The sequence below is a fragment of the Brachypodium distachyon genome, chromosome 3 (assembly GCF_000005505.3).
Source record: "Brachypodium distachyon strain Bd21 chromosome 3, Brachypodium_distachyon_v3.0, whole genome shotgun sequence".
NCBI lineage: Eukaryota > Viridiplantae > Streptophyta > Magnoliopsida > Poales > Poaceae > Brachypodium > Brachypodium distachyon.
In genome coordinates, this window is record NC_016133.3 from 6,137,034 (window position 1) to 6,193,785 (window position 56,752).

Below are 56,752 nucleotides of genomic sequence, written 5' to 3' on the forward strand. Positions count from 1 at the left end.
TGCTGGTATGATTCTCAGGGATGAGCTTGGTGCAGTCATTTTCTCGGCCTGCCGCTCGCTGGATCATTGCATTGATCCACTTGAAGCTGAACTGTGTGCATGCATGGAGGGCATTGCTCTGGCACTCCAATGGTCGCAGCTTCCAGTTCTTGTCGAAACTGACTGCCAGGCAGTTGTGGCTGCTGGCACAGGCAAGGGGAAAGACTGGTCTAGTTTTGCCTTTTTAATCGATGAAATTAGGTTATTGGTGTCACAAGGGCGGCCGTTTTCTTTTGTGAAAGGGGATAGAAGTCAGAATCGTGCTAGTCATGCGCTTGCGAATATCGCTCGCAGGGAGAGGCGCACGGTCGTGTGGCAGGGTTCCGGTCCATCGTCTGTGATGGACGTGGTTCTCCAAGATTGTACTTCTTAATTCTTAATATATCCCTTTTCACCCAGAATTTTTTTTGTTGTAATAACCCAAAATATTATGGCGTGTGTTAAAGACCTTGATGGTCATCATGTCACGCAATGCATATCTTCTCATGCATTAGTTGCACAAGTAAGCATCTCCAATTCTGCAACTTGAGAAAAATGCTGAATCTGAACTTCTTTCAACTTTGCACTACAAATATTTTTGGAAACTTACTTTTATATTTTCCTGGGGTCTCTGATAGTATACATGAGTCCCTTAAAAAGTTTCAGAGCCTGTTTGGTACTTTAATTGAGTGTTTTTCCACTATTTTCATGAATGGACAAACTGAAAATTATTCATGACCTGAAGCTAACTTTAGCAAAACCTTATGAAAACTTATATCAGGGTCTTATATATCCATATTTACCTCCACCTAAATTTTCATAAAATTACGACTTATATTTCAACTGCCTATAGTCCAAACATATATTTGGACCATATTCAAATTTGACTTTCAAAGACATTTTATAAAGATCCGAGAAAATTCACAGTGGTTAGTATTGGCCTGTATGTGGTCTGTGAATATTCATAGATTTTTTTGACATAGCTTAAAACCCCAAAAGACCACATAGTGGCTCAGCTGGAACAAAATATAAAAGAAAGCCCTTTTCCTTCTCTGGCAATAGGGGCCCAGCTGCCAGACCTTTCTTCTTCACGAAGTAGACCACGCGTCGAGCAGCTTCTGTGCACTGCGAGTGACTCACCCTTCTCCGTTTCTTCCTCCGTTTGGCCGGCCGTTTTTGCAGTAGGCTTGGTGGACATGCAGAAGGGCCACGCCTCCAACGCCGTTGCTGGCTTGCTGCAGATCAACCGACTATTGAAGTTCTCTCCTCTCTTCTTTATATTGCCGAGTTCATCCTCCTGTTTTCCCCTTTCTCTGTCCTGAAGCCACCCAAGATCTTTTCTGACCACACTTTCAATCCCTCCCAAATCTGAGAGCACTTCATCGAGTATTTCGCCGGGAACGCGAGCGGCGTCCAAGCATTGGCAACCATGCCCGACGCGGCTTCGGCGAGCTTTCTTTTCTTCTCCGGTGGGATTCGGTAGCCTAGATCTTTCCCTATGAGTTCGCATCGTATTCCCGAGTTCATTCCTCCGTTCCCCGTTCGTTTTGGCGCAGGTTCGTGAAGCCAAGGCCGTCATCTTCCCCAACACCGGCAAGAACTCCGGCGAGCCTCCCTTCCACCGATTCCGGACACCATTACTCCAGCTGACCACTGCAAGAGCTTCAGGGTGAGCTTCAGAGTTAGAGTCTCTCCTTTTCCCTCTCTCTCCCGCGCTGTAGATTCCCCACCGCGCCCGCCTGTCCCGGCCGTCGCCGGCGAGCGGCGCGACACCTTCTGTGGCACCCATGGTGTCAACCTCCTGCACCGATGGTCTCGACGCACTTCTGCGATGCTAACCCCCCTAGTTCCCATGGCTCCGGCGGCCGGAACCGCTGTTCCGGCGAGACTCCGCTGGAGCCCAGCCGCACGGGTCCAACCATCCACTGCACAGAGTGTTCAGTTTAATCAGAAAATTCCATAAATTAGTTTAGAACTGCTGAACTTGCAAAAATCGTAGAGAAATCATTGTAACTCCAAATTGAATGAAATGTTTATGCAAATTTAGGTTTGTGAGTGTGTGATTTTATGAAATTACTCTCATTATCTTATCTGTACAGTAAATGATTGAATTATTGCCATGGCTAAATGTGATTAAAATTTGACATGCAACACTTAAAAATTCATATCTTGCATTCTAGGACTCCAAATGAATTGATTCCAGTTGCATTAGTTTTGTATTTCAATTCCTAACATTGCAGAATGCATTTCATATCATGGCATCATGTTTGAGTTCCTGGTTATTGATTTTTCTCTTTCATTGTCGTTTTCGGGTGTTTCTTGCCTCTTATCGGTAGAGTCCGGCAACGAGGGTTATTCGGAAGGTGATAAGCAGCAGTACCAGGAGCTTGAACAGCAAGGCAAACATCAGCTTGTTGAATCTCTGAACCCTCTTTAATTTATGTTATGTTTACTCCAATGGTTTAATTATTGCTGTCTATGTCTATCATGTTGATATCATGCTCGTACTTTCATTCTTGCAAATGTTGTGCTGGGATTACTAGCATGTGTAGGAGTTGCTTGCCGTTCATGACCAGAGGGTTATGACATTAATTTTGATTAATAACTATGGAACTTAATAAGTGAGATGTGAGAGCCGGGGGCTGATACCAACAGATGGGTCGCAGGGTGAGGCTATATCCTTGTCGATACCGGTGTCGTTGGATCTTTCCCTTCACCCCGCGGGGAGTGTTACGAAGGCATGGGAGACATGGTCGGGCCAGATCCTCTGAGCTACCCACCCAACGTAACACTTCCGTTGGAATTGGGTGGTTAGCCCAATCCCGACAAGTGATAACATGAACCTTCAGGTGTGGTGACCTAAGGTTGAATTGAAATATCAAGTGGGAAGCTTGATTTAAAATGGTGTCATGTGATTGTTTTCACTAGAATGACATCTTGGTATATGTTACCATGTTGATGACATGATCTATGTTAATTGAGCTACACATGAGTAAGTCTTGCGAGTACGAAAGTACTCACTGGAAATTCCACTCCTTATATTGTTGCAGGTGAGCCTAGTATAGGCGAGTTCTTCGATGTTGAGTGTGACGTCTAGTTTGCTGGGTTTTCTTTGGTCAGCTTGGCCTGCGGGTTATGTGGCTTTTGTGAGATGGCGGTGGTAACCATCTCAAGGGTTTTACTTATGTTTCCGCTGCTGTTGGTGTTGGCTTTTAGGCCACTTGATGTATCTACTATCTATTTTCTCTTGTATGAGATGTGAACTATGTATCTATAACTCCCTTTTTTAGTGTTCATGTTGTGATACCATATTTGTTTAAGCACGTCATGCACAATGTGTGTATGATCCTGGAGTGCATGACGTGTATTTGAGTGTTTGGACTTCTCTTGTATGTGCAAAGTCGGAACTGCTAGTTATCGCCTCCACTTGTGGTATTCTTATACCGAGTGGATGGTCGGATCCCAAGGCAGTGGCTTGTTCAAAGACTCATCTTGTACCTACAATAGAAGGTCATTCTCTCGAACAAAGGGACTTGAGACTTATTTCAACTCTTGGGAGATTACAACCCCTTATTTCGGTTTTACTCCAACTGTGAGTCATACTAGTTGCGTATGTAGAGTTGGGTAAGTGAGAGTCATGGACCGTTGTGAGTCATACGTCGTTGGCGTATGTGGAACGGGTTTTACTTGCACTTAACGACATACGAGCGGCGTCTCGGTGTAGGTCATCGAACTCGGTTCATTGCATCTCTCAGTTGTTGGTTTAAGTTCCAGGACCTGACAATTGTGGCCTTGCCGAGGTGCGTGGTTGGACACGGGGTACTGGTCTCTGCATTAAGGATGGCGTGGGCACGATGCTACTGCACGTCCCATTAAATTGAGATGTCACCAATTTATATACTTGCTTGCCAGGAATATATATTTACTAATCGTTGCCACAGCCCACAACATTGCTGCTAAGTTGCCGGTTTTTATGACACACTACTAAATCATTTTTGTATGTGTACTGACTGACATGGAACAATAACTTTGTTTTCAGACAGTAGAGAGAGAGGGTGCTGAGTTGATGTTGGTTTTTTGACCGGCTGAGTTGATGTTGGTGTGTGGCTGCTGATGGGAAGCCATGCAATTTTTGGGTTGGGAGCAAAGCACTGCCTTACCTATCATGTATATCCAGTATTCAGAAGCTTGTTTGTTGATCCTACATTTTTCTAGTTTTTGATGCGCAACTCTTGTGTTGAGTGATCCCTGTGTTTGACTGATAGTAGCACAGTCCGTGATTGTTTGGTTTCTGGTTCTAGTACTAGAAGTACCTAACTGATGTGCGTATTTTCACTATGTTGGCTGCTAATCAGATTTTCTATAGAGTTCTGTTTTTTTTTTATGATTCCCTAGTTCATTGGACATCGTTGTATGCAAACAACCTGGACAACCTTTTAGAGTGAAATGAACTGCACAGCCCAGCTATTTCGGCCGACACTGTCTAAAGCAAAGGATTAAACGAAAGACTAAACGAAAAGGTCGGCTTGGCCCAAACCAGCTTGCTTGTGCTCGTGCGGAAAATAGCCTCGTGCGAAGCCGCCATACGGTAAGCTTAGGTGGGGAACTCCGCCGCCTAGTTCCCTCCTAATTTAAATGTGTAAAAGCGTAAAAATACAGAACACAGAAAAGATCAAACATTGCAGGTAATTTATTTCCAGAACTTTTACATTTACATAAAAGATATGTTAATTACATGTCTGAAGAGAAAACGCCTGATTAAGAAATTCCAACGTACATAACAATACATGATATTACACCACATGGATATCTAAAACTATGAAAATAAAAGTCCTCTCGCTGCCGTCAGTGACGACGTGTTCGCGGAAGTCTTGAAATTTGTTTATGCTAACATATAAGTAGCATGATAATCACATTTTGATTTGTTTGCGGATATGACATATTTAGTAGTTATATTCTCATGGATTGTTGGGAACGTCTTCTATATTCGAAATATGCCTTTCTAGAAGCATTACGATCTGCAGCTCAAATGGTCCCTTATGAAGTCTCTATTGGTCTTATTCTTATTGTGTGCCTTGTGAGCACGTTTGGATCCGGGAAGTCAATCGCTCGGATCTTCCCTAACCCAACCCGGGAACGGACTGGAGGGAACCGCAGCATGAGGAATGTACGCGTCTCGTCGCAAGGCTCATTTTGAGTTTTGGGTCGTAGGGTGGGCAGTGCAGTCTGCACAAGGGTCCTCGTACTACCCAGGTGCGAAGAACCCGGGAGGCGACTGCAATGAACGTAACTCACCGGCCTAAACGGTGAGCAAACACTCGAACGTGAGAGCAAGGGATCACCCAACGAATGGACGAGCAAACACTACTAATATCCATTTATACTAATATTTGTAGTACATAGTATTTATGCATGATGCCCATATCTTGGATGATCTCATCTAGTTAATTAACCATTGGGATTGTAGTAGTAAGTAGCATTTGTCCTTTTGGTCATATATGAATATTATGTAATGGTTAACTAGCTGGATAAAGAGCACGCTTTCATATGATATGATATAATTCTTTTCATGAGTCCACTCTAACATGCATGTTATTTTTCTATATGCATGCATGAACTAGAGGGAATATTATAGTGTCAAGGAAACATACGTAGATGCTATGTGAGATTTGACGAGAAAACATTTAAATGCACTATGTTATGTTTAGTGCAAGTGGCATAGGATATGCACTACTAGAAACCACAGTTTTTCCCTTCCCAAATACTCTAGGTGAAAGAAAAAAGATCTTAGGTGTGACTGCTCTTGGGGAAAACCCTATTTAAAGTATGGTTAAGTCTTTACCTAGTGGAAAGTCACAATCCCTTGGGTCAATTTAGCTCCGGGGAAAAGCATGGGACCAAAATTTGAATAAGATATGCCACATATTTTTTTTACCTAAATGACTCTAAAATACACTCTAGGGAACCATATTGAAATTTGTGTTGACCATTTTTTAATTCAAAATTACCATTGTTCAAATATAAATATATTTAAATGGAGCCAAAATTAATAACCAATAGAAACTGCACAGAACATGTTTCAGTCATTCTCAATCGTCATTCAAATAACATGTCTATGATCAGTGACAAGCAGAAAGTGTTGTTGCTACACCAAGAAAACTTCGTTTACACCCGTAACAGATCTGGCTAGAGTTAGCTATAGGCAGAGTTTGCTACACCAAAAAACTACATATGCAAGACCTATTCAGTTGCTGGCATTTGGCAGCTCATGAGAACGATGAGAAAGCAAGTGCGCCTTCTCCAGACTCATTAAAGAACCTCCAAAAAACCCATCTTGATCTGCAACAGGTTCGTTGACAGAAACATTTGACCTGACATTGTGCTCCTGAAAATAAGATGACGATCATGTGATAGCATCAATGTATGCAGTGGTAGTAATTAACTCCCAGTGATTCATTGCATGTGCAGAATTGAAGCATGGTTATACAAAACATATGTTCAGATGCATTGTAGTAATTATTCTAAAAGGGTGCAATCTCTCAAGCTGTACACTGTCAATCTGACATCCTAAGAAAGCAATAGTATTTCTCTACCGTGAGAAGAAAACACAGAAAGGCGTGTCAGTGTATTGAAATTGCTTGCAAGTACAAAGCTAGAAGAGATTGTTAACAACTTTAGAACTACTAAATAGCTTAATTAGTTCAGTTGGACTTGGAGCTACAGCTAAAAGAGCTTTATCACACTGAATTTTAAGCTGCTTACTTGGCCAAATTTACTAAGGCATCTAGTTCCAAAATTTCCACTTTCAGATGTCTCTCTAAATTCAACATTAAAAATATGTTTAGACTGATTAATTCACTGCCTTGTTTGTAGATACTAGCTTCGTTTCCATGCGCAGTTTTATGTCCCCTACAATGCACTTTTATCAAAGATCAAATCTGTACAGAGCTATTTACAAGAGAAAAACTACTTACTTACCAGTTAAAACAAATACAATGTGTACAGCAGCTTAAGGCAGACTCTAGCGATTGAACAATAGATTCAGCTACAGTGGGTTTGACCCTATGCAATAAGTTGGGCGAGAGAGTTAATTCTACGAATGGACAGAGATGTGAAACAAAAACATCCAAGACCAAGGACAAATACAGTGAAGCGGAAAGAATAATTAGAAGAAATCAACATTGTAACAGCATGACACCAATAATCAATGTTACGAAAGATCATCTACTATTGGGATCCTGTAAGCAAATTAGAAGAAATCAACATTGTAACAGCATGACACCAACAAAATTTGGACAGCATATCGACTATAAATATGACAATTTGGAAATCAGAGAAGATCATATATCCCCACTCCCCACACATATAGCCACCCATGCACATAACAGAATTACAAGGCATCCATGCACATCACAGAATAGCCATCTCAAACATGGAGGCACTCATGCAGCAAACAAAGTAACCATCTCAAGTTCAGGTTTTATTTCAAATGACACTGGGTTTTATTTCAGAAGACATACCTGAACAAAGGAATGATTTGCGTGTTCTTGAGCACATAGGACTGGAGAATTTTGGTTGTCATTCAAACTGACACATGCAAACAAACTTGCAAAGAGATTGAAAAGGCGCATTTGTTATGTCTCATAGCGATCTGAACGGAGGGGGCGATAAGCTAAGATATGCAAATAACAAGGATTTGCAGACGTCAGACTTAATGTATAAGTCAGCCAAACAAACTAACCGGCAAAAAAAAACAGTTAAAGAAAATATGCCAGGACACCCTCTTTTAGTAATAGGCCTTATATCAGAAAGTCGCCACTCTCATGTCCCAACTAACACATAAATTATGTGCAAAACGACAAAGGTAAAAGCCCGTCATACTATTTTAAGCTGAGCATCTACATGTTCTTGTGACTGGAAACACGTGAATGAAATATGGTGTAGAAAATCTGAAGCCCTCCATGTCTATATCAGCATATCTACATCAAAATAAAAAAAATATATATCAAAATATGGACTTCAGTTTTATTGGCATGGCGCAGAACAAAAGAAAAAACTCCTCATGCTTAAACGTGCTTAACCGTTTAACTAAGTAAAACAGTACCCAGACTTTCCTTACAATTATAAACCTGTAATATTTTACTCCCTCCGTCCCATAGTAAGTGCCGAAATATGATCTAGACGTTATTTAATATATGGATACGTCCATATTTAAACACATTTGAGTCACTTAATATGTGACGGAGGGAGTAACTTGCAACTATAACTGAATGCAGATATATCCAAAATCCTCGTGTATGAACTTCCAGAAAGGAATATATTGCTTACCTCCAAACTATTTGCTTTCCCTCATTGTGTTTTTTTGTCCTCGACTCCTTGGGCCTCTTTTAGGATTAACACTAAGAAGTGGGGAAAGAAAGGTCTCATTTAAAGAGTCCATGCCGATTATCAACTGTCATACACGGAAACCATAAAAGCTTATGGAGGAAAATATTACTAAATCATATTATCTAGAGAAATCAACAATGTGAAAAAAATAGATATTGCCACCACACTTTTCTCAAAGGTCTGGGTACCTAACTCGCCATTAACATCTGGTATCAAAGTAGCTTTGATTGTGTTTCATTAATTGGCAACTCTACCATATGCCTGGAGTGAATGATATGATGACATCAATTAAGCAAGTAACTGATAGAAACAAGGGTGTACTTTCGTAAAACAAAGGGAAGAGAACATACTTCTATTTCATGGGCTCCTTTTGGTCCAAATCCAATGACAGAGCAACCACACAGTACTAAATCCAGAAGAGCGCCAGACAGGGCACGACCGCACGATGATAGCCCCCCATGGTTGAGGAACTGACACCACAAAGTTGATCAAATATTAAAAATAAGACCACTCCTAGTCCCAGCAAAAATACAGTGGAGAGATGTGCAGTTCAGTAAGTATAACAACATCTGGTTGAAATTTCATTTCTATACTTTACAACCTCTGTTTGAAGAGAATATCAACAATTTTCTGTTGTTAATTAGCAAGGCTATGCATGCTGGGCTGGTACGAAGTGGAATCTGGAAATAGAGGCATGGACTGATCCAAATTATATTGTGTTATAGCAGGAGGCCAGGAAACATTAACTATTAGATGCATACCTCATTGCACGGTAGAGAGGCCTATACCGCATCAAGTACGACAAAGGAATTCCAAGGATTCCATATATAGTAGCGAGGAAAAAAGAGTCTGTAAGCATAAGAAAATCCAAAAATTTAGTGGCCTGCTGCACTAAAGACAGGGCTAGAATTGTGCCATAAAATTAGCACTGGGTGGTAACTGAACTGCAAATAAACAAATTACCGGATACTCCAACACTTTGATCATCAGGGAAAAACTGGATATCCTCTTCTCATGTATCAAGATTAAGTGATCATGTAGTTCCTATGAAAAAAAACATAAATAAGTTTCAATAGCAATCTAATCCTAGGAGCTAAAAACCTGTAATGTTCTAGCTTGCAACTATAATTGAATGCAGATATATCCAAAATCCTCGTGTATGAACTTCTGAAAAGAGATATATTGCTTACCTCCAAACTATTTGATTCCCCTCATTGTGTTTTAGTCCTCGACTCCTCAGGCCTTTTTTAGGATTAACACTAAGAAGTCTGAAAAGGAAGGTCTCATTTAAAGTCCAAGCTGATTATCAAGTCTCAGGCATCAAGGAAACCATAAAAGCTTATGGAGGAAAATATTACTAAATCATATTATCTAGAGAAATCAGCAAAGCGCAAAAACAGAATATTGCCACTACAATTTTCTCAAAGGTTTGAGTACCCAACTCGCTATTATGGTCTGAAGCCACCCTCCCCTAGAAGGCAATCGGCTCTGAACTTGCTCGTGGCTGCCGTGAGTTCCCTAAAGGTCAAGGTCTGCTCCTCAATCAGTTGTAGGTCCTAATTTTCAGACTGAATTCCTGATGGTGCTAGAGCTCAGGACAATTTATCCGGTAATGGTGGAGCTGAAGCTGTAGTGCCACAAGCTCTTGAACTGCTTCCAAGAACCAATATAATTTTCTGCAACCAGGTAGCAGTTTAGTCAGGATAAAGGAAATCATTATGGAAATACGAACCATGTGGCTCCTTTAACTGCTAAAAAACATGCAGTTGTCCAAATTCAATGCTTGTGCTTGGTCCCCTATCAGTTCTTTTACATGGTTTTCTGGCCCGATACTTTTTCACCTCAATTTCATGCAGTTCAGTCTGTGTATTATCCTTCTGGCAAGCAGACAATAGACACGATTCTTTGCTATTTCCAGTGGATACCAAAGTAAATATCAAGATACATCCATTCGTGAAACCAAGAATCTGACAATGCCCTTCATTCTGCCCTGGTAGACAAGAGGAGTACCTGATCATGATTCTCAGCTGGTGGATCAGGGCAGACAATTTTGACGTCTTCCTTGTCTTCTTCTTCGGCCATTGGCAAAGCTCTCGGACTCCTATCACACTAACATTAAAGCAAAATGTCCCCGAGAATCAAAGTATTTGCAGGCAACAAAAATATATAAAGTAAATCAAACAAGGAGTCAGGAAGGCTGTTGGTACTCGGTATCTCCGAAACTCCCGATGGAGGCCATCGCCTTCTCGACCTTACTGGCGCATCCCACGCATCGGCACTGCATCTGCATGCACCAAATGCCACTAAAAAGAGTCACGAAGGAAATCACCCGATCGGGAGCCTAGATCGAGGAGGGATCTTACGGATCGCAGGGGACGGCCCGGCCATGGAAGGCAGGCTCGAGGTCGGTGGCGTTAGGCTTCGGCGTCCCTGCGTAATCGGCGGCGTGGGGCCGCGGAGGCAGGGTGACAGGTGGTGAGAGCGAAGGAGGCAGATCGCCCGGGAGGGTCGAGAGATGGGGCTAGGGCAGAAAGGAAGACGGCGGACTGGACCGAATAAGAACAAAGGCTCCGACGGTCGCAAGCCGTCAACGTTATTAGAATACTAGAGCATGACGCGCGTTGTCGATAGGAATGTTTGTAAATACTAGTAGAGTGTCCGTGCGTTCCTACGGATTGACAACTCATGTGCCATTTTGTGAGAGGACCAGACGGAGCCACATGTGCTTCCAACTCGTAGCCGCCGGACCGTTCTTCTCCAACTTTGAACGGCGGACGCCATGTACGATGTCCTTCTCCGGCCAACCCCATGCCTCGGCGCCGCCTCCCAAAGATCCGTGAGAGGACCAGACAAACCCACATGTGCTTCCATTCGACGTTGCGACCCCCGTCGTGCTTCTCCGGGCACGGTCAGGGATCCTGTCGCACCAGTGGCCCACGAGGTCCCACTGGCAGGACGCGTGGGTCGCCATGAACGAGGTCCCGCAAGGCCTGCTTCCCGGGAAGGGCGAACCCGGGAAGTCTGAAAGATCGGTATGGTCGACTAGAGGGGGGGGGGTGAATAGGCGACTAACAAATTTTACTTTTTCTTTTCACTTTTATGGGATACAAGCATCAATACATATGGGTTCACTAAAACATCTAAATGATGAACACCCCTAGTATGATGCAATAGCCGAAGCACGAGCACAAGCAATAGATAATAAATTGAAACTTGCTTGATAGCCGAAGCACAAGATAAACAATTAAGCTTTGCAAATAAAGGGGCAAGAATGATACCACACGGGGAGACGAAGATTTCACCGGAGTTCCACCTATTGGGGTCGGTGTACGTCTCCGTTTGGCGGAGTGCTCTACCACAAAGGTAGAGGCGCCACAAAGGCTCACTCTATTCTCCAACTCACCACACCACAAAGGTGGGATGAGCTCTCACAACACCACAAAGGTGAGGTTAGTTCCACTAAGTGGCTTCCTTGAGGGCGAATGCCAACCCTTACAAACTTGACCGGGGCTCTCTCCACAACTTAATTGGAAGCTCCCAATCCGAGGAGAAGGGCACGTCTCCACAACTTAATTGGAGGCTCCTTCCCGAATCCACAAGCACCACCTCACAAGATTAGTGGCCTTGAGGAGACACCTTCCGGCTAGGGATCCCAAAATCCCAAGAGTAACAAAATCTACAAAGGAAACAAGGGGAATCAACTTTTTGCTTTGGTGAAACCCTAGATCTAGATCTCCTCCTCCAATCCTCAAAGAATCAACAAGGGGGGAGCTCTATGGAGGGAGATATAGCACTTTGAAGCTTTAGAAATGGTGTGGAGAGAGTTGGGCTTCGGATGAGTTCATCCCGAGGTAGGGGATGACTATTTATGGGGGTTCCGAAATCTAACCGTTATGCACTAAGTCTGCCAGGGGAGGAAGTTCTTCCGGGGTATGACCGGGGTATGTTCCGGTCCAACCTCCGCCAAACACAAATGAATTCCAGTAGCATCACGGAGGTAGGCCGGACGTTGGGTGGAAGTTCCGCCCTACCGGAGGTAGGCCGGAAGTTCCGGGCCTGGAACAGACCTAGCAACACAGTTAGACTTTGGGTGGCTCTCTCTCGCACAGGTAGGCTTTATGTGGGTGCAAATATGGTAATTTGTGTACGTGAAGTTGATTCACACATTACCTTCCCATGTGGACTCCCTCTTAATAGTACGGAGTTCCTACGACTCAATATAAATAAAAAGCCGCTAAACACCGCTACGCTTCTTTCCTTTTTGAGGGCAACGAACCGTCTTGTGCCATATGATCTCAAATCTGAAACACTCGAGCACACGGTTAGTCCACGAGTCATGTTGTCATTAACACCAAACACTTAAGGATCGAAATGCCCTTTCAAAGTCCACCCCCAAGATAGTAGTTAACGGGGTTACGAGAAGACACTCACTGGCAAGACCATCACATTAGAGGTTGAAAGCTCCGACACCATTGACAACGTCAGGACCAAGATCCAGAATAGGAAGATATCCACCACAACGGCTACCCGGGAAGTTTGGCCCCGGCAAGGTAACAACATGCTGCCCCCGCAACGTCTCAGGCACCGGTACTGGGGTGCTTCTCGGCTACCCGTGCTCGGGCCTACAAGTGGGGTCGGCAGAACAGTGAAGGCAACAGAGGGATCTGTACGCCCTCGCGCACAAATGCGCGATGGCCGAGGAAGGGCGTTTGGCGCCTGAGCTTGCCGCAGCAAACCTACCCGAGGGCTCCGGGAAGGACTCGCGGAAACGCGGCGGAAAGCAAGTGCTTGCCGCGGAACCGGGGGCTCCCCAGAGGCCCACGAAGAAGGCTGCGTTGGCCGGCGCATCGGGTAGCAAGCCGGCAACGGCCACTTGCTGCCCCATCCACGCCAACGCCACGCATGACGCGCAGGACCGCCGCACTCTCCAAACCATCAAGGAGAAGCGTGAACAGCGCCACGAGGAGCGCCGCGCCGCTAGAGCCTGCTTCAACTGCGGGGATATCGGGCACCTCTCCCGCGACTGCCCGAACAACCCCCGCAACGAAGCGGGCCGCGGCGGGGCCAACAGCGGCGACAAGGGAGAACCCGCAAGGGGTCGCAGTCAAGGCCGTGGCGGCAAAGACCGGCCTCGCCGGGGACGCGACAAGTCTCGTGCTGCCGATCAGCGCGAGGACGACTGCAGTGACGACGTCGACGAGCCCGGCTTCCAAGAGCCTCGCGACGTTGCCTATCCACGAGGGAGCATACGCTCTCACGTCTCACGCCGCCGTGAAGCGGCTCACCCATGAGGTGTGCACCCTCCCACCCCAGTGTGGCGGCACAACAGCCGTTGAGGTGGTCGCATGTGTCGATCACCTTCAACTCGGACGATCACCCCACCCGTCCTTTGGGGTCAGGGGTTTTACCTCTCGTGGTGTCACCGATCATCAACAACGTGACGATGACCAAGGGTCTGGTGGACAATGAAGCGAGCCTCAACCTCCTGTTCGCCAAGTTGGTGGAGAAGCTTCAGCTGCCCCTGGAGCAGATGAAGCCCACCGACCCGTTCCGGGGGATTAACCCCCGAGTGGTGCAGCCCATGGGGAGAATCACGCTCCCGGTGACCTTCGGGTCCCGGGAAGCGTTCCGGACTGAGCACATCGTTTTTGACGTGGCTCACACCCCGTTGCCGTACAACGGGATTGTCGGAGCACGGAACTCCGGCACCGGGGATGTTGGACACCCCCTTTTTGGTTCGGTGGAGGGCGAGGGGATCGCTCTGGCGATCGCCGGCGTGACGAAAGACACGAAGTGTCGACGCGTGAGTTTACCCAGGTTCGGGCCACCTGGAGGTGTAACACCCTACGTCCTGCTTGGTGATGTATTCACGAATATTGATGTGTACAGGTTGCCGGGGAGTACCCGGGCTTGCTACTTGTCCCTCTAAGGAACTTCGCTACTTGGGTGAATGCTAAGCTACGTTCTATTTCCCACTGGGACTGCAACCCTTTGACCGGTGGCATTGGTCCTTCTTTTATAGACAAGGGGATACCACAGGTGCCAATGCATGCAGCGTGACACGTTAGCCACCCACGTGTCCTTGCCACAAAGCTTATACTACTGTTGATCCTCGCTGGGCTTCGTGCAACGCCCGGGCCACTGTACACGGTAAATAAAATGAACCGTAGGGTAGCCGCTCTAGCCTTGCTAAGCAAGCCTAGCTCTGCCGATGTGACTCTTGTGCCCACCGCCCCCTTTAGACGTCGACCTGAGACTCGTGACACCGTTTATGGGGAAATCACAACAGCAGTCAGGGGGCAGGACGACTATGCCTCGCCCGTGCCTGTAGTCTTATGTAACCCAGCGGGCTCTTATGTAACCCAGCAGGGCTCTTATGTAACCCAGCGGGGCCCTTATGTAACCCAGGCTGCTTATCACCTCACAGGCAACTTTTCTCCACGCTCGCGATTGTGAAAAGGAGGGCGATAGTGCCGTCGTCCGACGACTTAATGGGTAAGGAGTTGATTTTGGTTTGGTGCCAAGACTTACACTCTCAAGGATAACTGCATTAGCATGTTCTTCTTTAGAGCAGATCATCTCCTCAAGCTGTTCAGGATCCACCGTTTCATCTAAAGGGACCCAACTATCCCCTAAGCGTTCTTCTGCAACCTGCTATAACAGGACAAAGAACATGGCATATTCACATTGACAGGACATCATATGGCACACATTGACCTCTCCTAAAGGGCTAAAAGACTGAAAAGCTTGACATCTTACAGAAATGAACACAACAATATTACTCAAATTACACCATCATATGGCTTTCCTAGCGGAGTATTATCAGGAATAAGTTCAGCAAGTTGAGGAGGATCATCACCAAGATATATGTATGATCGATCCTGTCTATTAAGATTTAAGGAAGAGTTCAGTAGAAAGAAACAAGTAAATTAGTGCTGGAAACTAAATAGGAGTTTTTGGTGTTTGCCCAAATGTAGCGCGTAAGAACCAAACCGAATTTGCAGACCACACTGGCTGCTCAGCTTTTGGGCAAATTTGGCTGAAGGCAGAGTGGGGAATTTTGGCCTCTCAAGGGCATGAAACCAAATAGCATCATTCTTTGGCAAATATGTCCTAATTATGCAGTTTACCATAGGTGTAAAACAATATTGCACCTCATGTCCTTAAATGGTCTTCCTTTGTCATCAACATATGCTTCATATTACTCGCCAAAAAAACATATGCTTCATTTATATTTGTCAGTGTTTCAAAACCTTCAGCAATTGTCCCGAACACCTATGATTGACAGAAAATTGTTGAACTCGTTAAAGATAAAACAATTATCATCTATAACCTCTCTGCTGGAATAAAAAAAACAATGCAACAAGGTACTAACAGTATGCTTATCATCAAGATAGCCCACTTCATCACGCAAGGTGATGTAGAACTAAAAGTTCACAAATAGATATTAAGAAGTTAAAAATTACAAATAAATATTAAAAGGTTAAAAACAGCATCAAGGTCCTCAAAAATGAATGATCAACTTGGTAATCAGAATAGTAGAGTAGGCAACATAGTAACCTACCTGCGAGGCATTGCAATTTTCACCAGCACCTGCCACTGCAACCGTGCTAGTTTCTGAATGCCTGAATTCCGGACGGATCGCGTCATTAAAAAATCGATCTTGATCACCATCAAGGAACCTAGAGAAAAGAGATTGTCAGGCATATTCTTGACAATAGTAACTAACCTAGACTAAAGTAAATATTGGACATAAGAGATCAAAATTATATGGTTCATAATTCAGAGCTTAGCAACCGAGAAAAAACATAAGTTAGGGGCACACATAAATTGAAAGTTCAGTAAAACAGTGCTCACTTATACACAGAATCACCGCTGCTGCAGTTCCAGTCGGGTCTCCAGATTGTGCCAAGAAATCCTTCTCCACCTTGTGGGACACCGGTTAAACAGAATTTAATCACTGTAAGCTACAAACTAACAAAGGAACAAGTTTTTATTCAAGCAACACAACAGATAAGAATGCATTTATTCAGTTATTACCCTTAGATGACAAAGGGTCCAACAGCAGCAAGCCTCTTTAAATTCACAGATATTTACAAGTTCAACATACATTATTAAAATTATAAGAGTAAAAGTTGACGATAGAAGTTCAGCTGGTTGAAGCCATGTGCCCATATGCAGATATTACAAGTTCTAACATACATTAGTAAATTATAATTGGATATAAGCTTAGTTCCAAACAAATAGTTGTTGTTGTCCACGCTATTATTTTAATCTTAATATGTTAATGTTGTTGTCCACAATGCTCTGTAGACTGTATCACACAACATGAGCAAGGTTTCAGTAAGTGAGTTCTATAAAGTGTAGTTTTCCAAAAGTCCCCTTGACATCAGCAAGAGAAGTCGCTGCACGTTTGGATGTAGTTAATCTAACATGTATGCAGCAATACAATTCACACACATTCGAACTCCAAATGGGTGTGCAAAGGCATGCATACAAGCCAGCACACAATTCAAGGTTCAAAAGAAAAGGTCCAGCTCAACATTAGCACCAAGGTTGAGCTCCCAAAACAGGGTTCTAGATGGGATTATAACTAGCAATTTTCAGATGATCAAACTTTAGTGCTTTTATTTTATTTTGTTTCTTTGCGGGGAACTTTAGTGTTGTTATGAACCTACATTGTCCTTACAATACACCATGAACATACAGGACTGCAGGAAAGACTAAGCCACTACTGAAACTTATTACTACGTTCACAACTATAGTTCAGTAACATATGGAAATTTGCTACTGTGCAGATTAACAACATCCAAGATTCATCATACTTGCAGGATTATATTACAGGCAAGTTATTGGGTGGGTACAGCACTTACTATGTTGCTTCATCAGGATGAAACACTTACTATGTTGCTGGAAGAAAATGCTTGTATAAACAAATTTGATCTGGGAAGGGATGAAACACTTACTATGTTGCTTCATCAGGATAATCTGACGGAGATAACTGCATAGTTAAATTCCCAGAATGCGAAAGAGCAAAAAAAAAAATCTGCTAAGTACACACTGAACAGTGAACGCACACAACACCAAGATTCGCACAATAAATTACTCAGCGTTTGCGGTTCCGCCTACTCGACAAAACTGGTGTTCTCCTCTCTCCGTAAGTATCAATTCAAGTGCACGAGCATCATTATCTCAACAACAATTTCTATGACAAATATGGAAAGCACAATAGACCTGCATTACACAAGAAAAACTAATCAGAGATCTAACAAAAGAGATGACGAGGAGGCCGACGGTTGTTTACCTTTCGTTGATGGCCGGATTGGGCAGGTGTATCTGCTCAATTTCCTCTGCGCGGCGGGGCTGGATCCGGAGGTGTCGATGCGACAGCGGCAGGCGTGGCCTAAGGCGAAGAGGACGACTTGGGCTGCATGCACCCGTCAGCTTGGGCCGCTGCGTCCCTGGCGACCTGGATCGCCCAGTGGCGGTCCTAGGCGCGGTTGTCGACACCCTCGAACACCACTTGCTTCCCGCCGTTGGCCAGATCGGCCCTGGGCGTGGCGGCTCCTGAGACGAGACGCGCCACAGAAGACGCGACCAGAGAATCCACACAGCTGGAAAAAAAAAGCAATGACGAAGAACATCGATAACCGACGGATCTGAAGAAAGAAATGGACCAATAAAACTAACCTCCTTGAAGAACAAACCCGTCCACACATCGCCCAGGACGCGCCAGTGCAACGGAACAGCAAAACAACAAAGCAAAGGAAAGCGTCAGATCCTGGAATATCGGAAGATGATAGGAAGCGAGGCAGCGATAGAACACCCACCCTATCCTATGCCTGACATCGTTCGCTCCCACCCGTGAACCAGCGACCAGCAACAACACAATCCAGCCAACGGCGCACAGTGCAACAATTCGGGGCGACGTGGCCACCCCGGTTGGCCTCCCAAACGCTACGCCTTAATAGTATAGATAGCCATGCACGTTCTGCCGTTCTGGAGAGCACACACACACACACAACCCGAAGAAACAAAAAGTACAAAGACTTGCTTCTCGCAACAGTTTGATTACAACACAAGTTTGCAACACTAAAACTTAGGCAGAAATGATTTTATTCGTACAGTGTTTGCTTGCTTAATTGTTCCACAAATGCAGACTCTAGACTGCCTAACTTCATATCTCGGCCCACTCACCACAAACTCAATTATTTCACAAAGCTTATATCACATTGAGATGAACCAGAATAAGCCTAGCGGCCCCAAGGCAAAGTCGACCAAGTGACCTTCACTAAGATCAACGCAAAATCAGACTTTATCTCATGAGTAGCTAGCCCATGGTTGTTCACCTTGAAGGAACAACAATGTTCAGCAGAACTGGAGGACTCTGTGCCAGCCTTGAGCTTCAAATGCATCCAAGAATGCATGACGGCAGCAACCACAGACCTCTTCAAGACAGGTGACCCATCAATGGCGCCATCAAATAGCTGGATTTCTTCATTGAATTTGCTTATAAAACAACCGAGACGCAAATTGAAACTGCTTTGCACTTCTGATATGAGAACTTCTACAGTTGCCTCAACGGCATTCTCAAGGAATAATAGAGTTATGTCAACAGCACCACAATCCCCATGGATGCGTTCTGTCAGTGTACGACATTTCCACATTTCCATGAATTCTATGGCTGATAGACCATCAATCAACTGTGGATCATCTCTTTCTCGTTCGCCTGTCTTGATCTTCATGTCATATTCGATTAGAGTATAGGCACATAAACCTATTCCTCGCTTAGGGCCACTCATGTTGATGAGAGAGCCCTACAAAACAATTATTATTATTCAGTAGCTTTCAATATAAAAGCAAGGAATATCAACTCCCGTTACAATGTTTCAGTTGTAATGATGCTTACTTAAAGGGATACTACACGATTGATGACCATAACCAGTCACATATCAAACTGAATGGTTACAAAGTGCAAAATGGCGTTTTGGGGGCAAATTGACAAGTGGTATTCATTCTCTTTTTCAACCCAAAATATAGTTAATTACACTAGCCTGTTGAAATGAAAACAGAGAAGAAAACGACTTTTGTAGTGATGGGATCATTCATGCATCTTCGTATGCCTAAAAATATCCATTTGCATGGGCACTAAGTATAAGAGAGCCCAAACCTATTGTGCACAATTCTCAATCCTAGAGGGAACTATTTTGCGATCTGTGGTGGAGCCACGAGACGCTTTCTTTTTGGGACATTTTTTTGGTGTCCGTATCTTCATGGTGTGCTTCGTGGTTGTTCGACCGATTGGGCCACCGAGGCGTGCTTTGTGTTTGTTCGGCTCTTTTCTTCTTTCTTCCATGGTGCACTTCTCAAATCCAATTTTGCTTCTTCCTCCTCCTTTCGTTCCTATCCTGGACAGGATCTCGGTTATATAAGCGTTTCTCGCGGAGGTTTTGGTAGGTAGGTTTTGTTGTCGTGGCAGCAGTTCCAATCAGCGGCCGCCACGCGTGGGCTTGTTCGGTGGTCGGTGTTTCCTTCCGGTGGCTGGATTCGTCTTGTGCCGACTGGGTTGTTTCAGTGCTGCCGACCACGGTCAGCGGTTTGCTGCTGCGGCTTGATTTGGTGGTGGATCTGGCTGGTTTTCCTTCGGTGCTTCCTGTTGGGGATTTTACTTCTTAGACTTATCTTTCTAATTGGGTGTTTGTTTCGTTGTGTGGACGGCGGGGTTCTAGGTTTTGTAAATCCTAATAAAGCAGAAGGATTTAGCGCCTCCTCGGCAATCTACATGCGGCGCCGCTACGGCGCTTCCCCGGCCGGCCTTGTCCTCCACAAGAAGTGATATCAGCAGCGGCGGTGGCAAGGTCCGAGCTTCGGTGCATGTTTGCCATCTCCGACGTCCCAGCAACGAACGCACGCTTGTTCTCCGTCTCGGCCTTCACACCGCCTCCCCCGCCGATGAGCCCACCGAAGGCCTAACCGTCCACCAACCTCTTCGTCTCTGGTACGGTTCCTCCTCTTTCCTTCATTCCTTGCCCGTAACGCCTCTCAAGCGTTGCTCCCGTTCAGAGATTCTGCTCAAAAACTCACTTCTAAGTGCATGGAAAGTGGCATCAGCTTCGCGGTCTTCAATTTTCGCCCCAATTGGTTGGGTTTTGGTTTGGGCATGGATGTTGTTCCGTGCCAGCTTATTTATGAGCTTCCAGCTGCGAAATTATAGAGCTTTTATTGACAGAGCATAGGCATACCATGTGCCGTTGCTTATTTAGGACTCTGCGTGATTGCGTGATTTTGTATAATCGATCTGCTCAATATGCATGAACGAGTTAAGAGAGATGGTACCGGTTCAATTTTCTGTTTAGTGATCTAATCTCATGCATCGATGTAAAATTACAAATAGGAATTGGATGGGAACTGAAGAATACAAACTTGGGTCAATCGTCAATGTGTTAGGAAACATTTTGCGTCAATTCTGATCAGATTTAGAACCTGACGTATGGTTTACTGAAATATGCATGTATACAAACAAGCACAGACGCTTCTGAGTTTCACTGTCATCATAAACATGTATGTATGTATTCTTTAAAACTTGACGTATGGTTTACTTAGATATACATATATACACACAAGCACATGTGAGTTTCAATGTCATCATAAACATGTTTTTTTGTGTGTGTTCTTATTAGATAATATGCTTAGGAGGGAACTCAGATAGGATATATGGAGTCTCTACGTCTTATTATCAGATTATATATGCTTAGGAAGAAATGCTATATAGGTGCCATCATTTCTAATTTTCATATTTGAATTGCGATTTGAGTTTTCAGAACTATTAATTTCGAATGTTATGAAATTTTGTGTCATGATATCATGAATAATTTTATTCCATATGATCAAATGTCGCATCATGTGGAGTGATTGTGTTGTCATATGAAAGTGGTTGAGAGAAGTAGAAATTTCGGGAACCAGATTTAGGGAACCTGCAGGAGAGCAGCACATTTTTCCATAATTTTCTCTCTTTTAGGGAACCTGCTAGAGATGCTTCAGTTATTCTCTAAGACGGTTTAGGAGGTGTTTTGCCCATGTGGCAGCGTCCACCTAACAAGCCACATCAGCAACGTCACCTCCAAAAATTGAATACTTTAAGACCTCCTTTGGATTACACGATTTCTATAGGAATTTTATGGGAATCAAAACCTAAGGATTATTTCCTATGAGACCAATTTGGCTTACATGAATGTGCTCCTAAGATTCCTGAGGATTTAATTTCATTTCTGTCTAAGGCATGAATGTGCGAGCCTTCCCTCAAAGAATAGGCGCTTGTTGATGTGGACCATCTCCCTCCCGTCGATGCCTAAGGCATGGAAGTTTGTCTACAACGAATAGGCGCTTGTTGTCTTGTAGTTGAGCCCGGCCGTGTCGTCGGTCGGCCCGCTGATGGTGGCGGCGACGGTGCCGCCCAGGAGATACCGGCGGCAGGAGCACCACCTCACCCTTCCCCGGTTGTCGTAGGTGGACGTGGATCTTGCCGAAGGCCCGCGTGTGGTGACACGCATCCGAGCTGTAGTCCACGGCAATGCAGGCCAGCGGTTTCGTGCCGTTGTCGAGGTGCAGGTCCAGCGCCACTGCGTCAAATTCTCGAGCCATGATGGACATATAGCAGTGCAAAGAGAAGCGAAATCGAGTTGGTCGGGTTATGTTGAGCCGAATCGATGACATACGCCACCGCATGCTCATACAGCTCCCCTCGGATCGGATTTTCTTAGACTCAGATCCCGGTGGAATCACGGGAATGACCGGAAACCTAAGTTTAGGGTGCTGATTACAGGGATTGAAATCTCAAGGTTCGATTCCGATCACCCCTACAATTCAAGGTTTAAAATAGACTTTACTCTATTCTATTTGCCCTTTATTACTTGAAATGATTGAAGATAAGTATGTGTGCGCACCTTTTCAATGACGATGGGATCATCCCTGCTAATGTTGACCACATAATTTCGCAATGGATTCAAATCATCCCGTACTGCTATGTATCCATACAGTTGTATTGATCCACAATCCACCGGACTTTTAGCCAACTTTAATGAGCAAATTTGCAGCATGCACGTTGGTACATGCTTGATGCAAGTTCCATCGCGGATACAGCAATCTCTTGCCTCCAACCAAGCTTCATAAGAAATTACAAGTTACATTGTTACTTGTTAGTGGAAATTAATATGGAAACAAATACTTGGGTCATCCAAAAGGTAAAAATGGCACTCAAGGTATCCATCGCCTATTGGAAAATTTCCTTTCTATCTAAGTAGACATTATTGTCTATATTCTTCTTAGTAGGAATTTTGCTCCCTCGAAAAGTTTCAGTTTTAGAGAGCCAAGGCAAATTAAATTAATCACCTTCGAAAGGAAAAATGTACATTTTGTTCTCCCAAAATATTTCACAACCCCCTTGACTAGTTCACTTTACCCCCAAGAACTGCTAAGGCTTAGTTTGACATTGCTGAACTGTGATGTGCTGAAATTATTTTATAATCTGTTGTAAGAAAATACACACAAAAGCAGGCAAAAGTTGGTTAGCCAAACACAAAAATAGGAATAAGATGGTTGAAAAGGCTGGATTATCATAATCCACCGCAATGCCAAACTCACCCTAAAACATGTTATTTCACCCCTTCATGACCTTTTTTGGTGTTTCTCTCCCTAGAAAGCCTCGTTTAAGTTGACTTTTTCAAGATAAGTGATATATATTTTCCTAACTTTCCGTTTTGTACAGAAGAATTTTTGGGAGGGGAGGGTAATGGTGAACCAGAAAATAGTGTAGGGAGTTATCTCAATAACCAAAAACCTTGGCAGACATACTGTTACATGAAATTATAGCCAAGGCAAATGGCGCCGGATGCAATTTTCTTAAGGCACGACCCTTAGTTGTCTCCTAATATTGCAAACACCTAACAAGAACCCCAGAATACCATTTGGCGAGATATCCTTTTAGTTGTGGCAACACACTGGCATTTAACAAGTAAAAGTACATTAATGTACAGCAAAATTAACCTTAAGATGTACACAGAATATGTGAATTGACACTATAGGTTAAACATATAATAATAACAAATAAAAATAGGAAAATAGATATTGATTACTTACTCTCATTATGGTCCATGATACGGTACTTTTCCGTCCAAATATTTTTGCTCTTGTATATAGAACCAGTACGGTGACGGCTATTTGGAACAAAATGCAAAGGGAATACATCCTCGATAGGGTACGAAGGCATATCTTCATCATCACTGACCATGATTACTCCCTTGTGATCATTGGTTGTGATCCTGCCGTCTTCCTCACAAAAGGCGCCATTTTTCTCCCCTACATAATGTTTGCCATCTATAATATCTCTAACCTCCAAGGTTGTCTTACCACAGTGAGCAACGAGAGCCTTAGGTATGCCAATCGTCTCTATATCGTTCATGCCTTCAGTGATGACAGGGCGGTTATTGCTAGAAGAGGTGAGCAATCGCATGTCTTGCTTACCAGACTCATACTCATAGCCTTTTGCTTCACCGACGCTGGCCATGTTCCGAGATGCATGAGGAAATCTATTAACAAAGAGCAAGGTAAAAATCACCATGAGGCGCAAATACTCCCTCGGTTACACAAAACACCTCATATAACTTTTTCTCGTTTGTTTCATAATATATCTCATTTTTTCTTGGCTCCCGTGCCCAGCCAAATAACTGCTCACACCCAATCTTAATCTAATATGAATGGTCAGACACTATTAAAGGAGACTTGTTTTAATCTAAGTTGAGGTGTTTTGTGGAACGGATAGAGTAACATGGTAGCATTACTCAGGACTGAAGTCGTAATAAGCCTGAAATTGATTCTATTCTCTTTCGGCCTTTATCGTTTGATTTGGTAGTCACATGGGATTGGCTAAAAAGATTTTCCCCGTTTGCCGTCAAAAATCAACATGAGGCTAAATAGAGACCCAAATTTGGTCACAATCCAGATCCAAAACTGTAGTAACCAACCAAAGGCGCAAGCTTTAGCATTAGAAAAGAAAACATACCGGGAAACACGATGGACGGGTGGACTGGGAGCCGCAAGGAGTGGGAAAACTCGTCTTGCGAGCGCTGGTGGAGGCGGAGCAGGGGCCATGAAAGAGAGGAAGAGGAGAGGTCGCGAGAGAGAGGAGAGGCGGTGCATTGGGGCAGGAGAGGTGGCGACGTCAGGGTGTTGGAGAAAACGACGAATCGACGGGAAGATTTGCAGCCGAGAGCGCGGCGGCGGCCGAGACGAGGAATCGAGTGGAAGATTTGCAGATGTATTCTATAATCGGCTCCTTCTATAATTCGCATCACTAAGGGCCCGTTAGGGAGTGGTCCAGAACTCCAGATCCACCAACTCATCAAATCCGGCTTTGGGCTCCATGAAACTCAGACCGGCCCACGAAATCCGGACTTCGCAATTTGTTCGAGCAATTGTTTCGGCTTCTCCAAATCGTGAGAAGGCCGACCTGGAGGTACGTTAGATACTCCGTTAGAACATTTCAGTACTCTCACCTGAATTTGTATAAGAATCAGTACAATTATACTTCGCTTATTTTGAAACGGACAGAGTATGTATTACCGAACTAGCAAATAACCGTCTTTTTAAGGTTTAGGGTGAAAAAAACGTCCAGAACAGAATCTATACTATACCTAACTTTAAAAAAATCGGATCAACTGAATACTTCCTCCCAAATCCCTATTTCTCCGGTGCCCCCAAGCGAACCGAACAAGCCATCCGATGCTGAAAAAACGGTTGGAAAAAGGTTGGCTCTCTCTTTTCCTCTTCTCCACCGAACTAAAAAAAGTCGGATCATCCGAATACTTCCTCCCAAATTCCTACTTCTCCGGTGCCCCAAGAGAACTAAACAAGCCATCCGAACTGCTGAAAAAATGGTTGGAAAATGGTTGGCTCTCTCTTTTCCTCTTCTCCGCCGAACGTTGTCCGTCTCCGGCGAGCTTCCCTGCGGCGAGCTCAAGTCGGAGGGCTGCCCTGCTCACGATGCCGCTGCCCGCTCCGGTGAGCTCATCTCCGGCGAGCTCCCCAGGCCGCCGCCGCCCTCTCCCTGGGCACGGCAGCCCCCCTCCTCCTCCGCTGCCGCCCTCGCCCGCACCGCCCCCACCCCCCGACCCCGGCCGTCCCCGCCTGCTCCTGGCCGCCACGCACCCGGCCTGCGCCCGACCCTCGTCGTGGCCACGGTTGCCCGCGCCTGACCCCATGTGTTCTTTTGTTCTTCTGTGTTCGCGAGGAAGAAGATGATGAGACGATAGTGAGATCACAACCAGACAAAAAGAGAGAAGTCATAATTTAAGTGACAGAGCCTTCTGATTGCTAAAGCTAACACATAAGAGCAAAAGTTACACGGGGTGACCAAATCTCGACCCAATGGCTAATACAGTATCAGGTACATGACTTACTACCAAATAGCCAAAAGCTAAAGTACACATCTCAATTGTCGAACAAGGTGATAGGGTAAAGTACTGACATTGGGGCTAGGCGATAAGAACATATGATAACAAAGCAGAGTTTAAGACAGTAAGCTAAGATAACAAACCATCTGAACCGTCAATTGCACAAACAAATAATTCAACCAAACAAAGTTCTGATCATTTTTAGTAAATCTTTCACATTCTGATCACCATATTAGACAGATATTAGTCTTGCGAATGTTCTCATGAAAAAAAAACTCTGGCAAGCCATCAGCTCAGACTTAAACTGTGAAAGCCTGAGCACACTAATCTTTATCTCTGTTTCTACTACTTATAAGGTTATCAACATATTCATTCCAACGTCCACCCCACTAAATGTACACGGAGTATTAATAGCTCCACAATTAGACTCACTATCTCTATTACTTATAAAGACACCAACATATTCATCCCAACGTCCACCCCACTAAATGTACCCAGAGTATTAATAGCTCCACAATCAGACTCACTAAATACGAATTAATTGCTAACTGTGCGCTCAGTGATTAACTATTCGGGCTGAAGGAGAATTTTTCAGCCCCAAAACGTTTTTTCTTTCTTTTTCTCCTCACCTCGCCAGCCTCGAACGCCGCCTCCTCCTCCTTCCCTTCCTTTGACGGCCGCCGCCGCCTCCTCCTCCCGCCACGGCCCGCCTCTGCCCTGCCTCGCCCCCCCCAACCCCCCTCCTCCTTCCCTTCCCATGCGGCGGCGGCCACCTCCTCCCCCCGCGGCCTCGCCGCCAACGCCGCCCGGCCGCGATCACGCCCCTGCGACTGGTGGCCACCCTCCGTCGCCTCTGCCCAGCCACGCCTCTGCCGCGCCCCCCGCCCTCGCCTCTGCCAGTCACGTCACTGTCTACCTGCTCTCCCGCGCCTCGCCTCCATCACCGTCTCCATCCTCCCTCTGCGTGCCGCCGCCGCCCTCCCTCTGCACGAACGCTGGTGCCTCCGCTCGCCAAGATCCACGGACGGGCCTCCGCTGCATCGCTCCCGTTGGAGATCTCCCACCACGCCCTGCCACAAAGAAACACCCCGCCAGCCGTCGTCCCCGCCATCAATCTCCGCCCCCACCTCCCTCACTCCCCCCATCGACGCCCCTCTACAGAGCCCTATTATGGCAGAGGAGGAGCTCAAGGTGGAGGTCGAGGAGGAAGCGAACGGCGGAGTTTGGAGTCTGTCTGGGCGTTGGCAGTGATGCTGCTCGATCATTACCGGTGGACGAGTAGGAAGAGATGGAGCATGAGTCCCTGGAGTTCAGCCACGTGTCACCGTCAGGTATACACGATCCATAGCCCAACTGAATCTTCCTTCTCAACCCGTCTCTGAATTTTCCATGGCGTCGCGAGGACCCTAGGGTTAGGAAGAGAAGCATGGGGCGTTGCAGATCCTAAGCAGTAGAGTAGCGTTGTTGTTGATTGTATATCATTCATCACTATCAGCCTTGGAGCGTGCAAGAGGTGGTCGGCTAGCCGGACCTGGACCGACCGGCAATCCTTTCTTCCGATCACTCTCAAGCTTTGTTCCTGTAGGCGTACCTCAGCATATTCTACCCCGACCTGCATGAAGACATGGACGATTCATGGGCTGGCACTTTGAAACTCAGGGTGTGTCTTCTGTCAAATTGGCGTACAAGTTAGCCCGAGACAAGGCACTGATCCATGCTGCAACAGGCTCTGGTGTTCCTGGACAGGATGTTCTATCATGGAATTATAGATGGAGTGCTAATTGTCCAGGTAAAGTCCAACACTTTATGTTGAGCAAGAATTTCTAATGGCCTGATGTGTCCTATCAAGTTTTCCATGTTTCAAAGTGATGCTTATTAGTTTTGTGCACACTCAAGGTTGTTTCAGCATGCAGTTGATTAATGGCGATGGTAAGTCTCCATTTCATTATGCTATTAAAACTACTACTGTTAGCCCTTGGTACTGCTTTTTGAGCTTTTGTTTTTCTTTTAGACAAAAGGGAGATCTCCGTCTAACTGTTGTTTAGTGTGATAGCTTTTCCTAAGCTGAAACGGAATATTAAGAGATGGTGTTGTCCATTATATTGGATACTGTACCTCATTGATTGTGCGATATATTGACATACATCATAACTTGCTCTTAATTTGCACAGTTGCTAGCTACAATTGTTGGGCAGAATGAATAGCATGGAAGAGGCGATGTGTTCTTGTGGGAAAATCATTTTTTCTCTCGGGTCCTGCTTTTGATTTTCTGATTTTTGTTTGCTGTAAATACGAGGATTGCAGATCTCTGAAAGAAGAGAAGAGGAATAAACCTAGAGTAAATATTTGGAAAGCACAGAATCTCTTGGTTCATTTCTCTCACAGTGAACTAAGAATAACTTCATCTGGGTGCCTCTTGGTTGATTTATCTCACATTTTGTTTTGTTTAGAGACTTTTCCAATCCATTTACAGTTCTCGAATTAATAGATGAAATGTTTTCTTGGATGCCTCTTCGCGGCCAGGACGCAGTTCAGACTGAGGTTTTCTGGCTTGTTACACACATAACACTGAGGTAATGGGGCTGACTTGGGACATGTTAAGGTGGCCTGTGAGCAGAGAGTGCGCCTGGGGCGGCTGACGGCTACTGTCTCAACCTATGGTTCTTGCACGTTAGGGGTAAGCAAGATGTCAAAGGAATAGAAATCCTGATTTTCTTGAATTATTGCCTGGTTATCATGTATTTATGTGCAGCTATGAGCTAAACATTTGGTTTTAGTTAACACTTAACATACTATATATTGGATGGCAGAAAAGCTGCTGAGATTGGATGAATGCTAAAATATACATTCTGAAGTGATTTTGTTTCATTTTTTCTGCTCAGTTTCAACACAGGCATTGATGAAACGGGAACATCAGATTCATATAATTATATGTTGCATAATATTGTGGTTTAATGTACTCGATTAGGCTCTAGGTTGTGTCCTGTCCAGTTCATGTATCCACGTATAATTGATAATCATGCACAATTGGATTACAGATTCCTTTGAAAAAGAGTAACTGCACTGAATGTTTTGACCCTAAAATTCATCTTAAAATATGGCCAAGATCTGGTGATACAACAATTAGTGGGCTGTTGAGCAATTTTTTTTCCTTTGTCTTTTCAGCTCATGCAGGTCCTGGAAGGATGGAATCATGGAACTAACCAAATGTTTTCAGCATTCCCTTTTACTTTGCACTTGTATTATTTCCCTATCTTGCTCCCGAGCTGCCTATTTTGTTCTGTTCAGTCGTGTTGTAGAAAGGATGTCACCCCTAGCCATGTTTTGGTGCCACTAGCTGCAATATAATGTTACAACCAGTTCAGGTAAGTTATCGTTACCCTTATGTATAGACCAGTTACTTCTTGCTGGTATCATGCAAAACATGACTCAAGTGTCCATGCTTCATTTTGTTTTGTATCAAAAAATTCAAGTGTACATGCTTCATTTTGTTTTACTAATTTAATCTATTACGTGCTGGTATCATGCAACACATGACTTGAGAGCTTTTGTGAGTTCTTTTGGCAACATGCTAAATTTCAATTTTTTGACCCCTGCTTTTGCTATTAGAATATCAGTCTAGAAATAATCAATGCACTGTTTCTAGCTTGGAAATGTTCAGGTTTGATGAAAAGGATATGTCTCACTTGAAGCATGTTGTTGTTCTTAAAGAAGCTTATTATTGTTTTTATATCAGGAAAAAATATTCTTGATAAGATTTGAAGCAAAAAAAAATATGATCAATAATGTTGCAGATAGTTCTGACAAGATTCGGCCTGATCTTGCCGTGTTCTGATAAAGTTGGAGTTCTTGCTTTTGATGTTAGTTTCAGTTCTCCTCTGCATTTGAAAGTGCATTCAAGACATTATCTCATCTCACAGAACACAATGACAACCATGGATGTTATGCTTGTTGTTGTCAGTACTTGCATTCATAATTGGATACTTTTGGTCTGAGTTTAATATTATGTTTTGCCAAAGGACATCATATTATTTGTTTTCGGGTCTTTTCAAATATGTACATGGATTGTATTATCACGAACATGTATTTCATATGAAATCATTTTTATTGGTAAAATGAAAAGATTTCACCTGTTGGGAAGATTGATTAAAAAATATGTGAACTGTGTGATATGAAATTGATACCATGAAATCCATACTTTGAGTTTGAAATGAGGAGCATAAATTTTGTGGTTTTGGTCCTAACAAATTACTGAAGGCTATGGAATTTGTTGTTTAAGTTTAGCTTAACTGAATGGGTCCTACATTTTCAAAGTGAATGAGTATTTCATTACGGAGTACTAATACAATTGACAGAACCAAGAGAAATGAGATATGATTAGGTGATAAGGAGCGAAAGGAAGAGAGAAGGTGCAAGAAGACATAATTTTCTTGTGTAAATGTGGTCACAATAACATTTGTTGTTACCGTAGAAACACACAGGGTATCTAGCTATATTTTAACCTTTTTTAATTGTGCTTGTGGATTCTGTCAAATGTGGATTATACATCTCACGTGAACACTTACATTGCTAATAGATCATCACACTTATATAAATGTCTAAATGAGAAAAAGGATAATGAAAAAACAAATGTCTTAAAAGGAAATAAAATTCGAATGAAATGTTTTATATTGGAACGTGCGTGCACGTGCACACTTACTAGTGCAATATCAGTGAGCAACAAAAGAGAAGTTAAGTCATACTGAATAGAGCCGATGAACCTTTTAAGTTTTACATCTAATACAACTGTCGGAGCCCGAAACTTCGGCACCGGGGATGTTGGACACCCCCTCTTTGGTTCGGTGGAGGGCGAAGGAGATCGTTCCGGCGATCGCCGGCGTGACGAATGACACGAAGCGTGGACACGTGAGTTTACCCAAGTTCGGACCACCCGGAGGTGTAACACCCTACGTCCTAGTCCTGCCGATGTGACTCCTGCCAGTGCATTAAATGCACTGTCTTCACTGTTCCGTTGTCCCCACTTGTAGGCCCGAGCGCGAGTTGCCGGGAGCACCCCAGCACTGGCGCCCAGGCCCTTGCAGGGGCAGCGAGCTGTTATCTTGTCGGGCCTAGCTTCCCGGGTAGCCGCTGAAGTGGATATCTCTTATTCTGGATTTTGCCTTTGACTTTGTCAATGTTGTCAGAGCTTTCAATCTTCAATGCGATGGTCTTGCCAGTGAGTGTCTTCCCACAACCCCGTTAGCTACTCTCTCCCGGGTTTGCCCTTCCCGGGAAGCCGGCCATGCGGGATCTCATTAGTTGCGACCCACGAGTCCCGTATCAGTGGGACCCCATGGGCCAGTGGTGCGACAACAACAATTTATGTTATTTATTATTTTTCTTGTTATTCGCTACTGAAAATTTAGCAGCATACATTGAATACTGTCCTGAACAGACTCGTCTTCAAACAATTTCAATACTTTAGCAATGGGGGATTTAATGTTAGTGTTGTATGTAGTTTGCCTTTCCAAGAAAGAAAGTCTCTTTGAAGTTCTTCAGACTCCAAGTTAGCCTGATTAATAACATTAGAGCATGTTAGATTCAGTGTTGAAATATTACAGATTCAAGAGAAGCGTTGGTATATTAACAAGCTAACTACTTCTTTATGAGAAGGTGCTTGCATTTTCAAGTTTTTTCCTCAAGAGGTTAGGTTGTGCATCGAGTTCTGAATCACAATTCCCATCTTTATGTAACACCTTTGGAGAAGAATTATCCTGACGAAGAAAGAGGTATTGTATCTGACAATGATGGCATCAGCGAACAAATGCGAGCTAGCATTATCTTAGGCTTAACCCTATATTCTACACAGATTCAGTTTTCAAGATATAAGTTTTATTCTTTTACGATAATACCAAAACTTTTTTGCGGGGATACAAAGATACCAATTTGAAAAATCAGTACTTCTGCGATCCGTAATAAGTGTCTTGGATTTACTACAAAGTGGCAGTAATTGTCGGAACCCGAAACTCAGACACTGGGGATGATGAGCATCCTTTTTGTTTCGGTGGTGGACGATGGGGAGTTCCTCGCGTGGTCTCAAACACGAAGTGTGGCACACATATTTTACCCAGGTTCGGGTCACTAGGAAGCGTAAATTGATTTTGTCTTGTCGGTTACAACTTGCCTCCTAAGAACTAAATCTCTCAGTGACCGAATCCTTCTTTATTGTGGCCTTGGTCATCCTTTTATTGCTTAAGAGGATTCCATAGTGGGTAAGAGGGTTCCGTAGTGGCCTGGTTACACCGTTGACACGCATGCTGATACATGTCGAGATGGGCTGGGTTTCACCTCGATGTCGAGCATGCCTGGACTGGGACTGATGGGACTGGACGTGTGGTCTTGTCTTGCCGCTGTATGCCTTGTCAGTGCAGTTAATGCCATCGTTGTTACTTGGACGCCCCGCACTACACCGCTGCCTCCAAGGTGGGGTTGTCGGGGGCGAGGCGTTGCCGCGGACTGAGCGTTCCCGGTGAGAGTCTTGACAGAGATCTGCATACCACCCCGGATACCTGGTAGAAGGTGGAGGACGGACTCCTTCCAGGGCAACGCGCTTGCAGTGTTGTGGGGGGCAACTCGACTCGAGTCGGCAACATCCTTAGCGGCTTTCCTACAGCCGGAACCGGCTGACGCGACCAACGCGTCCAGCATCAGCGAGGCTTCGGAGCCACTAGTGCGACATTAACTCCTGGACGTGAGCCGGCAATAATCGTTCCTGGGCTGATAGCCCCCTCACGCTTATCGGCTGCCGGGCTACGCCTTAACCGGCGCGTGGGCCCTCGCGCTTATCTTGCCATTTACAAGCAGCAGCCTAGTAGTAGTACAGACTTTGCTGCGGTCGGTCCATTTGCACCCGCTTTGACGCAACACGGCCAAGCCAACGCTCCACGCCACGCGCGCCTTTACTTCAGAGTGGGATGGAATCAAACATCAAACATTCAACCAAAGCTGTACCAGTACCAAACCACCCTGGAACGACTTGGACTTGTAATACGACTGCCAGACTCGCCCATGGCGTGAAAGGCCTTTTAGGATGACCAGCTTTACTGTTCTAAATTCATCGAACAGTTGATCCAATCTTTAATAAAAATCCTGAATTCTGATGATGGCGCTATTTTGTACTCAATAGTATCGAATACTAGAACAATCAAAATACGGAGAAGTGATCCGGTAAATTGCAATCTTTGCATTCATAGCCATCTCACACGTTCGCAACTTCCCATCTGATTTCTCCCTGATCGACTACCTCAACAAAAAAGGACCCAAAGAACAGAAAAGAATCTCAACATAATTACATGGCCACAATAGTAGCAGTACATCGAAGTGCAGTTACGGGGGGAACTCTGAAACTCACGAACGCCGCCGAAGCAAACAAAACTCCCAAAGTCCGTCGTCTCCGGCGGCCTTGGTAGACGATCGAATTTAAGCAGGCCAGGGGCGGCTAGTGAAGCGCGTACGTGGCGACGAGCGCGACGACCATGAGCGCGTAGGCGACGCCCCGGTCCACGGCCTCCCGGTCCACGACGACCCTCCGCCCCCGCCCCTTGGCCGCCTCGTCCGCCGCCCCTGCCGTCGCCGCCGCCGACCCCGCGGCCATCTTCACGATCGTTCCACGCGCTTCTCTCCTCCGGATCGATGAGTCCGAGCCTGTTCTAGAGCTCTCTCTCTCTCGCGACCGAGAGAGCTTACTTATCTGGCGCGGCGACTATGTGCTACGGCGTGCGTCGTGCGCTCGGAGATATATACGCGACGCGAGGTCGGCGTCCGGGGGGGGGCTTGCCAGGAAGGATCGAGCGAGCCGGGCGCGCGGCACCAGGCGGGATACGCCACAAGTAGAGGTCAGACGGTAGCCGCCTCGGTTGATTGGGGAATGCCATTTTGCCTGTTGGGCTGTCCCCTCGGCGGTGCCGGCCTTGACCCTGGCCGGCCGGCCGGCACACGGCACGCCGTTGGTCGGGCCCAGCTGTAAGCGTACCGGCCCTTTCGTGTTCTTTTTTTTTTCCGAGTGGAGGCAGCTGTGCCGATAAAAAAAGAAGCTGACCCGGTCTGTCCGGTGGAAAAGATGAGGTGGTTTTGTCACTTCTTACGTCAAACTCAGCCTTCGTCCGGATCTCGACGTTGACCCTTAATTAGAATCAACGAAGAAAATGGCCCGACCCAAATGGGCATCTATTAAGGTGGTCGATGGTTGTACTTGTACACGTCGTCGTGCTGAAAACTCCACCGAGCATGTTTGATCGCACGTAATGTACCGGTCACCGCGAGGAGATGAACATGGTCAAGGAAAACGCATTCGGTTTTGAAAAAAAGAAGTTGCGTGGCAACTGGCAACACAGAGTTCCGGTAACCAATTCACATAGCCGAAACATGCATTTAATTTTTAAACAAGATTTAGCGGAACTTTTAATTATTAGCGGAACTCAAGTAAGGTGATATATATATCAGGTGAAAACCTCTGTTCAATGAAAATTTTCAATCATAATCGTCAGATTTCAATTAATGGAAAGCTGTTCCGGCGCGTTTCATCAGAAAGAAAAAAACATTTAAGTCAATAGAGGTTGCACTTTTCATCTTGTTTGTACATTTAAGATCTAATGATTAGAACTAAGAGCATCTTCACCATGAATCCTAAACAGGTTCCTATTCGTTTTTAGGGACCTGAGAAAAAAAAACACCTTCAACGAGGTTTCTAAATGGTTCCTGCTGCAGGGAGGTCCTAGAAAAGCCTCCCGAGACCCCAATCCCACACGGGTCCGCAGGGGGCTCCCTGTTCTTCTTTTTTCCCCCGATCACCTCGTCGCGCGCTGCTCTTTCTCCTCCCGCCATATATCCTCCCGCCCACCTACCTAGCCCGGCCAGCCACCTCACCTCTCCGTCCGCCGCATCCCTGCCGCCTTACAACTCCTCCTATGGTCGACGCCCTCCTGACTTCTTACGCCGCCGCCCCTAATCTCCTCCTGCTACCAGTGGCCAAGGGATCCAGAGGTGGCGGCGCCCCCTGCCGTTGCTCCCATCGCACCCCCTGCCGGTCCACTCGCACCTCCCGCCGTTCCCCTCACCAGCTGCCCCGTGCCTCGCGCCGGCAGCCACCGGATCCAGAGGTGGGCGGTGCGGGCGCGCCACCTACCGCATCCCTGCCGCCTTCCATCTCCTCCTATGGCGTCCCCCCCCCCGCCCCCTCGCCTCCTCCCGCTGCTCACCTGCGCCCGGTGAGGCTGCTGCTGCTGCACGCCAAAGGTGAATTTTCTTTTTGTTTGTTTTTCAATGTGTGTGTGAATAAATTCATATGTATGTGAATGAATGGATCTATATGAATAAATTCAAGGCCACATTGCTCAAATTTTACAGATGGATTGCTCTAGTGATGATGAGCTTGAGCAATGGTTGGAGGAAGAGGACAAGATTGCTGCTAATGATGATGATTTGTACATCTGCATTGCTCTTTCCGAAGCCGAGGAAGAGGAAAAGAGGAACAAGAAGAAATGGCGTGGAGCAATAGCAAGGCATGCAGTGGTTCCAAGGGACTGGTTTGGTTCCAACTTGCGAATTGTGGTGTAGTATTTTACAAATCCTCCAGTGTACAATGACAAGTTCTTTAGGAGGAGGTTTAGAATGTCGAAGAATCTTTTCTTGCGCCTAGTGGATAAGGTTGAGAGCCATGATGATTACTTGTGGCAGAGGGCAAATGCAGTAGGTCTTCTTGGGGCGACTCTAGTTCAAAAGATTGTTGGTGTGTTCCGCATGCTTGCATATGGTGTTCCAGCTGACAATGTTGATGATGTTGTGAGCCTAGCTGAGAGCACTATGAATGAAGCAATGAAACACTTCGTGAGGGCTATGGTTGAGATATTTGGAGAGCAATACTTGAGGTCACCTACGGTGGATGACACAAAATGGTTATTTGCTATGAACAAGGCTGGAGGGTTTCCAGGTATATGCTTGGTTGTGTTGATTGTATGCACTGGAGGTAGAAGAATTGCCCAACAGCTTGGAAAGGGATGTACTCAAGACATGTGGATGGTCCAACAATGATCCTTGAAGCTGATGCATCACAAGATTTGTGGATATGGCACTCTTTCTTTGGTCTCCCAGGTTCTCTAAATGACATCAATGTTTTGCAAAGATCGCCATTGTTTCAACGGCTTACCTCAGGGACATCTCCGGAGGTGGAGTATGAGGTTAATGGTAACAAGTATACTACGAGGTACTACCTTGCCAATGGCATCTATCCTTCTTGGGCTACTTTTGTGAAAACCATATCTTGTCCACAAGGTAATAAGAAGAAGCATTTTCTGAATGTGCAAGAAGCTGTGAGGAAGGATGTGGAGAGAGCATTTGGTGTTCTACAGTGTTTTGCAATTGCTTTCGTTCCAAGGCCCTGACTTTCGTTATGATGACTTTCGTTCCAAGGCCCTGGCCAGACGTGTCCCGTCCCCTTTCTTTGCCCACCGTCCATGTCCTTCCCTATGGGGTTATGCATTGTCATTAACTGGGTTTTTTTTCTACACTTTGTAAGTGAGTTGGTGACTCAAAAATATACATATCACATATATCTATAGATGCACATATGTGGTTTCGTACAAGACTGCATGTCCTAACAATTTCGGAATGTTCAGTGAAATTGTAAACCCACTAGGGTTTTTAGGTTTGGGTCCGTTTTTTGGGCTTGGGATCGTCCCAGCTCGGACTTCGAACGAGCTAGTCACAAAACATAGGATGACACGACCAGAGGTTGACTTTGAGCGAAAATGACCTATCATCCAAGTACAAGTCAAGCAAATTTCTAACTTAAAATTTGAAATGTCAGAGACTACTGTAGCTAAAATATGTGAATGAAAAAGGATTTTTATTCTGTGCCCCGTGCACCATGCAGCTTGGACCCGGGTATGCCCCTGGACACGATGGTGCTCGATCTAAAGCAGATTGACAGAGATACACCAACGTAACATACTAACATCACTAGTTGACTAATGTAAAATAGAACATACCACAAGTCAGTCCTACTCCTCCACCAGACTTGAATAAAGTACATCCAAGTAATCACTTGTACCAGCCCCGAGGTGGCCTGGTACCGGGAAAGCAAGTGCAGAATTGCCCATGTAGTATTTGCGAGATTGTGGATGCACAATAATGCTCGAATCATTCTCGCAAACAACACAACGACCTGTTCAGAAAGTAAAAAAAATGAATTCATGAAGATCAGCCTGTAATCCACAACATTTTTGTTGACATGATAATTAATTTGCGGTAATCCAGAATTCAGCAACAAATATATCCATATAAAAGCTTACCAGGATATTGATGGTAATCCGGTATAGGACAACAAAAAGGATATTTTTACTCTTCAACTCTCTCATCGTATTGGTTCCAGAATTCAGCAAAGATAGCACTATATGGTTAAAAAGCGGCTTTCTTTTCGTTTGTTGCCACTTTCTATCTGTAGTAGACCAGCTGTTTGATTTACCACAACTGTAAAAAAACGTGTTCAAATAATCTACTCTGGCTAAATTGTATTGAATTTTTAGTGATAAATTTGCAAAAGCATTGCCCTATGCTACTTAAATTTTTCAATAGAAGTTAGCTGGGTATGACATATTATTTATAATTTTCAGGCTTGTTCATATTTAGGAGGTAAGGATGAAAATATCTCTAGAAACTGCACCTACTCAAAGGCCACGCGGTGTCCTTGGTATATGGAGCCCTGTCCTATCTGCTGTGGGCAATGCATTCAAAATTCAGGTAACATAACATTATTTACTGGCAAATCATTCTGGAGCCAAAGCAAAGTTGACTTATGTACCGAATCATATTTCTTGTCCAATGCCCATCTAACTCACTAAGGTTATGATGTAAACCTTGGTCCACATCGGGAAATACCAGACGTACTTAAATGCTATCATCTTCTATTTTTTATTTGAGCTCTTCCTAACTAATAAAATCTATAGCGTCAAGAACTGGAACAATAAGGAGACAATATATTCTATGATTCTATCTCAAAGGGACTCATATCTATTCTAGCTCAACGGGACTCATAGTTTAATCAGACTTCCAAAGGACTGCATGCGTTCTACCGCAGAAGTTTTATGCACATTCAAATTGGTAACTGTTGCAGAAGTTATATTTCTTAACTACGAACTGCGAGGTGTATTCCGTCTAAGGAACTGTAATTTTATCCTTGTTTACTTTAGGTGCATCTAAGGAAGGTCATGCAAAAAAGCAGGTTTATGCGGAAGAGTGCCATTATCCCTGCATCTTATATTTTCAGTAGAGAGCTCCGCAAATTCTTTACTGAGTGATGATAAAGCTGATTTTGTCACCCCAAGTAAATCTACAGAAAATATAAGATGCTGAGGATTGTGGATGAGGTCTCTTTTGATTCGGTTCACAATGGAAAGATGTTTAGCATCTGGAGGCCTCTATGCCCTAGTGGGTATGAAACGAGACTTGTGTCCATCTAGTGCACCTGTTTCTACAATGATGCTGAAAGCATAGAGCGCTTATTTGCAGGTGTGTCTCAATTGGAGATGTTGCTCATGTTGCAACCCATCTGCTGCACTTTGCTGCTATCCACAAAAATGTCAACGGGAATTTTGTGCTTCCTCTCGGCTATGAGCCTATGACCTGGTCAGTGTTCAGAGAAATCTTTTCTTGTTACATTCTCCAAGGTCGACAGGATATCAAGTCCTGTCTGCCTGATACTCCTAGTCAGCGTTGAGTTGTACTGAAGTATACCATGTTTTGATTATGCAAAACTGATTTGACGTTTTCTTTATCATGCATTCAGGTTTGGAGAAATTGCGCTGAGGATTACAGGAGCCCTGTATCATTGTGGCAACCAAGGCCGCCTGAAGGATACATGGTTCTGGGATGTGTGGCTGTGTCTTGTTTCGAGGAGCCGCCTCTTGATTGCGCCTTCTGTGTGAGTGAGAGATTTGCAGAAGATGCACTGTTCGAGGAGCAGATAGTTTGGGCTTCCTCGGATGCTTACCCATGGGGATGCTACATTTACCAAGTTCAGAGCAGTTCGCTGCAATTCATGGCGCTCCGTCAGCCAAAAGAGGAGTCTCCACAGAAGCCTAAGAAGATAACAGAGCCGTATCTCCAGCAAGCATTGTAAACTCTATGATCCTATGAGGAGAGAAGCAGACAGCACCGTGCATTGGAGATATGAAGAGCGATGTACATAATGTAGGAAATACGAGTCCAAGAAAACTTTGCTAGGCATTTTTGTACAGAAGCCCAGCATTATGTGACTGAGCATGGTTTTTTTTCGGGGGAAAGTAATTTGTTGGCCTGGTTTTGCTTTTTCTGCTTAATGCTTGGCTTACAGGCTTGAGTGTACAACTTTAGGCAGTAGATGGGGAGAGTACACACTTCTTAGATTTTTCCGTTTTCTCTTGTGAGTTCTGATTGCAAAAGCAGGTTCTTTTAATCTTCTTCCTAGAATCTTTCTTCAGCCAAATAAGGGCAAAGGTCTTTTGATATTGTGCAGTTTCAGTTCTACATGACAGTGGCTAATGCAAGTCCTACTCAATTCACATTTTGAAAATATAACTGCAGTAATGAAATGGGCAGAAGTACGTACGGCTCACTGTAGCCATGGCCAATAAGCAACTCTTCCAACACTCTACGGACATTAGCTTGCTGAGACTCGAATACAGACCTCTTTGCGGATAGTATCGCCAAATCTATTTTTTGCCTTGGCATGCTGTTTAGCCGCTCCAAGGCAGCTGATCTATCCATAGCTCTTCGCACTTCTGCATTACCTGTTGTTTCCTTCAATAGAGCAAACTTTAGTCCATCGAAAGCGGCATCTGGATTTCCACTGACCCTAAATTGGCAGTACAAGTTGTAGAACCATCCAGTGGGCACGCACTCGAGGAATGCCCCGAAGGCAGCAGGCTCAGGGTGTTTCGCGGCCAGTGCCACATCACACATATTCGATAACTCCGAGATCGGGGTGTCCAATCGACTTTTGCATAAGAGTGTCACAGCATCTTGCTCATCTGTTGTGGGGGATCTGCAAAGATAGGCAACGAGGCCATCGATTGACCGGGACTCGACTCGATGCATGGATCGAGCGTCGAGTATATCCGCAGCTCTAATCTTCGAAGAAACATCCCAGGAGAGCGGGTAGAGAACATCATACCAAGCTGTGTTGATAACCATGTTGGCCACAGGGTCCAACGGTCCATAACAGTGACCAGCTGCTAGCAGTGAGCGGAGGAGGTGGCCCTCACGTAGTGCACGGACCGGTAGCATGGCGATCGCCTTCAGGTACACAGCATGCACCATATCAAGGAGCTGGAACTTGAGGAATGGCAGGAATTCTGGATCCTCCAAGGTCAACGATGAGTTACTATGGCTGACCAGTCTCCTTTGGTTTAGAGGGAACATGCGTAGCATGTTGGTCGTGTCATCCGAGGAACCAGCATAGGTCTGAAAAGGCTGTGTGATTGCGGAAGAGGTGGTACCGTCCATCGAGATGCAAGTTGTGACGAAAAAATCAGGTCCGAAGCACACGGTCATGGTGATGCCACCACTGCTGTCCCGAAAAGTACCAACAGGAGGAGGGCGTGACGGTGACGGCGGCGGTGACCATGGATGGCACAACATCTTGCAGATCTTGTCGACACAAGCAGCTAGATGTGAGCTTCCCCCCTTGGCTCAGAACCTCTAGGACGGGCTGGACCAAGCAACAGCTGTAAGTCGATGTCATCAGACGTAACAGATCAGGTGCAGAACACGGTGGGTAAGCTGCCTCCACAAATGCTGCCTTGGTCCTAGCTGAATCATGTACGAGAAGATCTGGATGATCCGGGCCACCAATATAGTGATGCAGTTCTTCAACTGCAACGCGGAGGTCATATCCGGCCATGTATAGCAAGAGCTCGGACTGAGGCGGTGTGAGATTCCGAAAGTAGCGGAGCATGAACATGTTGAGTGCTTCCCAAGAGCTGCGAGCGCCTTCTGTGAATGTAATCTTTCTCTTAGTTTGCTCAATGGCTGCGCTGTCCACCGGATCCATCAAGTAAGGCTTGGTGTGGGCAAAAGTGTCGATAGTGGTGATGATGATATTGGTGACGGGGTCGGCGAAGCCAATGGCGAGACCGCTGTGTGTGAGACAGCGGGCAAGGTACGGGATCTCAGCAAGCGGGAGGCGGCTGGCCGCCTCGACGAAATAGCCAGCCAGCTTGTCGAAGTACTCCGAGGCGATCGGGTCTGCGGGCACCGGTGAGAGCGGCCGCCCCTCGCCCTTGTCCCAGGCGGAGGAGTCTCCCCCGGCAGCGGTCCACCAGTGTCCATCATCAAGGGGAGGGTTGCGGCCGGGGCGCGAGGGAATCTGCGGGCAGGAGAGCTCGAGGCGGCCGGTCCCAGGCAGAGGAGGAGTCGCCCCTGCGCGGGGGGCACGCGGCGGCGGCGGAGGAGGAGCTGTCGGAGGTAGCGGGCCAAGCGGGCCAGTCGTGATGGGGAGGGAGGCCGGCGCCGGCGGCAGGATGCGGCATGGTGGAGGGCGCCGGCGGCAGGATAGGGCGGATCGGGTTTCTGAGCAGGGATCTAATATCTTCTAATATCTAATTAGCAGAAATTTCACGCTTAAATTTTGGGAAAGTTATCGTACGGTCTAAATTTATTGTATGGATAAAAACCAAATAGGAAAATAAAAAAATCACAATCTCGGTATGGATTCCTGGTCTTAATTACGTTTTCTCTTCTGTTCGGATGAACGAACAGTCAGTTGTTTCCGGAGATTTTTGGATAAGCAGGCACGCGGCCCGCTCTGAGCCGTCCAATGACGAAATCATCTGAGCTGTGAGTCCACCTCAAATCAAACAACTGAACAAGTCATAACTAACCCAGCATGCGTACGTGTCCCAGGGAGAAACACCATGGCAGCCAAAGAAAAATTAATTCCCCATCTTTCTTCATCAACATTTTTGTGCGAATCCTTTATTCATCAACTTTATTGGCCACTCGAATATATATACACGTGTGGCGACTGGAAATACACGTATTTGAGAGTATCATATACTATACCATATCGTATATATATGCCGTCATGCGTTGGATGTTATATTTAGGCGCGTATATAGCCGATGCATATGCATACGCATATCCATCGATCATGGGCAGAAGACGACACGGAAGCTCCTGTTGCCGCTGCAGGCGTGGGTCTTAACGTCGTTGGGATGGTGGTAGGCGTCGGGGCACCCGGCGTCCCGGCAACGGAGCGCGTCGCCGGTGCTGCAGGAGAAGTCCATGGCGACGTTGAACCCGTCGATGACGGAGATGTCGTAGAAGTCCTGCGCGCCGCCGAGCGTGAACTCCGCCAGCGTGGCCGGCGGCTGGCCCGACAGGCTGCACGACAGCGCGCCGCCGCAGTCGCCCGTGGCGCAGCTCCCGCGGCCGGCGCCGTTGAAGGAGCAGCCCGTGCGGCCCCAGATCCTGGCCGAGCTCGTCCCGGCGGGGACTTCCAGGTTCCACGTCTCGCCCCGGTTCAGCTGCCTGCCCCCGCCCACCGGGATCGCCGCCGGCCACACCGGGAAGCCGCACTGGTTCGTGATGCTGAACGTGGTCGCGCCCACGACCCCGGCTGCGGCCAACAAGGCGCTCGCCATGAGCAGGATCAGCACCGAGGAGGCGGCCATTGTATCTAATTCACTTTCTTGCTAAGCTGCTAGCTGCTCTTGCGTATACTGCTTAGTACTATTAGAGCTTGTGTGTGCTTATTTATAGATGCATTTGGCCAGGGCAGGTGAAAGCTGAGAGAAAGCCAGCCAGAGGAAGTTAAGGAAATTTACTAAGATGCCCTGGCATAGTGGCATGAATCGCCAGTATTGGCCGAGAAAAATCTATCAGTAGCTTCACTGAGCTAGCTCAGTCGACAGGCCACTTCACGGCTGCTGGTCTCATCTGTCTCCATGGACAGCGACGATTTTATCATACTCGGCGTCTCGGGCGGAAAGTAAAATTGGTCAAGCTGCTCGATCAAAAAAGAGGTCACTCCGTCAGAATGGGTTACTGGCGCACGAGCTCTAGCGGCGGTTTCGGTGGTCCAAAAAATTCACCGCCACTGGACGTCGTTGGAGAAATCCAAAACGAACACCAGCGGCGGTGGGCTATAACCACCACTGCTAGTGGAGCACCAGTGGCGGTGAAAGCACTCGCACGAATAGCACCGCCACCGGTGCTCTAGCACCCGTGGCGGTGGCCGTCTACTGCCACTGGAACTCTTTAGTGGTCACTGGCGCACGAGCTCTAGTGGCGGTTTCGGTGGTCCAAAAAACAAACCGCCACTCGTAAGTGGTTGGAAGAATCTGAAACGAATACCAGTGGCGGGTAGCTTCCACCGCCACTGATACTTGAGCACTAGTGGCGGTCAGATTCTTCGAACCGCCACTCGTGCTCCTAGTACCAGTGGCCGCTTCACTTAACCGCCACTAGTGCTCTCCAGAGATTCCAACCCGGAGAACTAGTGGCGGTCAGATTCTTCGAACCGCCACTGGTAAGTTATCTATAAAGCAAAGTTACTGTGGCCTTATCTTCCTCAGCTCGCGCGTCTCTGGACCAGCTGCGGCTCCTGAACACACAGGCGACGGCGAAGCCCTGCCAAAATTCCATGGCACCAGCGGCCGGAAGGTTGCTCCCTTTCCCTCCCCTTCTTCCTCCTCTCCCTCTCTCCTTTCCTCTAGCTCCTTCCTCTCTTCTCTTCTTCCTCGATGTGGCTGCAATGGCGCCGGCGGCCGGGAGAGCTCGATCTCTCTCCAGGAGCTGTCCCGGCCGGCCCCCTTGCTTGGGAGGTCCCCCACTCTTCCCCTAGCTCGGTTTCTCCCTCCCCTCTGTTGTCTCTCTGGTTGCTGCGCGCGCGCCCCCTCCCCTCTGTCTCTTTGGTCCCCTCTCTCTCTCTCTGCTTCCCACTGTGATTAATTAAGCTACTCTCCCTTAATAAAATATGTGTTGAATTGTGCATGTTCCGCGGCCATCGTGCCGTGTTTGTGAATATTTTTGTTTGTACATGTATACGGGCCATCGTGCCGTTTGTGTTCACATGTGAGTGTGGGTGGGTGTTTATTTGGCAATTTTTTACAAAATTTGTAAATTTTATAGCAAAGGTCATGCCAAAATTTTGTGTGATACTATATGTAACTTGATTTATGTTTGTTTATCGTGTTTTAGCTCGATGAGCCGTGCGTGGATGTACGAGGAGACAAGAAATTGCGCAGAGTGGATAAGAAAACTGAATGAGTTCACTGATGTCGCCACGGAACATATGCTGAGAAAAGGGGACGACATGACATGTTGTCCATGTAGCAATTGTCGCAACACAGTGATGCTTCTGCCAAGCGATGTGGAGTTGCACTTGCTCCTACACGGTTTTGTGTTGGGTTATTCACGTTGGATTTCTCACGGCGAGGATGCCATTGAAGTTGAAAGTGACCCAGAAATGGAGAACATGGAGCATGATGATCCACCCGACGAATCATGCCGTGATGAAGATCAAGAAGTTCCGCAAGGCATGGTGGCCGAAATGCTAGATGATGTGCACCTGTGTAAATAGTTAGATGACGCTGACGATGAGTTAGTGTCCCGTAAATTCCAGAAGCTGAGGGAGGACGCAGAGATGTCGTTGTATAAAAATGCAGGGCTGGACAAAAGTGTGCTGGAAGTAACGCTCGAACTTCTCCGATGAAGGCAAAATATAACATCGCCGACTCTGGATTCACGGATATTTTGAGTTACCTTTCTACAGTTCTTCCTGAGGAGGAAGTACGAAGCGAAGAAGGTTGCATGTCCCCTCGGGTTAGAGGTTGTCAGATACCATGCTTGTCCGTTGGACTGCATCATATACAAGGGTGAGTACAAAGACATGCACAGCTGTCCAGTGTGCAAAACATCCCGATACAGGAAGAAAGACCCCAATCCTGAGAGCCTCCCGGAGGAAAAAGTGACTCGTGGTCCAGCGACGAAGACGGTATGGTACCTCCCGTGTGGTAGCCGGCTGGAGCGTTGGTTTCAAAACCAGAAGCAGGCCAGGTGGTTCATCTTCCACGACGCGACTCAGAAGGATATCGATCCTGATGGGGTGTACCGTAACGACGATGGTGTACTTAGACACCCCACCGATGCGGCTCAATGGAGGACCCTGGACGAGGAGTTTCCATACTTCGGAGCAGAGCCCAGGAACATCAGGTTCGGGATGAGTACGGACGAAATCAATCCGTTCGGAAACATGAGCAGCAAACACAGCACATGGCCGGTGATCCTGTTCATATACAACCTTCCTCCGTGGCTTATCATGAGGAGGAAGTACATCCACCTATCCATGCTCATACAAGGCCCTAAGCAACCAGGAGCTGATCTGAACGTTTATCTGGAGCTACTGAAAGATGAACTTGCAGAATTTTGGAGTACGGGCCGAAAGGTTTGGGACGCTCACAAGAAGGAGTTCACCCTTCGGACAGCTCTGCTGACATGTGTGCATGACTACCCTGCGAACGGGAACTCATCTTGCCAACGCACACATGGGTACAAAGCGTGTACAAAGTGCGGGGATGAAACGAACTCACAGAGGCTGCCAGTTTCACAGAAGATTGTGTACATGGGACACCGAAAGTGGTTGCCACGCGATGACCCATGGAGGAAGGACAAGAAAAACTTCAATGGGCGGACAGAGCCTCGCCCAAAGCCCAGGGAAAAGACTGGGCACGAAATCTATGAAACTGTTAGGAACTTGGAAGTTGTTGCCGGGAAAGCAAATCCGCAAGCGAAAGAGAAGGATGGCGATGGACCTGTGTGGAAAAGGAGGTCGGTGTTTTGGGACCTGCCTTACTGGAAATTCTTACAAAGCCGTCACACCATAGATGTCATGCACGTCGAGAAGAATGTGTGCGACAGCTTGTTGGGCTTACTAATGAACAATGCAGATAAGACAAAAGATGGGCCAAAGGCACGGAAGGACCTGGAGTTCTTGGGCATAAGGAAGAAGCTGTGGGCGGTAGAGGAAGAGTCACCGGAAGACCACAATGGTGAAGTCACGGTAACGACACGATGTAAACCTGCGTGTCACACATTGAGCAAAGCCGAGTTACACAGAATGTGCCAGTGTCTCCACAGCATAACAGTTCCATCCAACTACTCGTCCAGCATCAAGAGACTCATTGACATGAAGAGTCACAAGCTTGTTGGCATGAAGTTTCATGACTGCCACGTGATTATCACGCAGTTACTTTCAGTTGCAATAAGAGGTGCCATGGAGCCATGGGTCAGAGAGACGGTGATGAAGCTTTGTGACTTCTTCGACACAATCGGGCAAAAATTCATCACGGTGGAACGTTGCCTCCAACTGAAGGATTCAATGATACAAATTTTGTGTGAATGTGAGATGTTCTTCCCTCCAACATTCTTCGATATCATGGTACATCTGATGGTCCACATCACCGACGAGATAATCCTACTAGGGCTCTCCTTTCTGCACAACATGTATGGGCCCGAACGATACAACGGGGTGCTGAAGCGGTATGTCTGTAACACAGGGCATCCGGAAGGTAGCATCATGCAAGGCTCCATGCAGAAGAGTGTGTGGAGTACGCCACTGATTGGTTGGCGGATCGCAAACCCATAGGAGTACCCGAATCACGACATAAGGGCAAACTAGAAGGTAAAGGTGGGCTTGGCCGGAAGGTTCTGGATGTGTATTCATCAGGGAGAGAGGACGACTATATGAGAGCACATACAATGGTGCTGCAACATATGTACGAGGTCCAGCCTTTCAGCGACATGCATATGGAAGAACTTGAAAACCGGTACCCTAACAGGAGTGCTGATTGGATACACAAGACCCACAATGCAACATTCGCCATGTGGCTCAAGAGTTTTTGGTATGCCAGGGTGGCGGCAAATGAAGAAGAAAGGCCCACTCAAAAGTTTTTGCGGCTACCCGACGGCTGCGTACTGACTTACCAGTCGTACGCAATGAACGGGTATACGTACTACACCAAGGATCAAGATCGTAAGAGCAGTTACCAAAATAGCGGTATAGTGCTGGTTGCTAAGACTAGTTCTAATAACCAAGGCACTACAAAAGCGTACTATGGCGTGATCGAAGAGATCTGGGAGCTTGACTACACCTTCATCACCATCCCCATGTTCCGTGTCAGATGGGCACGTGATGTCAGACAAGAAGATCATAGATTCACAACAATGACCCTGCCTCGTGAGGTTCCTCGTCATAAAGTGGACGTGAAGAAAATCCTAGCAAGATGGGAACCATGGCAGTTTGCTACAAAATGCAAACAAGTTTTCTTCATCGACGACCCGACAAGCAAGAACCGTGTTGTCGTAAGGAGAGGGAAAACAAGCATAGTTGGCGTCGATGGAGTTACTTCACAACAAGACTATGAAGATTTTCCTGATCCAACGTCAAAGCAAGAAGCAGAAGAAGCATCACGGACAATCCAGACAAGGAAGAAGTCAAGACCTGAGGCAAGAGAGGAGGCATACACTAGAAGCGGCCACAGCGAGACCCTAACATATAAGAGGAAGGAGAAGACCAGAAAGAAGAAGAAGGACAAGATTGTGGCATAGTTGAATATTTGTGATCTTTTCGTAGTTGATGTTTAACGTTGCTTTTGAATGTAAAATTGTAACCACATATCATGTCAAATTTGAAATCAAAAGTTTTATATATGTACTGAATTTAATATAACTTGTTCAAATTTGAGGTCAAAAATATGTTCTGAATTTGAAATAACTTGTTCAAATTTGAAATCAAAATGTCTTAAATAACTTGTTCAATTTCAAATAAAATGTTTTAAATATGTTCTGAATTTGAAGTAAATTGATCAAATTTGAAATCAGTTGTATTAAATAACTTGTTCAAATTTCAAATCAACTATATTACATAACTACTTGTTCAAATTTGAAATCAAAAATATGTTCTGAATTTGAAATAACTTGTTCAAATTTCAAATAAAATGTTTTAAATATGTTTTGAATTTGAAGTATTTTGATCAAATTTGAAATCAGTTGTATTAAATAACTTGTTCAAATTTCAAATCAATTGTATTGCATAACTACTTGTTCAAATTTGAAATCAAAAATATGTTCTGAATTTGAAATAACTTGATCAAATTTCAAATAAAATGTTTTAAATATGTTCTGAATTTGAAGTAACTTGAAATCAATTGTATTAAATAACTTGTTCAAATTTGAGATCAACTTGAAAAAAATTAGCCCACCCGGTCAACACAGCTTTTCGGGTTAGGGCCCAGCCCGACGAACCAGGGAGCTGCCTACTACCTACTAGGGCAGGTTTGACCGGGCCCACAGGGATTTGACCGAGCCCACAAAGTTTCGGAATGACAACCGGGCCCACTGGCCAGGAAGAGAGCACAACCAGGCCCGCCGGCCAGGAAGAGATTTGATTCGAAAGTGAGAGAGTTGGTGGAGAAGGCTATTTATGCTGGTCATATTCCTTGTAAACTAGCGAGGTGGGACTAAAACTCCCAACGCGCTGCGCGAAAGCTCGCTCTGAGGAGCACTAGTGGCGGTGAAAGCGAAGTAACCGCCACTAGCAAGTAGTTCTAGTGGCGGTGAGAGCGCAGAAAACCGCCACTTGTGCTGGCGCAAAAATTCCCCTCGCGCGGAGGAGCACTAGTGGCGGTGAGCAAGCAAGAACCGCCGCTAGGATGAAGCACTAGTGGTGGTGTAGGACTTGCAAACCGTCACTAGTGCCGGCGCAAAAAATTCCCCTCGCGCGGAGGAGCAGTAGTGGCGGTGGAAACGCAGCAAACCTCCACTAGCATGTAGCACTAGTGGTGGTGCTCGCGAAGAAACCAGCCACTGGTAGCATACGCATGAGCATCGGAGACCCTAAGTTTGTCTACTGCATATTAGTGGCGGTTCTCGCAGCAAAAACCGCCACTGGTAACGAATTTCCAATAAGCTATTAAATTCATAATATATTCTCTGGGTTTTAAATAAATACACCACCTGTTCTTTTATATGTATAATAAGATTGTTTATTCTCAATAAAATTTTGAACCATAAATTCAAATGTTATGTACCCTAATTTCTATGATTAAGTGTCATTATGTGTGGCTTTTGTGCTATAAAAATTCTATAAAATTCAAGTTTTCTCTAAACTTTGTCAAATTTGGTGTGGACACTTCCTATTGCTATAGAACACCCATAACAAAATTCAAGTTCAAACAAAAAAAACATGTCGCATTTGGTTCATGGCGTTGGATGGTTTCTGAGAGATCAACCTCGATGGTTCCAAAATGAAGAAGGAATGTGAAAAAAATGAACAACCAAGGTGCATCCTTTTGAATTTTTGGACCAAAATTTACATGTAAGATTGTTTATTGATAGAACCATTCCATGCAAAATTTCAGATCATTTTGAGCAAAATTCAATTTTATAGCAATTAATAACTTGAATATGAACAACATAATCATATAAATGGTCGATGATATTTCTGTATTTAGGTTTCAAACTTTGCATGGGACATGATATTAGTAGTTTACACTCAAAAGGACAGGTGTTTTAATTTTTGGATGTACACAGAATTGAATATGAATTTAATACTTGATTCAGAAATTAGTATCAGTGGCGGTTTTGAGGTCAACCGCCACCAGTGCTGCATTCAGGAGCACTGGTGCAGCACCGGTGGCCGTTTGGTTCTTCGGACCACCACCCGTGCTCGCTCCAGCGCTATAGGCACTGAGGAGCACTGGTGGCGGTCAGGAGCACCAACCAGCCACTAGTGCAGCGCCAGTGGCGGTTTGGTGCTTCGGACCGCCACCCGTGCTCGCTCCAGCGCTATAGGCACTGAGGAGCACTGGTGGCGGTCAGGAGCACCAACCAGCCACTAGTGCAGCGCCAGTGGCGGTTTGGTGCTTCGGACCGCCACCCGTGCTCACTCCAGCGCTATAGGCACCGAGGAGCACCGGTGGCGGTCCAAAACACCAACCGGTCACTAGTGCTGAGCACTAGTGGCTGTTTTATTCTTCGGACTGCCACTAGTGCTGGCGCGAAAAATCCCCTTGCCAGCACTAGTGGCGGGTTTATTCTTTGGACCGCCACTAGTGCTGGTTGGTATAAATAGAAAGCGACGGATCCTTAGCGAAATTTAGATTCAATCGCCCGCGCGTCTCACAGACGAGCAGCGGCACAACCGAACCCTAACGCGGGCGAAGCCTTGCCCCGCCGCCGACTCGCCACCGCTGCCGCCGTTCCCCGACCCCGCCGCCGTTCCCCTTTTCCTCCCCGACCCGCGCGCCGCCGTTTTCTCTCCTTCTTCCCCGACCCGTGCGTCGCCTTCCCTCCTTCTTCCCCGCCGCCGGCCATGGTCCGCACACGGGGCACGTGCCGCCGCCATGGCTTCTGTCGTCGCTCGATGCTCCGACACCGGGGGCGTGCAGCCACGTCCCCCTTTTAGGTTCGGTAGGGGCGTCTGGGGCGGAGACCCGGTTATCGCCAGCACGGGCGATGAGGCCCCACGGAGCCGGTGAGACCAAGTGCCAGGAGGGCGCGCTAGTACAAGAACAAATGCGCACCCGTTTTTTACCCAGGTTCGGGCCACCCGGAGGTGTAAAACCCTACGTCCTGCCTGTCTGAACTGATATTGATTGCGGATCAAGCGTATACAAGTTTTTGCTGGGCCAGTTCCCTGGCTTCCTCTCAATGTCTAAGTACTCCTTACTATTCTCTGCTTGCTGTCCACTGGAAACAACTAAACAACTCACTATCCTACCAACTGTCTGACCCGCCAACCGTCTAACCCCCTTGATCGTTGGCATGGGTCCTCCTTTTATACACATTGGGATGCCACATGTGCCACGGTGCATGGGCTACGAGTGTCCAACGGGGGGGGGGGGGCACGCAACTCTCCCCGGCGAGCTGGTGGCATGCATGGGTGCCACCTCCGCTGCTAGGGGCCTAAGACCCTAGGATAGGATTGGACAACCACTGTTCCTTGGATCGGACGGGTAACTACCCGTCGGTCGGCTCGTTTACTGGGCCGCGCGCCTTACTCCTTGCCTTGGTGGGACCGCGCGTTCCGCGCCCGCCACGCGCCCGCGCGGCGCTGTCCACTGGGCCCCACGACGCGAGGCGGGGGCACGCGTCCGGGAGCCCGCCGTCCCCACAAGTCGACTGGGGAAGCACCCGGGCCCAGCGCACCCGGGAACCTCCTTCCGGGAAGCAGCTTCCCGGGAGGTGCCAGAGCGGGAATATTCTCCGAAGCCCCGCTAGCCCCTTTCGGGTTGGTAGCTTGCCGGGAAGCACGTCGGCGCTCCCCGGGATGAGACCTTCCCGGGAACCCGGGGGAGGGGCCCACGTGTCGCGCAGCGGTGGTACCCCGGGTGCCACTGGTGCGACAGCTTCCCCACGGCGTCGGCCACGGCGGATTTGCCGCTCCGCGACGAGCCAATGGAGGAGGCGGCTCTGCCCCGCCGCACCGCCGACTCGGGCCCGCCGGATTTCGCCGCCAGATTTCGTGGACGAGGTCCGAAATCCGGCGGCCAAGCCCCGCGACGAGACACCGCCGGCGTCCCCGGCCGCCGGCGACGAGGTCAGTACCCCGAATCATAGTTTTCTTTTAAGTTTAAATTTACTGTTAAAATTGTTGTCAAAATGTTTACTGTTAGCAATTAGGGATTAGGGTTAGGGTTAGGGTTAGAATTCAAATTCAAATTCATACTGTTATTTGTTTAATAAATACTGTTATTTATGAAATTATGTTAGAAATTAGGATTATGTTTCGTGTTAGAAATTAGGGATTAGGTTTAGGGTAAAATTAGGTTACTTTTACCAAGTATAAGTAGTACATACTTGTTAGCAATAGGTTTTTAAGTTTACTGTTAGCAAGTTTAAATTGTTGTCGAAATGTTACATGTATCTAGGTTGTTAGCAATAGGTTTTTAAGTTTACTGTTAGCAAGTTTAAATTCTTGTCAAAATGTTACATGTATCTAGGTTGTTAGCAATAGGTTTTTAAGTTTACTGTTACCATAGGTTTTTAAGAACAGATACATCCATAGTACTTGTTAGGGTTAGGGTTGATAGTATTGTGAACTTGTATAGTTCACATTCTTTGGCTCTACCTATCCATCATAGAGTAAATAGCTACTTTTTCTTTTTATTACTTTTTCCTCCGCTTAATGGATAACTATTTGTGTGAATGTGAGATTGTGGCATATGCATGATGTGGGCCCGGCCATCATGCCGAGGCCGTTGAAATTTAGGGGGCCGGCCATCGCGCCGCGAGGGTATATGTGGGTGGGTCATTTTTATGCAGGTATCATTGTCGGGTAGACCAATGCGCTAGCTTTATAGCACGGTTCATGCCGAATTTTTCTAAATTTACAGTACGGGTCATGTCGAATTTTTCAATTTTTTAAAGTAATCCATTGTATAGGAAGCTCAGGGTCGCAAAGGAGAAAACCGTGAGGACTCACCTCAGGGTTCTTCGTCGTCGGGCAGCCCAATAGCCCATAGCGAAGATGACGAGCCTGAACACGGCGGCGGTGATCCTTCGGGCTTCAACGCAGGCTCTGAGGCTACCACATCGCAGGTTACTTCTAAGAAGAAGAAGAAGGCGCCGCGTGGGTCTCACAAGCCAACCAAGGAGAAATTCATCGTCACCAAGACTGACGATGTGGGGAAACCCAAATCACCGAAGAGGGCCGCGTCGTGTGTCGCCAACACTTGCAATGCAATTGTTCGCGAGTTCACGAACATCAACCAAAGATGGACCGAGGTGCCTCAGAGCATAAAGGAAGATTGTTACGCCAAGGCATTGGAGAGGTTCGAGGTGCCTGATCTCGCGCTCCGTGAACAAGTATTCGGAGCGATGAAGACCACAATGCGTAGGGGTCAGAGCAATTGGGGTACCAAGGCCAGAAAATTTTTGAACGAAGACTGGGAGATGGTGATCCATAAGAAATGGCCGAGGATCACAGAGGAGGAATGGGAGGAGTTCAAGGAGAAGGAAAAGGACCCAAACTTCAAAGCAACCCAAAAGTGGTACGTGGCGCTACGTGCCAAGAGGAAGTTTAACCACCGCCTTGGCAGTCGTGGTATCAAGGGAAAGAAGCCGGTCTGGGAGAAGGAGGACCGCGAGCTTGCGGCAAGAGGGATATTCCCTCCTGTCCCAACAATGCTCCGTCATGACCGGTCGACCACCTTCGTGCGGAGTACCATGACAAAAGAACAGTGGACGGGCCTGAAGCCTATCCGCAATGACCAAAAAGTTTTAATTGTAAGGCCTCAACTGCCACTTCTTTTTCAGTTTAGTTTCTAACACACTCACTTATAAATTGGCACCGACTTTGTCTTATTTCAGGACAAGGTCGCAGAGTTCGAGTCGGAAGGCTCCCATGACGAGCTCCGTGCACAGTGGGATTCACCACTAAGCTATGCTCTAGGAAGAAATGAGCACGGGGGCCATATTCGAGCCTTAGGAACCGGGGCCCTTCGCCGCAAAGTCTTTCCTCAAGAGAAAGAAGCCCAGAGCCGTAAAAGAAAGGCCGAGAAGCACGAAAAAATTATAGAGGTGGCGAAAAGGGCGGCGAGGGAGGAGTTTTTCGCTTGCTTGAAAAAAGCAAGGGACTCCGGCCAGACTACGGAGGAGTTCTTTGCTACATATGATGGCAACCGGGGCGCGACACCGAGGCCACCCACTCCGCATGATCATCAGTCGACTCTGAATCCTTCGCCGCCATCGTATAAGAGCAGTGCTGGATCCGGCGCCGAACTCCTGAGTGACCCTGATGGCCCATCTGATGACATCCCGGTAAGCTCCTTACTGGTACCATAGTGTATATATATACTCAATTGCGTCATTCTTCACACCATAACACTAACGTGTACGTATGTTAATTTGTTTGTCATGCACAAAAGAGTATTAAGTGCCGGATACTGATGCCATCCACCGGGAATCCGTTAGGCGCGCGTGGTCTGCTGGTGCCAAGAATGCCGGTCGTGCACAACACGCCCATGGCCCCGGATCATGTCAGGGTGCAAGTGGACTCCGTGCTCCCGGATTTTGAGAAGCAGCCGGTCCCTTATCCTCCAGAGGAGGAATCAGTGACTCTAGGGCAATGCCGGGGCACGTACATCCAGTGGCCCAGGAGGTTGGTTGCCCTCGCTACCCAACCTTCTCCCTCTCCGTCGTGTCCCAGCGCGTCTCCACCGGCAACAAGTCGAGGACTTCCCTCTTCATCGCCCCTTGGCCCATCCCCCAATAAGCCGGCACGTCCGAATTCACCACCGTCGGGGCAAGGAGGCTTCGATTTCGAACCAGCGGAAGACTGCAGCGAGGATGACGCTGCACCGGCTCATGCGCCGCCGCGTAATCCGTCGCCGCCCCACCATAAAGACAGCCAACCCTCGCAACCACCACGACCTGCACCTATGCCACGAAAATCTGTGGCGGGCGTGCTGGAGTACGCGTCCGGCAAGCAGGTCTCCCAGACCTTCAAGGATCAAGAGGAGGCCGAGTTTTTGAAACGCCGATGCACCAATAAGAGGGGGTCCAAGATCAGCAAGAGATCCAGTGACTCGAAGAGTAGAGACTTGGACACAACGGGCAAGCAACCCAACAATCCGCCAATAATCGAAGGGAATTTGGAACACCGGCCAGATATTTTGAATATGAAGCCCGCCCCTTTAGCTGGTGATTTAGTCGGCGGAGCCTACTTCGTGGCCAGGGAATTCGATAAAGTGCTGATGTTCTACCCTGGACAACCGATGGTCAGCCTTAAGGACCTAAGGAGCCAGCCGCGAGAGATGCAAGAGCTACATGGCTACTACATGGCAGCATCAGCTAATTCTGAACAACATGGCCAACAGATGAATGTACTAGTGCCAGAGTATTATGCCTTCTACGATGCCGAAACGGGGGACCTGCAGACAAAGGAAGTTACCTTCGGAGTGCACTTCCTTGACTTGTTTCACGTCTTCAACCAGAAGTGCTTAGACAACAACATGTTAAGACTCTGGTGTGTATACTTCACAAGGGAGTCCTTCCGCCTGAAAGAACCACACGTTGCCATCGCCGATCCTCTCCTGTTCAGCAAAGCAACCATCGGTCTAGAAAAATGGAAACGGGGTTTGAGACTGAAGGCAACTGAATACCTGGCTAAGTTCATGGCAATGCACAAGCAACGCCGTTATATTCTTACACTCTACCATTTAGAGTAAGTTGTTCTCACGACCATTGCTTTCTTTCTCATTCCACTAAGTTGTTCTCTTTTCGGTTATAAATGTGTGTTCTTTTTGTAAACAGTGAACATTGGGTGGTGGTGGCCTTCTCTTTCGAAGAAGCGTCGGTGAGGTATCTTGATCCACTCCGACGGAAGAAAGGCTATGAGCTGCGCGACTTCAAAGCCGTCAGAACACTCTTCGAAGAGGTCTGGATAAAGGTGGTGACTTTCTATGAGGTGCCAAGCTACGACAGGAAGAAAATGACATATCACAGAAACTTCGCATGCATACAGCAGCCGCAAGGGACGGTCTTCTGTGGATACTACTGCGCGCACATCATCCGCAATTGGGTCACCTCTTTCAAGCCCAAGACGAAGACGACCTACCAGGAGATGGCATCTTACTTCAAGACGGAATCAGAATATGGACACAACCCAGCTGTTCTTGTGTTCGATATTCAGAGGGAGATAGCCACCATTCTCAACAAAGAGGTTCTGAAGGAAAACGGTGATTTTTATGCAGGCGGGGTTGTGCCGATGTATTGAAACTTTGATGTACAATGTTAAATATTGAATATCTATCATGGATGTAATAAGTTTTCGTCTTATTTGTGTAATAAGTTTTGTGAACGGATGCTGGATGCGTGATTTTCTCATATATATTGCTGTTATCTAGAACCGCCACTGGTGCTACGAAAATATACCAGTGGCGGTGAAGCATCACAGCCACTGATATAGCACCCGTGGCGGTGGGTATCACTTCCAAGGCATATGATAGTTTGATTATCTGTGGACGATTTCTTTCTCGTGCAATGCCTTTTTCAATGGTCTCGAAGATATAAATTTTTTCATTTTTATCTATGGAGTCACAACCGAGGTCATGGTAAATCCATAAATTGGATTCGATTTTTTTCTTATACTTTTTTCTTATACTTCTTATACTAAAGAACTAAACATTTGAATTCACCATTATTCCATGACTCCGATTTCAAAGCCTATCTTTTAAGGGAAAAATGAAAAAAAGTAACCCCTCTTTTCCCATTTGCTCTCTATTGCATGGGTGGAAGAACAAAAATGGAGTACCAGTGGCGGTGCGTACTCACCGCCACCGGTACATTACAGTGGCGGTGCTCCCCACGGCCACCGGTGCACTTTTCGGGCTCCCCTACGGATTACCAGCGGCGGTTGGGCGATCCGCCACTGGTGCTGGCTATCACCGGTGGCGGGTATCATCACCGCCACCGGTGCTCGTGAACACCAGTGACGCAGGCTTAGTGGCGGTCCGGGTTACCGCCACCGGTGTGTAATCCGGACCGCCACTACTAACCTTTTCCGGTGCAGTGATTGTTTAATTAATGTGTGCAAAACCAACATTTTGTGATACCATGCCAGTTCCGCATTTTAAGAATATGGATGAATTCCACACTCTTTATCCCCTCTGAGAAAGTTTGTGACACAGTTTACCCCATTTAAGAATTTTTTGACATAGTTTTACCCATTTAGCGGAAAAAAATTAAAAGTCACCGGATTTATGAAATTTCCAAAACAATTTTTTATTAAGTCGACCAAAATTCATCGAATTTAAATGTGACGAACACTAAATGCCCGTATTTAATTTTTGTTTGAATCTCGATTTAAATTTGGAGGTAGAAAT

The 56,752-nt window shown here is 46.4% G+C and overlaps 3 protein-coding genes and 4 long non-coding RNA genes across 58 annotated transcripts; 3 read left to right on the forward strand and 4 right to left on the reverse strand.

Annotated features, from left to right (window-relative positions):
• Positions 1 to 1,092: 1,092 nt before the first annotated feature.
• LOC104583465 lies at positions 1,093 to 4,353 on the forward strand. Of its 2 annotated transcripts, XR_731220.3 has the most exons (4): positions 1,093 to 1,487; positions 1,575 to 1,687; positions 2,355 to 2,431; positions 3,069 to 4,353. It is a non-coding gene; the product is annotated as an uncharacterized LOC104583465 (long non-coding RNA). The 2 variants fall into 2 exon arrangements; XR_001406729.2 differs by lacking the exon at positions 2,355 to 2,431 and having other exon boundaries at positions 1,096 to 1,487.
• Positions 4,354 to 6,082: 1,729 nt separating this feature from the next.
• LOC100838186 lies at positions 6,083 to 18,239 on the reverse strand. Of its 46 annotated transcripts, none has more exons than XR_002964519.1 (16): positions 18,097 to 18,239; positions 17,711 to 18,020; positions 17,536 to 17,640; positions 17,373 to 17,407; positions 16,264 to 16,333; positions 15,971 to 16,088; positions 14,938 to 15,681; positions 10,417 to 10,690; positions 9,849 to 10,082; positions 9,597 to 9,674; positions 9,370 to 9,450; positions 9,168 to 9,255; positions 8,757 to 8,876; positions 8,595 to 8,667; positions 8,347 to 8,470; positions 6,083 to 7,997 (listed from the first exon to the last, which is right to left on the reverse strand). It is a non-coding gene; the product is annotated as an uncharacterized LOC100838186 (long non-coding RNA). The 46 variants fall into 46 exon arrangements; XR_002964524.1 differs by having other exon boundaries at positions 16,264 to 16,380; XR_002964522.1 differs by having other exon boundaries at positions 17,373 to 17,394; positions 17,513 to 17,640.
• A 198-nt stretch (positions 18,240 to 18,437) lies between these two features.
• Positions 18,438 to 24,727, reverse strand: LOC100841236. Its single transcript, XM_003571561.4, has 4 exons — positions 24,464 to 24,727; positions 23,542 to 23,990; positions 22,350 to 22,567; positions 18,438 to 19,223 (listed from the first exon to the last, which is right to left on the reverse strand). The coding sequence occupies exons 1-4, from the start codon at positions 24,598 to 24,600 to the stop codon at positions 18,660 to 18,662; spliced, it is 1,368 nt and encodes a 455-aa protein (XP_003571609.1). The 5' UTR covers positions 24,601 to 24,727; the 3' UTR covers positions 18,438 to 18,659.
• Positions 24,728 to 25,657: 930 nt separating this feature from the next.
• Positions 25,658 to 29,969, forward strand: LOC112272022. Of its 3 annotated transcripts, none has more exons than XR_002965688.1 (2): positions 25,658 to 27,184; positions 27,264 to 29,969. It is a non-coding gene; the product is annotated as an uncharacterized LOC112272022 (long non-coding RNA). The 3 variants fall into 3 exon arrangements; XR_002965690.1 differs by having other exon boundaries at positions 27,349 to 29,969; XR_002965689.1 differs by having other exon boundaries at positions 25,674 to 27,184; positions 27,439 to 29,969.
• A 4,656-nt stretch (positions 29,970 to 34,625) lies between these two features.
• Positions 34,626 to 39,374, forward strand: LOC112271720. Of its 3 annotated transcripts, none has more exons than XR_002964994.1 (6): positions 34,626 to 35,126; positions 35,238 to 36,093; positions 37,502 to 37,988; positions 38,078 to 38,319; positions 38,397 to 38,513; positions 38,674 to 39,374. It is a non-coding gene; the product is annotated as an uncharacterized LOC112271720 (long non-coding RNA). The 3 variants fall into 3 exon arrangements; XR_002964995.1 differs by having other exon boundaries at positions 37,502 to 37,628; positions 37,835 to 38,319; XR_002964993.1 differs by having other exon boundaries at positions 37,502 to 38,319.
• On the reverse strand, positions 36,622 to 41,664 carry LOC104583469. Of its 2 annotated transcripts, none has more exons than XM_024461528.1 (2): positions 39,475 to 41,560; positions 36,622 to 37,053 (listed from the first exon to the last, which is right to left on the reverse strand). In XM_024461528.1, the coding sequence occupies exons 1-2, from the start codon at positions 40,503 to 40,505 to the stop codon at positions 37,029 to 37,031; spliced, it is 1,056 nt and encodes a 351-aa protein (XP_024317296.1). In that variant the 5' UTR covers positions 40,506 to 41,560; the 3' UTR covers positions 36,622 to 37,028. The 2 variants fall into 2 exon arrangements, with proteins under 2 accessions (XP_024317296.1, XP_024317295.1); XM_024461527.1 differs by having other exon boundaries at positions 36,717 to 37,358; positions 39,475 to 41,664.
• Positions 41,665 to 41,810: 146 nt separating this feature from the next.
• On the reverse strand, positions 41,811 to 42,671 carry LOC100820914 (thaumatin-like pathogenesis-related protein 1). The gene has a single exon (XM_010235729.3). It carries the CDS (start codon positions 42,536 to 42,538, stop codon positions 42,014 to 42,016), a length of 525 nt encoding a protein of 174 aa, XP_010234031.1. The 5' UTR covers positions 42,539 to 42,671; the 3' UTR covers positions 41,811 to 42,013.
• Positions 42,672 to 56,752: the final 14,081 nt, after the last annotated feature.

What these genes read in the sequence shown, in the direction of transcription:
- LOC100841236 (XM_003571561.4), bottom strand. Translation starts at nt 24,600, where the DNA reads ATGCACCGCCTCTCCTCTCTCTCGCGACCTCTCCTCTTCCTCTCTTTC. An exon ending in CCCGTCCATCGTGTTTCCCG is followed by an intron (nt 23,991 to 24,463) that starts GTATGTTTTCTT and finishes CTTTGTTAATAG; the next exon opens with ATTTCCTCATGCATCTCGGA. An exon ending in TATCATGGACCATAATGAGA is followed by an intron (nt 22,568 to 23,541) that starts GTAAGTAATCAA and finishes TTTCTTATGAAG; the next exon opens with CTTGGTTGGAGGCAAGAGAT.
- LOC100820914 (XM_010235729.3), bottom strand. Translation starts at nt 42,538, where the DNA reads ATGGCCGCCTCCTCGGTGCTGATCCTGCTCATGGCGAGCGCCTTGTTG.
- LOC104583469 (XM_024461527.1), bottom strand. Translation starts at nt 40,505, where the DNA reads ATGTTGTGCCATCCATGGTCACCGCCGCCGTCACCGTCACGCCCTCCT. An exon ending in GGCCATGGCTACAGTGAGCC is followed by an intron (nt 37,359 to 39,474) that starts GTACGTACTTCT and finishes GTTTTTTTACAG; the next exon opens with TTGTGGTAAATCAAACAGCT.